This window comes from Colletes latitarsis, chromosome 1, assembly GCF_051014445.1.
Source record: "Colletes latitarsis isolate SP2378_abdomen chromosome 1, iyColLati1, whole genome shotgun sequence".
In the NCBI taxonomy this organism is placed as follows: domain Eukaryota; kingdom Metazoa; phylum Arthropoda; class Insecta; order Hymenoptera; family Colletidae; genus Colletes; species Colletes latitarsis.
Window position 1 is genome coordinate 24,996,859 of NC_135134.1, and position 72,089 is coordinate 25,068,947.

A 72,089-nucleotide genomic window follows, 5' to 3' on the forward strand; every position below is an offset into this window, starting at 1 on the left:
ATCCTAGACCTAACACAGACCTAACATGCGTTATCCTCAAAAATATTGATCGAAACCAGGTTTAATCGACTGTTTCAGTGTGGTACCACATTACTGCGTGATCCAAACTAGAAAAAAACCCAGGATCTCGTCAACGAGTATGTGAAGTGTGCGAAAGTATGAGTCTGATGAGGGCTAATCCCAGACCTATCCCAGACGTAACATGCGTTATCCTCTAAAATATTTATCAAGACCAGGTTTAATTGAATGTTTCAGTGTGGTACCACATTACTACGTGATCCAAACCACAAAAAACCCAGGATCTGTTCGACAAGTATGTGAAAAACGCGAAACTGTGAGCCTGATGAGGGCAAATCTTAGACCTAACCTTGACCTAACATGCGTTATCCTCTAGAATTTTTATCCAGACCAGGTTTCATTGAATGTTTCAGTGTGGTACCACTTTACTACGTGATCCAATCCGGAAATAGCCCAGGATCTAGCCATGAAGTACGAGAAATATGCGAAAGTATAAAGCCTGATGAGGGCAAATCCTAGACCTAACCCAGACCTAACATGCGTTATTCTCTGAAATATTTATCAAGACCAGGTTTAATTGACTGTTTCAGTGTGGTCCCACATTACTACGTGACCCAATCCAGAAAAAACCCAGGATCCGTTCAACAAGAACGTGAAAAACGCGAAGGTATGAGCCTGATGAGGGCAAATCCCAGACCTATCTCAGACCTAACTTGCGTTATCCTCTAAAATATTGATCGAAGCCAAGTTTAATCGACTGCTACAGTGTGGAACCACATTACTACGTGATCCAAGCCAGAAATAGCCCAGGATCTAGCCATGAAGTATGAGAAATATGCGAAAGTATGAGCCTGATGAGGGCAAATCCTAGACCTAACCCAGACCTAACATGCGTTATTCTCTAAAATATTTATCAAGACCAGGTTTAATTGAATGTTTCAGTGTGGTACCACATTACTACGTGTTCCAAACCAGAAAAAACCCAGGATCCGTTCAACGAGTATGTGAAGTGTGCGAAAGTATGAGTCTGATGAGGGCAAATCCCAGACCTATCCCAGACCTAACATGCGTTATCCTCTAAAATATTTATCAAGACCAGGTTTAATTGATTGTTTCAATGTGGATCCACATTACTACGTGATCCAAACCAGAAAAAACCCAGGATCCGTTCAACAAGTATGTGAAGAATCCGAAAGTATGAGTCCGATGAGTGAAAATCCCAGGACTGACCTAGACCTAACATGCGTTATCCTCTAATATATTGAGCGAAACCAGGTTTAATGGACTGTTTCAGTGTGGTACCACACTACTACGTGATCCAAACCAGAAAAAGCCCAGGATCCGTTCAACAAGTATGTGAAGTGTGCGAAAGTATGAACCTGATGAGAGCAAATCCCAGACCTAACCTAGACCTAACATGAATTATTCTCTAAAATATTGGTCGAAACCAAGTTTAATTGACTGTTTCAGTGTGGTCCCACATTACTACGTGACCCAAACCAGAAAAAACCCAGGATCCGTTCAACAAGTATGTGAAAAACGCGAAAGTATGAGCCTGATGAGGGCAAATCCCAGACCTATCCCAGACCTAACTTGCGTTATCCTCTAAAATATTGATCGAAGCCAAGTTTAATCGACTGTTTCAGTGTGGAACCATATTACTACGTGATCCAAGCCAGAAAAAAACCCACAATCTTGTCAACGAGTATGTGAAGTGTGCGAAAGTATGAGTCCGATGAGGGCTAATCCCAGACCTATGCCAGACCTAGCTTGCGTGATCCTCTAAAATATTGATCGAGACCAGGTTTAATTGACTGTTTTAGTGTGGTACCACATTACTACGTGATCCAAACCAGAAAAAACACAGGATCTGTTTAACAAGTATGTGAAAAACGCGAAACTGTGAGCCTGATGAGGGCAAATCTTAGACCTAACCCAGACCTAAGATGCGTTATCCTCTAAAATATTTATCCAGAACAGGTTTCATTGAATGTTTCAGTGTGGTACCACTTTACTACGTGATCCAATCCAGAAATAGCCCAGGATTTAGCCATGAAGTATGAGAAATATGCGATAGTAAGAGCCTGATGAGGGCAAATCCTAGACCTATCCCAGACCTAACTTGCGCTATCCTCTAAAATATTGATCGAAACCAGGTTTAATTGACTGTTTCAGCGTGGTACCACATTACTACGTGTTCCAAACCAGAAAAAACCCAGGATCCGTTAAACGAGTATGTGAAGAAGGCGAAAGTATGAGTCTGGTCTGTGAAAATCTCATGCCTTACCTAGACCTAACTTGCGTTGTCCTCTAAAATATTGATGGAAACCAGGTTTCATTGACTGTTTCAGTGTGGTACTACGTTACTACGTGATGCAATCCAGAAAAAGCCCATGTTCTAGCCATCAAGTATGAGAAATATGCGAAAGAATGAGCCTAATGAGAGCAAATCCCAGACCTAACCTAGACCTAACATGCGTTATCCTCTAAAATATTGAGCGAAACCAGGTTTAATGGACTGTTTCAGTGTGGTACCACACTACTTCGTGATCCAAACCAGAAAAAACCCAGGATCTGTTCAACAAGTATGTGAAGAATGTGCAAGTATGAGCCTGATGAGGGCAAATCCCAGAACAATCCCAGACCTAACTTGCGTTGTCCTCTAAGATATTGATGGAATCCAGGTTTAATTGACTGTTTCAGTGTTGTACTTCATTACTACGTGATGCAAACCAGAAGAAACCCAGGATCAGTTCAACAAGTATGTGAAGAATGCGAAAGTATGAGTCTGATGAGTGAAAATCCCAGGCCTAACCTAGACCTAACATGCGTTATCCTCAAAAATATTGATCGAAACCTGGTTTAATCGACTGTTTCAGTGTGGTACCACATTAGTATGTGATCCAAACCAGAAAGTAACCCAGGATCTGTTCAACGAGTATGTGAAGTGTGCGAAAGTATGAGTCTGATGTGGTCAAATCCCAGACCAATCCCAGACTTAACTTGCGTTACCCTCTAAAATATTGATCGAAACCAGGTTTAATCGACTGTTTCAGTGTGGTAACACATTACTACGTGATCCAAACCAGAAAAAACCCAGGATCAGTTCAACAAGTATGAGAAGAATGCGAAAGTATGAGTCTGATGAGTGAAAATCCTTGACCTAACCCAAACCTAACATGCGTTATCCTCTAAAATATTGATCGAAACCAGGTTTAATTCGCTGTTTCAACGTGGTACCACATTACTACGTGATCCAAACCAGAAAAAACCCAGGATCAGTTCAACAAGTATGAGAAGAATGCGAAAGTATGAGTCTGATGACTGAAAATCCCAGGGCTAACCTAGACCTTACATGCGTTATCCTCTAAAATATTCATCCAAACCAGGTTTAATGGACTGTTTCAGTGTGGTACCACACTACTGCGTGATACAAACCAGAAAAAACCCAGGATCTGTTCAACAAGTATGTGAGCCTGATGAGGGCGAATCCCAGACCTATGCCAGACCTAACTTGCGTTATCCTCTAAAATATTGATCGAAACCAGGTTTAATTGACTGTTTCAGCGTGGTACCACATTACTACGTGATACAATCCAGAAACAGCCCAGGATCTGGCCATGAAGTATGAGAGATATGCGAAAGTATGAGCCTGCTGAGGGCAAATCCTAGACCTAACCCAAACCTAACATGCGTTATCCTCTAAAATATTTATCAAGACCAGGTTTAATTGATTGTTTCAGTGTGTTCCCACACTACAACGTGATCCAAACCAGAAAAAACCCAGGATCCGTTTAACAAGTATTTGAAGAATGCGAAACTATGTGTCTGATGAGTGAAAAACCCAGGCCTAACCTAGACCTAACATGCGTTACCCTCTAAAATATTGATCGAAACCAGGTTTAATCGACTGTTTCAGTGTGGTACCACATTACTACGTGATCCAAACCAGAAAAAACCCAGGATCAGTTCAACAAGTATGAGAAGAATGCGAAAGTATGAGTCTGATGAGTGAAAATCCTTGACCTAACCCAAACCTAACATGCGTTATCCTCTAAAATATTGATCGAAACCAGGTTTAATTCGCTGTTTCAGCGTGGTACCACATTACTATGTGATCCAAACCAGAAAGTAACCCAGGGTCTGTTCAACGAGTATGTGAAGTGTGCGAAAGTATGAGTCTGATGAGGTCAAATCCCAGACCAATCCCAGACTTAACTTGCGTTATCCTCTAAAATATTGATCGAAACCAGGTTTAATCGACTGTTTCAGTGTGGTACCACATTACTACGTGATCCAAACCAGAAAAAACCCAGGATCAGTTCAACAAGTATGAGAAGGTATTCGAAAGTATGAGTCTGATGAGTGAAAATCCCGGGGCTAACCTAGACCTAACATGCGTTATCCTCTAATATATTGATCCAGACCTGGTTTAATGGACTGTTTCAGTGTGGTACCACACTACTACGTGATACAAACCAGAAAAAACCCAGGATCTGTTCAACAAGTATGTGAAAAACGCGAAAGTATGAGCCTGATGAGGGCGAATCCCAAACCTATGCAAGACCTAACTTGCGTTATCCTCTAAAATATAGATCGAAACCAGGTTTAATTGACTGTTTCAGCGTGGTACCACATTACTACGTGATACAATCCAGAAACAGTCCAGGATCTAGCCATGAAGTATGAGAAATATGCGAAAGTATGACCCTGATGATGGCAAATCCCAGGCCTAACCTAGACCTAACTTGCGTTATCCTCTAAAATATTGATCGAAACCAGGTTTAATTCGCTGTTTCAGCGTGGTACCACTTTACTACGTCATACAATCCGGGAACAGCCCAGGATCTAGCCATCAAGTATGAGAAATATGCGAAAGAATGAGCCTGATGAGAGCAAATCCCAGACCTAACCTAGACCTAACATGAATTATTCTCTAAAATATTGTTCGAAACCAGGTTTAATCGACTGTTTCAGTGTGGTACCACATTACTATGTGATCCAAACCAGAAAATAACCCAGGATCTGTTCAACGAGTATGTGAAGTGTGCGAAAGTATGAGTCTGATGAGGTCAAATCCCAGACCTATCCCTAACCTAACTATGCGTTATCCTCTAAAATATTGATCAAAACCAGGTTTAATCGACTGTTTCAGTGTGGTACCACATTACTACGTGACCCAAACCAGAAAAAACCCAGGATCCGTTCAACATGTATGTGAAGAATGCGAAAGTATGAATCTGAAGAGTGAAAATTCCAGACCTAACCTAGACCTAATATGCGTTATCCTCTAAAATATTGATCCAAACCAGGTTTAATGGACTGTTTCAGTGTGGTACCACACTACTACGTGATCCAAACCAGAGAAAACCCAGGATCTGTTCAACAAGTGTGTGAAAAACGCGAAAGTATGAGCCTGATGAGGGCAAATCCCAGACCTATCCCAGACCTAACATGCGTTATCCTCAAAAATATTGATCGAAACCTGGTTTAATCGACTGTTTCAGTGTGGTACCACATTACTATGTGATCCAAACCAGAAAATAACCCAGGATCTGTTCAACGAGTATGTGAAGTGTGCGAAAGTATGAGTCTGATGAGGTCAAATCCCAGACCAATCCCAGACTTAACTTGCGTTATCCTCTAAGATATTGATCGAAACCAGGTTTAGTCGACTGTTTCAATGTGGTACCACATTACTACGTGATCCAAACCAGAAAAAACCCAGGATCAGTTCAACAAGTGTGAGAAGAATGCGAAAGTATGAGTCTGATGAGTGAAAATCCCAGGGCTAACCTAGACCTAACATGCGTTATCCTCTAAACAATTGATCCAAACCAGGTTTAATGGACTGTTTCAGTGTGGTACCACACTACTACGTGATACAAACCAGAAAAAACCCAGGATCTGTTCAACAAGCATGTGAAAAACGCGAAAGTATGAGCCTGATGAGGGCGAATCCCAGACCTATGCCAGACCTAACATGCGTTATTCTCAAAAATATTCATCGAAACCAGGTTTAATGGACTGTTTCAGTGTGGTACCACACTACTGCGTGATACAAACCAGAAAAAACCCAGGATCTGTTCAACAAGTATGTGAAAAACTCGAAACTGTGAGCCTGATGAAGGCAAATCTTAGACCTAACCTTGACCTAACATGCGTTATCCTCTAAAATATTGAGCGAAACCTGGTTTGATGGACTGTTTCAGTGTGGTACCACACTACTACGGGATCCAAACCAGAAAAAAACCCAGGATATGTTCAACATGTATGTGAAAAACGCGAAAGTATGAGCCTGATGAGGGCAAATCCCAGACCAATCCCAGACCTAACTTGCGTTGTCACCTAAGATATTGATGGAAACCAGGTTTAATTGACTGTTTCAGTGTTGTACTTCATTACTACGTGTTGCAATCCAGAAAAAGCCCAGGATCTAGCCATGAAGTATGAGAGATATGCGAAAGTATGTGCCTGCTGAGGGCAAACCCTAGACCTAACCCAAACCTAACATGCGTTATCCTCTAAAATATTTATCAAGACCAGGTTTAATTGATTGTTTCAAGGTGGTACCACACTACTACGGGATCCAAACCAGAAAAAACCCAGGATGTGTGCAACAAGAATGTGAGGTGTGCGAAAGTATGAGTCTGATGAGGTCAAATCCCAGACCAATCCCAGACTTAACATGCGTTATCCTCTAAGATATTGATCGAAACCAGGTTTAATCGACTGTTTCAGTGTGGTACCACATTACTACGTGATCCAAACCAGAAAAAACCCAGGATCAGTTCAACAAGTGTGAGAAGAATGCGAAAGTATGAGTCTGATGAGTGAAAATCCCAGGGCTAACCTAGACCTTACATGCGTTATCCTCTAAAATATTCATCCAAACCAGGTTTAATGGTCTGTTTCAGTGTGGTACCACACCACTGCGTGATACAAACCAGAAAAAACCCAGGATCTGTTCAACAAGTATGTGAAAAACGCGAAAGTATGAGCCTGATGAGGGCGAATCCCAGACCTATCCCAGACCTAACTTGCGTTATCCTCTAAAATATTGATCGAAACCAGGTTTAATTGACTGTTTCAGCGTGGTACCACATTACTATGTTATACAATCCAGAAACAGCCCAGGATCTAGCCATCAAGTATGAGAAATATGCGAAAGAATGAGCCTGATGAGAGCAAATCCCAGACCTAACCTAGACCTAACATGAATTATTCTCTAAAATATTGATCGAAACCAGGTTTAATCGACTGTTTCAGTGTGGTACCACATTACTATGTGATCCAAACCAGAAAATAACCCAGGATCTGTTCAACGAGTATGTGAAGTGTGCGAAAGTATGAGTCTGATGAGGTCAAATCCCAGACCAATCCCAGACTTAACTTGCGTTATCCTCTAAGATATTGATCGAAACCAGGTTTAATGGACTGTTTCAGTGTGGTACCACATTACTACGTGATCCAAACCAGAAAAAACCCAGGATCCGTTCAACAAGTATGTGAAGAATGCGAAAGTATGAGGCTGATGAGTGAAAATCCCAGGCCTAACCTATACCTAACATGCGTTATCCTCAAATATATTGATCGAAACCTGGTCTAATCGACTGTTTCAGTGTGGTACCACATTACTATGTGATCCAAACCAGAAAATAACCCAGGATCTGTTCAACGAGTATGTGAAGTGTGCGAAAGTATGAGTCTGATGAGGTCAAATCCCAGACCAATCCCAGACTTAACTTGCGTTATCCCCTAAGATATTGATCGAAACCAGGTTTAATGGACTGTTTCAGTGTGGTACCACACCACTGCGTGATACAAACCAGAAAAAACCCAGGATCTGTTCAACAAGTATGTGAAAAACGCGAAAGTATGAGCCTGATGAGGGCGAATCCCAGACCTATGCCAGACCTAACTTGCGTTATCCTCTAAAATATTGATCGAAACCAGGTTTAATCGACTGTTTCAGTGTGGTACCACATTACTATGTGATCCAAACCAGAAAATAACCCAGGATCTGTTAAACGAGTATGTGAAGTGTGCGAAAGTATGAGTCTGATGAGGTCAAATCCCAGACCTATCCCAGACCTAACTTGCGTTGTCCTCTAAGATATTGATGGAAACCATGTTTAATTGACTGTTTCAGTGTTGTACTTCATTACTACGTGATGCAATCCAGAAATAGCCCAGGATCTAGCCATCAAGTATGAGAAATATGCGAAAGAACGAGCCTGATGAGAGCAAATCCCAGACCTACCCTAGACCTAACATGAATTATTCTCTAAAATATTGATCGAAACCAGGTTTAATCGACTGATTCAGTGTGGCCCCACATTACTACGTGATCCAAACCAGAGAAAACGCTGGATCCGTTCAACAAGTATGTGAAGAATGCGAAAGTATGAGTCTGATGAGTGAACATCCCGGGGCTAACCTAGACCTAACATGCGCTATCCTCTAATATATTGATCCAGACCAGGTTTAATGGACTGTTTCAGTGTGGTACCACACTACTACGTGATACAAACCAGAAAAAACCCAGGATCTGTTCAACAAGTATGTGAAAAACGCGAAAGTATGAGCCTGATGAGGGCGAATCCCAAACCTATGCAAGACCTAACATGCGTGATGCTCTAAAATATTGATCGAAACCAGGTTTAATTGACTGTTTTAGTGTGGTACCACATTACTACGTGATACAAACCAGAAACAGCCCAGGATCTAGCCATGAAGTATGAGAAATATGCGAAAGTATGAGCCTGCTGAGGGCAAATCCTAGACCTAAGCCAAACCTAACATGCGTTATCCTCTGAAATATTTATCAAGACCAGGTTTAATTGAATGTTTCAGTGTGGTACCACATTACTACATGAACCAAACCAGAAAAAACCCCGGATCCGTTCAGCAAGTATGTGAAGAATGCGAAAGTATGAGTCTCATGAGCGAAAATCCCAGACCTAACCTAGACCTAACATGCGTTATCCTCTAAAATATTGATCCAAACCAGGTTTAATGGACTGTTTCAGTGTGGTACCACTTTACTACGTGATCCAAAGCAGAAAAAACCCTCGATCAGGTCAACATGTATGTTAAAACTGCGAAAGTATGACCCTGATCAGGGCAAATCCCAGGCCTAACCTAGACCTAACATGCGCTGTCCTCTAAAATATTGATGGAAACCAGGTTTAATTGACTGTTTCAGTGTTGTACTTCATTACTACGTGATCCAATCCAGAAAAAGCCCAGGATCTAGCCATCAAGTATGAGAAATATGCGAAAGAATGAGCCTGATGAGAGAAAATCCCTGACCTAACCTAGACCTAACATGAATTATTCTCTAAAATATTGGTCGAAACCAGGTTTAATTGACTGATTCAGTGTGGTCCCACATTACTACGTGATCCAAACCAGAAAAAACGCTGGATCCGTTCAACAAGTATGTGAAGAATGCGAAAGTATGAGTCTGATGAGTGAACATCCCGGGGCTAACCTAGACCTAACATGCGTTATCCTCTAATATATTGATCCAGACCAGGTTTAATGGACTGTTTCAGTGTGGTACCACACTACTACGTGATACAAACCAGAAAAAACCCAGGATCTGTTCAACAAGTATGTGAAAAACGCGAAAGTATGAGCCTGATGAGGGCGAATCCCAAACCTATGCAAGACCTAACATGCGTGATCCTCTAAAATATTGATCGAAACCAGGTTTAATTGACTGTTTTAGTGTGGTACCACATTACTACGTGATCCAAACCAGAAAAAACCCAGGATCTGTTCAACAAGTATGTGAAAAACGCGAATGTATGAGCCTGATGAGGGCAAATCCCGGGGCTAACCTAGACCTAACTTGCGTTGTCCTCTAAGATATTGATGGAAACCAGTTTAACTGACTGTTTCAGTGTTGTACTTCATTACTACGTGATGCAATCCAGAAAAAGCCCAGGATCTAGCCATGAAGTATGATAACTATGCGAAAGAACGAGCCTGATGAGAGCAAATCCCAGACCTAACCTAGACCTAACATGAATTATTCTCTAAAATATTGATCGAAACCAGGTTTAATCGTCTGTTTCAGTGTGGTACCACATTACTACGTGATCCAAACCAGAAAAAACCCAGGATCAGTTCAACAAGTATGAGAAGAATGCGAAAGTATGAGTCTGATGACTGAAAATCCCAGGGCTAACCTAGACCTTACATGCGTTATCCTCTAAAATATTCATCCAAACCAGGTTTAATGGACTGTTTCAGTGTGGTACCACACTACTGCGTGATACAAACCAGAAAAAACCCAGGATCTGTTCAACAAGTATGTGAAAAACGCGAAAGTATGAGCCTGATGAGGGCGAATCCCAGACCTATGCCAGACCTAACTTGCGTTATCCTCTAAAATATTGATCGAAACCAGGTTTAATTGACTGTTTCAGCGTGGTACCACATTACTACGTGATACAATCCAGAAACAGCCCAGGATCTGGCCATGAAGTATGAGAGATATGCGAAAGTATGAGCCTGCTGAGGGCAAATCCTAGACCTAACCCAAACCTAACATGCGTTATCCTCTAAAATATTTATCAAGACCAGATTTAATTGATTGTTTCAGTGTGGTCCCACACTACAACGTGATCCAAACCAGAAAAAACCCAGGATCCGTTTAACAAGTATTTGAAGAATGCGAAACTATGAGTCTGATGAGTGAAAAACCCAGGCCTAACCTAGACCTAACATGCGTTATCCTCAAAAATATTGATCGAAACCAGGTTTAATGGACTGTTTCAGTGTGGTACCACACTACTACGGGATCCAAACCAGAAAAAACCCAGGATCTGTTCAACAGGTATGTGAAGTGTGCGAAAGTATGAGTCTGATGAGGTCAAATCCCCGACCAATCCCAGACTTAACTTGCGTTATCCTCCAAAATATTGATCGGAACCAGGTTTAATCGACTGTTTCAGCGTGGTACCACATTACTACGTGATACAATCCAGAAATAGCCCTGGATCTAGCCATGATGTATGAGAAAGATCCGAAAGTATGAGCATGATGAGGGCAAATTCTAGACCTGACCCAGACCTAACATGCGTTATCCTCTAAAATATTTATCAAGACCAGGTTTAATTGACTGTTTCAGTGTGGTCCCACATTACTACGTGATCCAAACCAGAAAAAACCCAGGATCCGTTCTACAACTATGTGAAGAATGCGAAAGTATGAGTCTGATGAGTGAAAATCCCAGGCCTAACCTAGACCTAACATGCGTTATCCTCAAAAATATTGATCGAAACCTGGTTTAATGGACTGTTTCAGTGTGGTACCACATTACTATGTGATCCAAACCAGAAAGTAACCCAGGATCTGTTCAACGAGTATGTGAAGTGTGCGAAAGTATGAGTCTGATGAGGTCAAATCCCAGACCAATCCCAGACTTAACTTGCGTTATCCTCTAAAATATTGATCGAAACCAGGTTTAATCGACTGTTTCAGTGTGGTACCACATTACTACGCGATCCAAACCAGAAAAAACCCAGGATCAGTTCAACAAGTATGAGTAGAATGCGAAAGTATGAGTCTGATGAGTGAAAATCCCGGGGCTAACCTAGACCTAACATGCGTTATCCTCTAATATATTGATCCAGACCAGGTTTAATGGACTGTTTCAGTGTGGTACCACACTACTACGTGATACAAACCAGAAAAAACCCAGGATCTGTTCAACAAGTATGTGAAAAACGCGAAAGTATGAGCCTGATGAGGGCGAATCCCAAACCTATGCAAGACCTAACTTGCGTTATCCTCTAAAATATAGATCGAAACCAGGTTTAATTGACTGTTTCAGCGTGGTACCACATTACTACGTGATACAATCCAGAAACAGTCCAGGATCTAGCCATGAAGTATGAGAAATATGCGAAAGTATGACCCTGATGATGGCAAATCCCAGGCCTAACCTAGACCTAACTTGCGTTATCCTCTAAAATATTGATCGAAACCAGGTTTAATTCGCTGTTTCAGCGTGGTACCACATTACTACGTCATACAATCCAGGAACAGCCCAGGATCTAGCCATCAAGTATGAGAAATATGCGAAAGAATGAGACTGATGAGAGCAAATCCCAGACCTAACCTAGACCTAACATGAATTATTCTCTAAAATATTGATCGAAACCAGGTTTAATCGACTGTTTCAGTGTGGTACCACATTACTATGTGATCCAAACCAGAAAATAACCCAGGATCTGTTCAACGAGTATGTGAAGTGTGCGAATGTATGAGTCTGATGAGGTCAAATCCCAGACCTATCCCAAACCTAACTATGCGTTATCCTCTAAAATGTTGATCAAAACCAGGTTTAATCGACTGTTTCAGTGTGGTACCACATTACTACGTGACCCAAACCAGAAAAAACCCGGGATCCGTTCAACATGTATGTGAAGAATGCGAAAGTATGAATCTGAAGAGTGAAAATTCCAGACCTAACCTAGACCTAATATGCGTTATCCTCTAAAATATTGATCCAAACCAGGTTTAATGGACTGTTTCAGTGTGGTACCACACTACTACGTGATCCAAACCAGTGAAAACCCAGGATCTGTTCAACAAGTGTGTGAAAAACGCGAAAGTATGAGCATGATGAGGGCAAATCCCAGACCTATCCCAGACCTAACATGCGTTATCCTCAAAAATATTGATCGAAACCTGGTTTAATCGACTGTTTCAGTGTGGTACCACATTACTATGTGATCCAAACCAGAAAATAACCCAGGATCTGTTCAACGAGTATGTGAAGTGTGCGAAAGTATGAGTCTGATGAGGTCAAATCCCAGACCAATCCCAGACTTAACTTGCGTTATCCTCTAAGATATTGATCGAAACCAGGTTTAATCGACTGTTTCAGTGTGGTACCACATTACTACGTGACCCAAACCAGAAAAAACCCAGGATCCGTTCAACATGTATGTGAAGAATGCGAAAGTATGAATCTGAAGAGTGAAAATTCCAGACCTAACCTAGACCTAATATGCGTTATCCTCTAAAATATTGATCCAAACCAGGTTTAATGGACTGTTTCAGTGTGGTACCACACTACTACGTGATCCAAACCAGAGAAAACCCAGGATCTGTTCAACAAGTGTGTGAAAAACGCGAAAGTATGAGCCTGATGAGGGCGAATCCCAGACCTATGCCAGACCTAACTTGCGTTATCCTCAAAAATATTGATCGAAACCTGGTTTAATGGACTGTTTCAGTGTGGTACCACATTACTATGTGATCCAAACCAGAAAATAACCCAGGATCTGTTCAACGAGTATGTGAAGTGTGCGAAAGTATGAGTCTGATGAGGTCAAATCCCAGACCAATCCCAGACTTAACTTGCGTTATCCTCTAAGATATTGATCGAAACCAGGTTTAATTGACTGTTTCAGCGTGGTACCACATTACAACGTGATACAAACCAGTAACAGCCCAGGATCTAGCCATGAAGTATGAGAAATATGCGAAAGTATGAGCCTGCTGAGGGCAAATCCTAGACCTAACCCAAACCTCACATGCGTTATCCTCTAAAATATTTATCAAGACCAGGTTTAATTGAATGTTTCAGTGTGGTACCACATTACTACGTGAACCAAACCAGAAAAAACCCAGGATCCGTTCAACAAGTATGTGAAGAATGCGAAAGTATGAGTCTCATGAGCGAAAATCCCAGACCTAACCTAGACCTAACATGCGTTATCCTCTAAAATATTGATCCAAACCAGGTTTAATGGACTGTTTCAGTGTGGTACCACACTACTACGTGATCCAAACAAGAAAAAACCCAGGATCTGTTCAACAAGTATGCTAAAAACGCGAAAGTATGAGCCTGATGAGGGCAAATCCCAGACCAATCCCAGACCTAACTTGCGTTGTCCTCTAAGATATTGATGGAAACCAGGTTTAATTGACTGTTTCAGTGTTGCACTTCATTACTACGTGATGCAATCCAGATAAAGCCCAGGCTCTAGCCATCAAGTATGAGAAGAATGCGAAAGTATGAGTCTGATGAGTGAAAGTCCCAGGGCTAACCTAGACCTTACATGCGTTATCCTCTAAAATATTCATCCAAACCAGGTTTAATGGACTGTTTCAGTGTGGTACCACACTACTGCGTGATACAAACCAGAAAAACCCCAGGATCTGTTCAACAAGTATGTGAAAAACTCGAAACTGTGAGCCTGATGAAGGCAAATCTTAGACCTAACCTTGACCTAACATGCGTTATCCTCTAAAATATTGAGCGAAACCAGGTTTGATGGACTGTTTCAGTGTGGTACCACACTACTACGGGATCCAAACCAGAAAAAACCCAGGATACGTTCAACATGTATGTGAAAAACGCGAAAGTATGAGCCTGATGAGGGCAAATCCCAGACCAATCCCAGACCTAAATTGCGTTGTCACCTAAGATATTGATGGAAACCAGGTTTAATTGACTGTTTCAGTGTTGTACTTCATTACTACGTGTTGCAATCCAGAAAAAGCCCAGGATCTAGCCATGAAGTATGAGAGATATGCGAAAGTATGTGCCTGCTGAGGGCAAATCCTAGACCTAACCCAAACCTAACATGCGTTATCCTCTAAAATATTTATCAAGACCAGGTTTAATTGATTGTTTCAGTGTGGTCCCACACTACAACGTGATCCAAACCAGAAAAAACCCAGGATCCGTTCAACAAGTATGTGAAGAATGCGAAAGTATGAGTTTGATGAGTGAAAATCCCAGGCCTAACCTAGACCTAACATGCGTTATCCTCGAAAATATTGATCGAAACCTGGTTTAATCGACTGTTTCAGTGTGGTACCACATTACTATGTGATCCAAACCAGAAAATAACCCAGGATCTGTTCAACGAGTATGTGAAGTGTGCGAAAGTATGAGTCTGATGAGGTCAAATCCCAGACCTATCCCAGACCCAAGTTGCGTTGTCACCTAAGATATTGATGGAAACCATGTTTAATTGACTGTTTCAGTGTTGTACTTCATTACTACGTGATGCAATCCAGAAAAAGCCTAGGATCTAGCCATCAAGTATAAGAAATATGCGAAAGAATGAGCCTGATGAGGGCAAATCCTAGACCTAACCCAGACCTAACAAGCGTTATCCTCTAAAATATTGATCGCAACCAGGTTTAATGGACTGTTTCTGTGTGGTACCACACTACTACGTGATCCAAACCAGAAAAAACCCAGGATCTGTTCAACAAGTATGTGAAAAACGCGAAAGTATGAGCCTGATGAGGGCAAATCCCAGACCTATCCCACACCTAACTTGCGTTATCCTCTAAAATATTGATCGAAACCAGGTTTAATTGACTGTTTCAGTGTGGTACCACATTACTATGTGATCCAAACCAGAAAATAACCCAGGATCTGTTCAACGAGTATGTGAAGTGTGCGAAAGTATGAGTCTGATGAGGGCAAATCCCAGACCTATCCCAGACCTAACATGCGTTATCCTCTAAAATATTTATCAAGACCAGGTTTAGTTGATTGTTTCAGTGTGGTCCCACATTACTACGCGATCCAAACCAGAAAAAACCCAGGATCCGTTCAACAAGTATGTGAAGAATGCGAAAGTATTGGTCTGATGAGTGAAAATCCCAGACCTAACCTAGACCTAACATGCGTTATCCTCTAAGATATTGATCCAAACCAGGTTTAATGGACTGTTTCAGTGTGGAAACACACTACTACGTAATCCAAACCAGAAAAAACCCAGGATCTTTTCAACAAGTATGTGAAAAACGCGAAAGTATGAGCCTGATGAGGGCAAATCCCAGACCTATCCCAGACCTAACTTGCGTTATCCTCTAAAATATTGATCGAAACCAGGCTTAATTGACAGTTTCAGTGTGGTACCACATTACTACGTGATCCAATCCAGAAATAGCCCAGGATCTAGCCATGAAGTATGAGAAATATGCGAAAGTATGAGCCTGACGAGGGCAAATCCTAGACCTAACCCAGACCTAACATGCGTTATCCTCTAAAATATTTATCAAGACCAGGTTTAATTGATTGTTTCAGTGTGGTCCCACATTACTACGTGATCCAAACCAGAAAAAACCCAGGATCCGTTCAACAAGTATGTGAAGAATGCGAAAGTATGAGTCTGATGAGTGAAAATCCCAGGCCTGACCTAGACCTAACATGCGTTGTCCTCTAAAATATTTATCAAGACCAGGTTTAATTGATTGTTTCAGTGTGGTCCCACATTACTACGTGATCCAAAACAGAAAAAACCCAGGATCTGTTCTACACGTATGAGAAATATGCGAAAGAATGAGCCTGATGAGAGCAAATCCCAGACCTAACCTAGACCTAACCTGAATTATTCTCTAAAATATTGATCGAAACCAGGTTTAATTGACTGTTTCAGTGTGGTCCCACATTACTACGTGATCCAAACCAGAAAAAACCCAGGATCCGTTCAACAAGTATGTGAAGAATGCGAAAGTATGAGTCTGATGAGTGAAAATCCCAGGCCTAACCTAGACCTAACATGAATTATTCTCTAAAATATTTGATCAAAACCAGATTTAATTGACTGCTTCAGTGTGTTCCCACATTACTACGTGATCCTAACCAGAAAAAACCCAGGGTCCGTTCAACAAGTATGTGAAGAATGCGAAAGTATGAGTCTGATGAGTGAAAATCCCAGGTCTAACCTAGACCTAACATGCGTTATCCTCAAAAATATTGATCGAAACCTGGTTTAATCGACTGTTTCAGTGTGGTACCATATTACTATGTGATCCAAACCAGAAAATAACCCAGGATCTGTTCAACGAGTATGTGAAGGGTGCGAAAGTATGAGTCTGACGAGGTCAAATCCCAGACCTGTCCCAGACCTAACGTGCGTTATCCTCTAAAATATTGATCGAAACCAGGTTTAATCGACTGTTTCAGTGTGGTACCACATTACTACGTGATCCAAACCAGGAAAAACCCAGGATCAGTTCAACAAGTATGTGAAAAACGCGAAAGTATGAGCCTGATTAGGGCAAATCCCAGACCTATCCCAGACCTAACTTGCGTTATCCTCTAAAATATTGATCGAAACCAGGTTTAATTGACTGTTTCAGCGTGGTACCACATTACTACCTGATACAATCCAGAAACAGCCAAGGATCTAGCCATGAAGTATGAGAAATATGTGAAAGTATGAGCCTGATGAGGGCAAATCCTAGACCTAACCCAAACCTAACATGCGTTATCCTCTAAAATATTTATCAAGACCAGGTTTAATTGAATGTTTCAGTGTGGCACCACATTACTACGTGATGCAATCCAGAAAAAGCCCAGGATCTAGCCATCAAGTTTGAGAAATATGCGAAAGAATGAGCCTGATGAGGGCAAATCCTTGACCTAACCCAGACCTAACATGCGCTATCCTCTAAAATGTTGATCGCAACCAAGTTTAATGGACTGTTTCAGTGTGGTACCACACTACTACGTGATCCAAACCAGAAAAAACCCAGGATCTGTTCAACAAGTATGTGAAAAACGCGAAAGTAAGAGTCTGATGAGGTCAAATCCCAGACCTATCCCAGACTTAACTTGCGTTATCCTCTAAAATATTGATCGAAACCAGGTTTAATCGACTGTTTCAGCGTGGTATCACATTACTACGTGATACAATCCAGAAACAGCCCAGGATCTAGCCATGAAGTATGAGAAATATGCGAAGGTATGGGCCTGATGAGGGCAAATCCTAGACCTAACCCAAACCTAACATGCGTTATCCTCTAAAATATTTAGCAAGACCAGGTTTAATTGAATGTTTCAGTGTGGTACCACATTACTACGTTATGCAATCCAGAAAAAACCCAGACTCTACCCATCAAGTATGAGAAATATGCGAAAGAATGAGCCTGATGAGAGTAAATCCCAGACCTAACCAAGACCTAACATGAATTATTCTCTAAAATATTGATCGAAACCAGGTTTAATTGACTGTTTCAGTGTGGTCCCACATTACTACGTGATCCAAACCAGAAAAAACCCAGGATCCGTTCAACAAGTATGTGAAGAATGCGAAAGTATGAGCCTGATGAGTGAAAATCCCAGGTCTAACCTAGACCTGACATGCGTTATCCTCAATAATATTGATCGAAACCAGGTTTAATCGACTGTTTCAGTGTGGTACCCCATTACTACGTGATCCAAACCAGAAAAAAACCCAGGATCTGATCAACGAGTATGTCAAGTGTGCGACAGTATGACCCTGATGAGGGCTAATCCCAGACATATCCCAGACCTGACATGCGTTATCCTCTAAAATATTGATCGAAACCAGGTTTAATTGACTGTTTTAGTGTGGTACCACTTTACTACGTGATCCAAAGCAAAAAAAACCCTCGATCAGGTCAACATGTATGTTAAAACTGCGAAAGTATGACCCTGATGAGGGCAAATCACAGACCTAACCCAGACCTAACATGCGTTATCCTCTAAAATATTTAGCAAGACCAGGTTTAATTGAATGTTTCAGTGTGGTACCACATTACTACGTTATGCAATCCAGAAAAAGCCCAGAATCTACCCATCAAGTATGAGAAATATGCGAAAGAATGAGCCTGATGAGAGTAAATCCCAGACCTAACCAAGACCTAACATGAATTATTCTCTAAAATATTGATCGAAACCAGGTTTAATTGACTGTTTCAGTGTGGTCCCACATTACTACGTGATCCAAACCAGAAAAAACCCAGGATCCGTTCAACAAGTATGTGAAGAATGCGAAAGTATGTGTCTGATGAGTGAAAATCCCAGGTCTAACCTAGACCTGACATGCGTTATCCTCAATAATATTGATCGAAACCAGGTTTAATCGACTGTTTCAGTGTGGTACCCCATTACTACGTGATCCAAACCAGAAAAAAACCCAGGATATGATCAACGAGTATGTCAAGTGTGCGACAGTATGACCCTGATGAGGGCTAATCCCAGACATATCCCAGACCTGACATGCGTTATCCTCTAAAATATTGATCGAAACCAGGTTTAATTGACTGTTTTAGTGTGGTACCACTTTACTACGTGATCCAAAGCAAAAAAAACCCTCGATCAGGCCAACATGTATGTTAAAACTGCGAAAGTATGACCCTGATGAGGGCAAATCACAGACCTAACCCAGACCTAACATGCGTTATCCTCTAAAATATTTATCAAGACCAGGTTTAATTGAATGTTTCAGTGTGGTACCACATTACTACGTGATCCAAACCAGAAAAAACCCAGGATCCGTTCAACAAGTATGTGAAAAACGCGAAACTGTGAGCCTGATGAGGGCAAATCTTAGACCTAACCCAGACCTAAGATGCGTTATCGTCTAAAATATTTATCCAGACCAGGTTTCATTGAATGTTTCAGTGTGGTACCACTTTACTACGTGATCCAATCCAGAAATAGCCCAGGATCTAGCCATGAAGTATGAGAAATATGCGAAAGTAAGAGCCTGATGAGGGCAAATCCTAGACCTATCCCAGACCTAACGTGCGTTATCCTCTAAAGTATTGATCGAAACCAGGTTTAATTGACTGTTTCAGCGTGGTACCACATTACTACGTGATACAATCCAGAAACAGCCCAGGATCTAGCCATGAAGTATGAGAAATAAGCGAAAGTATGAGCCTGATGAGGGCAAATCCTAGACCTAAACCAGACCTAACATGCGTTATCCTCTAAAATATTTATCAAGACCAGGTTTAATTGATTGTTTCAGTGTGGTCTCACATTACTACGTGATCCAAACCAGAAAAAACCCAGGATCTGTTCAACATGTATGAGAAATATGCGAAAGAATGAGCCTGATGAGAGCAAATCCCAGACCTAACCTAGACCTAACATGAATTATTCTCTAAAATATTGATCGAAACCAGGTTTAATTGACTGTTTCAGTGTGGTCCCACATTACTACGTGATCCAAACCAGAAAAAACCCAGGATCCGTTCAACAAGTATGTGAAGAATGCGAAAGTATGAGTCTGATGAGTGAAAATCCCAGACCTAACCTAGACCTAACATGCGTTATCCTCTAAAATATTAATCCCAACCAGGTTTAATGGACTGTTTCAGTGTGGTACCACAGTACTACGTGATCCAAACCAGAAAAAACCCAGGATCCGTTCAACAAGTACGTGAAAAACGCGAAAGTATGAGCCTGATGAGGGCAAATCCCAGACCTATCCCAGACCTAACTTGCGTTATCCTCTAAAATATTGATCGAAGCCAAGTTTAATCGACTGTTTCAGTGTGGAACCACATTACTACGTGATCCAAGCCTGAAAAAAACCCAGGATCTTGTCAACGAGTATGTGAAGTGTGCGAAAGTATGAGTCTGATGAGGGCTAATCCCAGACCTATCCCAGACCTAACATGCGTGATCCTCTAAAATATTGATCGAAACCAGGTTTAATTGACTGTTTTAGTGTGGTACCACATTACTACGTGATCCAAACCAGAAAAAACCCAGGATCCGTTCAACAAGTATGTGAAGAATGCGAAACTGTGAGCCTGATGAGGGCAAATCCCAGACCTATCCCAGACTTAACTTGCGTTATCCTCTAAAATATTGATCGAAACCAGGTTTAATCGGCTGTTTCAGCGTGGTACCACATTACTACGTGATCCAATCCAGAAATAGCCCAGGATCTAGCCATGAAGTATGAGAAATATGCGAAAGTATGAACCTGATGAGGGCAAATCCAAGACCTAACCCAGACCTAACATGCGTTATTCTCTAAAATATTTATCAAGACCAGGTTTAATTGAATGTTTCAGTGTGGTACAACATTACTACGTGATCAAAACCTGAAAAAACCCAGGATCCGTTCAACAAGTATGTGAAGAATGCGAAAGTATGAGTCTGATCAGTGAAAATCTGAGGCCTTACCTAGACCTAACATGCGATGTCCTATAAAATATTGATGGAAACCAGGTTTCATTGACTGTTTCAGTGTGGTACTACATTACTACGTGATGCAATCCAGAAAAAGCCCAGGATCTAGCCATCAAGTATGAGAAATATGCGAAAGAATGAGCCTGATGAGAGCTAATCGCAGGCCTAACCTAGACCTAACATGCGTTATCCTCTAAAATATAGAGCGAAACCAGGTTTAATGGACTGTTTCAGTGTGGTACCACACTACTTCGTGATTCAAACCAGAGAAAGCCCAGGATCTGTTCAAGAAGTATGTGAAAAACGCTAAACTGTGAGCCTGATGAGGGCAAATCTTAGACCTAACCCAGACCTAAGATGCGTTATCCTCTAAAATATTTATCAAGATCAGGTTTAATTGATTGTTTCAGTGTGGTCCCACATTACTACGTGATCCAAACCAGAAAAAACCCAGGATCTGTTCAACGTGTATGAGAAATATGCGAAAGAATGAGCCTGATGAGAGCAAATCCCAGACCTAACCTAGACCTAACATGAATTATTCTCTAAAATATTGATCGAAACCAGGTTTTATTGACTGTTTCAGCGCGGTACCACATTACTACGTGATACAATCCAGAAAAAGCCCAGGATCTAGCCATGAAGTATGAGAAATATGCGAAAGTATGAGCCTGATGAGGGCAAATCCTAGACCTAACCCAGACCTAACATGCGTTATTCTGTAAAATATTGATGGAAGCCAGGTTTAATTGACTGTTTCAGTGTTGTACTTCATTACTACGTGGTCCAAAACAGAAAAAACCCAGGATCTGTTCCACATGTATGAGAAATATGCGAAAGAATGAGCCTGATGAGAGCAAATCCCAGACCTAACCTAGACCTAACATGAATTATTCTCTAAAATATTGATCGAAATCAGGTTTAATGGACTGTTTCATTGTGGAACCACACTACTACGTAATCCAAACCAGAAAAAACCCAGGATCCGTTCACCAAGTATGTGAAGAATGCGAAAGTATGAGTCCGATGAGTGAAAATCCCAGGCCTGAACTAGACCTAACATGCGTTATCCTCTAAAATATTGAGCGAAACCAGGTTTAATGGACTGTTTCAGTGTGGTACCACACTACTTCGTGATCCAAAACAGAAAAAACCCAGGATCTGTTCAACAAGTATGTGAAAAACGCTAAACTGTGAGCCTGATGAGGGCAAATCTTAGACCTAACCCAGACCTAAGATGCGTTATCCTCTAAAATATTTATCCAGACCAGGTTTCATTGAATGTTTCAGTGTGGTACCACTTTTCTACGTGATCCAATCCAGAAATAGCCCAGGATCTAGCCATGAAGTATGAGAAATATGCGAAAGAATGAGCCTGATGAGAGCAAATCCCAGACCTAACCTAGACCTTACATGCGTTATCCTCTAAAATATTGAGCGAAACCAGGTTTAGTGGACTGTTTCAGTGTGGTACCACACTACTTCGTGATCCAAACCAGAAAAAACCCAGGATCTGTTCAACAAGTATGTGAAAAACGCTAAACTGTGAGCCTGATGAGAGCAAATCCCAGACCTAACCTAGACCTTACATGCGTTATCCTCTAAAATATTGAGCGAAACCAGGTTTAATGGACTGTTTCAGTGTGGTCCTACATTACTACGTGATCCAAACCAGAAATAACCCAGGATCCGTTCAACAAGTATGTGAAGGATGCGAAAGTATGAGTCTGATGAGTGAAAATCCCAGGCCTAACCTAGACCTTACATTCGTTATCCTCTAAAATATTGATCGAAACCAGGTTTAATCGACTGTTTCAGCGTGGTACCACATTACTACGTGATCCAATCCAGAAATAGCCCAGGATCTAGCCATGAAGTATGAGAAATATGCGAAAGTATGAGCCTGATGAGGGCAAATTCTAGACCTAACCCAGACCTAACATGGGTTATTCTCTAAAATATTTGTCAAGACCAGGTTTAATTGAATGTTTCAGTGTGGTACAACATTACTACGTGATCAAAACCAGAAAAAACCCAGGATCCGTTCAACAAGTATGTGAAGAATGCGAAAGTATGAGTCTGATCAGTGAAAATCTCAGGCCTTACCTAGACCTAACATGCGATGTCCTCTAAAATATTGATGGAAACCAGGTTTCATTGACTGTTTCAGTGTGGTACTACATTACTACGTGATGCAATCCAGAAAAAGCCCAGGATCTAGCCATCAAGTATGAGAAATATGCGAAAGAATGAGCCTGATGAGAGCGAATCCCAGGCCTAACCTAGACCTAACATGCGTTATCCTCTAAAATATTGAGCGAAACCAGGTTTAATGGACTGTTTCAGTGTGGTACCACACTACTTCGTGATTCAAACCAGAGAAAGCCCAGGATCTGTTCAAGAAGTATGTGAAAAACGCTAAACTGTGAGCCTGATGAGGGCAAATCTTAGACCTATCCCAGACCTGACTTGCGTTATCCTCTAAAATATTGATCGAAACCAGGTTTAATTGACTGTTTCAGCGTGGTACCACATTACTACGTGATCCAATCCAGAAACAGCCCAGGATCTAGCCATGAAGTATGAGAAATATGCGAAAGTGTGAGCCTGATGAGGGCAAATCCTAGACCTAACCCGGACCTAACATGCGTTATCCTCTAAAATATTTATCAAGATCAGGTTTAATTGATTGTTTCAGTGTGCTCCCACATTACTACGTGATCCAAACCAGAAAAAACCCAGGATCTGTTCAACGTGTATGAGAAATATGCGAAAGAATGAGCCTGATGAGAGCAAATCCCAGACCTAACCTAGACCAAACATGAATTATTCTCTAAAATATTGATCGAAACTAGGTTTTATTGACTGTTTCAGCGCGGTACCACATTACTACGTGATACAATCCAGAAAAAGCCCAGGATCTAGCCATGAAGTATGAGAAATATGCGAAAGTATGAGCCTGATGAGGGCAAATCCTAGACCTAACCCAGACCTAACATGCGTTATTCTGTAAAATATTGATGGAAGCCAGGTTTAATTGACTGTTTCAGTGTTGTACTTCATTACTACGTGGTCCAAAACAGAAAAAACCCAGGATCTGTTCTACATGTATGAGAAATATGCGAAAGAATGAGCCTGATGAGAGCAAATCCCAGACCTAACCTAGACCTAACATGAATTATTCTCTAAAATATTGATCGAAATCAGGTTTAATGGACTGTTTCATTGTGGAACCACACTACTACGTAATCCAAACCAGAAAAAACCCAGGATCCGTTCACCAAGTATGTGAAGAATGCGAAAGTATGAGTCCGATGAGTGAAAATCCCAGGCCTGAACTAGACCTAACATGCGTTATCCTCTAAAATATTGAGCGAAACCAGGTTTAATGGACTGTTTCAGTGTGGTACCACACTACTTCGTGATCCAAACCAGAAAAAACCCAGGATCTGTTCAACAAGTATGTGAAAAACGCTAAACTGTGAGCCTGATGAGGGCAAATCTTAGACCTAACCCAGACCTGAGATGCGTTATCCTCTAAAATATTTATCCAGACCAGGTTTCATTGAATGTTTCAGTGTGGTACCACTTTTCTACGCGATCCAATCCAGAAATAGCCCAGGATCTAGCCATGAAGTATGAGAAATATGCGAAAGAATGAGCCTGATGAGAGCAAATCCCAGACCTAACCTAGACCTTACATGCGTTATCCTCTAAAATATTGAGCGAAACCAGGTTTAATGGACTGTTTCAGTGTGGTACCACACTACTTCGTGATCCAAACCAGAAAAAACCCAGGATCTGTTCAACAAGTATGTGAAAATCGCTAAACTGTGAGCCTGATGAGAGCAAATCCCAGACCTAACCTAGACCTTACATGCGTTATCCTCTAAAATATTGAGCGAAACCAGGTTTAATGGACTGTTTCAGTGTGGTCCTACATTACTACGTGATCCAAACCAGAAATAACCCAGGATCCGTTCAACAAGTATGTGAAGGATGCGAAAGTATGAGTCTGATGAGTGAAAATCCCAGGCCTAACCTAGACCTTACATTCGTTATCCTCTAAAATATTGATCGAAACCAGGTTTAATCGACTGTTTCAGCGTGGTACCACATTACTACGTGATCCAATCCAGAAATAGCCCAGGATCTAGCCATGAAGTATGAGAAATATGCGAAAGTATGAGCCTGATGAGGGCAAATCCTAGACCTAACCCAGACCTAACATGCGTTATTCTCTAAAATATTTGTCAAGACCAGGTTTAATTGAATGTTTCAGTGTGGTACAACATTACTACGTGATCAAAACCAGAAAAAACCCAGGATCCGTTCAACAAGTATGTGAAGAATGCGAAAGTATGAGTCTGATCAGTGAAAATCTCAGGCCTTACCTAGACCTAACATGCGATGTCCTCTAAAATATTGACGGAAACCAGGTTTCATTGACTGTTTCAGTGTGGTACTACATTACTGCGTGATGCAATCCAGAAAAAGCCCAGGATCTAGCCATCAAGTATGAGAAATATGCGAAAGAATGAGCCTGATGAGAGCGAATCCCAGGCCTAACCTAGACCTAACATGCGTTATCCTCTAAAATATTGAGCGAAACCAGGTTTAATGGACTGTTTCAGTGTGGTACCACACTACTTCGTGATTCAAACCAGAGAAAGCCCAGGATCTGTTCAAGAAGTATGTGAAAAACGCTAAACTGTGAGCCTGATGAGGGCAAATCTTAGACCTATCCCAGACCTGACTTGCGTTATCCTCTAAAATATTGATCGAAACCAGGTTTAATTGACTGTTTCAGCGTGGTACCACATTACTACGTGATCCAATCCAGAAACAGCCCAGGATCTAGCCATGAAGTATGAGAAATATGCGAAAGTGTGAGCCTGATGAGGGCAAATCCTAGACCTAACCCGGACCTAACATGCGTTATCCTCTAAAATATTTATCAAGATCAGGTTTAATTGATTGTTTCAGTGTGGTCCCACATTACTACGTGATCCAAACCAGAAAAAACCCAGGATCTGTTCAACGTGTATGAGAAATATGCGAAAGAATGAGCCTGATGAGAGCAAATCCCAGACCTAACCTAGACCTAACATGAATTATTCTCTAAAATATTGATCGAAACTAGGTTTTATTGACTGTTTCAGCGCGGTACCACATTACTACGTGATACAATCCAGAAAAAGCCCAGGATCTAGCCATGAAGTATGAGAAATATGCGAAAGAATGAGCGTGATGAGAGCAAATCCCAGACCTAACCTAGACCTTACATGCGTTATCCTCTAAAATATTGAGCGAAACCAGGTTTAATGGACTGTTTCAGTGTGGTACCACACTACTTCGTGATCCAAACCAGAAAAAACCCAGGATCTGTTCAACAAGTATGTGAAAAACGCTAAACTGTGAGCCTGATGAGGGCAAATCTTAGACCTAACCCAGACCTAAGATGCGTTATCCTCTAAAATATTTATCCAGACCAGGTTTCATTGAATGTTTCAGTGTGGTACCACTTTTCTACGTGATCCAATCCAGAAATAGCCCAGGATCTAGCCATGAAGTATGAGAAATATGCGAAAGAATGAGCGTGATGAGAGCAAATCCCAGACCTAACCTAGACCTAACATGCGTTATCCTCTAAAATATTGAGCGAAACCAGGTTTAATGGACTGTTTCAGTGTGGTACCACACTACTTCGTGATTCAAACCAGAGAAAGCCCAGGATCTGTTCAAGAAGTATGTGAAAAACGCTAAACTGTGAGCCTGATGAGGGCAAATCTTAGACCTATCCCAGACCTAACTTGCGTTATCCTCTACAATATTGATCGAAACCAGGTTTAATTAACTGTTTCAGCGTGGTACCACATTACTACGTGATCCAATCCAGAAACAGCCCAGGATCTAGCCATGAAGTATGAGAAATATGCGAAAGTGTGAGCCTGATGAGGGCAAATCCTAGACCTAACCCGGACCTAACATGCGTTATCCTCTAAAATATTTATCAAGATCAGGTTTAATTGATAGTTTCAGTGTGGTCCCACATTACTACGTGATCCAAACCAGAAAAAACCCAGGGTCTGTTCAACGTGTATGAGAAATATGCGAAAGAATGAGCCTGATGAGAGAAAATCCCAGACCTAACCTAGACCTAACATGAATTATTCTCTAAAATATTGATCGAAACTAGGTTTTATTGACTGTTTCAGCGCGGTACCACATTACTACGTGATACAATCCAGAAAAAGCCCAGGATCTAGCCATGAAGTATGAGAAATATGCGAAAGTATGAGCCTGATGAGGGCAAATCCTAGACCTAACCCAGACCTAACATGCGTTATTCTGTAAAATATTGATGGAAGCCTGGTTTAATTGACTGTTTCAGTGTTGTACTTCATTACTACGTGGTCCAAAACAGAAAAAACCCAGGATCTGTTCTACATGTATGAGAAATATGCGAAAGAATGAGCCTGATGAGAGCAAATCCCAGACCTAACCTAGACCTAACATGAATTATTCTCTAAAATATTGATCGAAATCAGGTTTAATGGACTGTTTCATTGTGGAACCACACTACTACGTAATCCAAACCAGAAAAAACCCAGGATCCGTTCACCAAGTATGTGAAGAATGCGAAAGTATGAGTCCGATGAGTGAAAATCCCAGGCCTGAACTAGACCTAACATGCGTTATCCTCTAAAATATTGAGCGAAACCAGGTTTAATGGACTGTTTCAGTGTGGTACCACACTACTTCGTGATCCAAACCAGAAAAAACCCAGGATCTGTTCAACAAGTATGTGAAAAACGCTAAACTGTGAGCCTGATGAGGGCAAATCTTAGACCTAACCCAGACCTGAGATGCGTTATCCTCTAAAATATTTATCCAGACCAGGTTTCATTGAATGTTTCAGTGTGGTACCACTTTTCTACGTGATCCAATCCAGAAATAGCCCAGGATCTAGCCATGAAGTATGAGAAATATGCGAAAGAATGAGCCTGATGAGAGCAAATCCCAGACCTAACCTAGACCTTACATGCGTTATCCTCTAAAATATTGAGCGAAACCAGGTTTAATGGACTGTTTCAGTGTGGTACCACACTACTTCGTGATCCAAACCAGAAAAAACCCAGGATCTGTTCAACAAGTATGTGAAAATCGCTAAACTGTGAGCCTGATGAGAGCAAATCCCAGACCTAACCTAGACCTTACATGCGTTATCCTCTAAAATATTGAGCGAAACCAGGTTTAATGGACTGTTTCAGTGTGGTCCTACATTACTACGTGATCCAAACCAGAAATAACCCAGGATCCGTTCAACAAGTATGTGAAGGATGCGAAAGTATGAGTCTGATGAGTGAAAATCCCAGGCCTAACCTAGACCTTACATTCGTTATCCTCTAATATATTGATCGAAACCAGGTTTAATCGACTGTTTCAGCGTGGTACCACATTACTACGTGATCCAATCCAGAAATAGCCCAGGATCTAGCCATGAAGTATGAGAAATATGCGAAAGTATGAGCCTGATGAGGGCAAATCCTAGACCTAACCCAGACCTAACATGCGTTATTCTCTAAAATATTTGTCAAGACCAGGTTTAATTGAATGTTTCAGTGTGGTACAACATTACTACGTGATCAAAACCAGAAAAAACCCAGGATCCGTTCAACAAGTATGTGAAGAATGCGAAAGTATGAGTCTGATCAGTGAAAATCTCAGGCCTTACCTAGATCTAACATGCGATGTCCTCTAAAATATTGATGGAAACCAGGTTTCATTGACTGTTTCAGTGTGGTACTACATTACTACGTGATGCAATCCAGAAAAAGCCCAGGATCTAGCCATCAAGTATGAGAAATATGCGAAAGAATGAGCCTGATGAGAGCAAATCCCAGGCCTAACCTAGACCTAACATGCGTTATCCTCTAAAATATTGAGCGAAACCAGGTTTAATGGACTGTTTCAGTGTGGTACCACACTACTTCGTGATTCAAACCAGTGAAAGCCCAGGATCTGTTCAAGAAGTATGTGAAAAACGCTAAACTGTGAGCCTGATGAGGGCAAATCTTAGACCTAACCCAGACCTAAGATGCGTTATCCCCTAAAATATTTATCCAGACCAGGTTTCATTGAATGTTTCAGTGTGGTCCCACATTACTACGTGATCCAAACCAGAAAAAACCAAGGATCCGTTCAAGAAGTATGTGAAGAATGCGAAAGTATGAGTCTGATGAGTGAAAATCCCAGGCCTAACCTAGACCTAACATGCGTTATCCTCTAAAATATTGTTCGAAACCTGGTTTAATCGACTGTTTCAGTGTGGTACCACATTACTATGTGATCCAAACCAGAAAATAACACAGGATCTGTTCAAGGAGTATGTGAAGTGTGCGAAAGTATGAGTCTGATGAGGTCAAATCCCAGACCTATCCCTGACCTAACTTGCGTTATCCTCAAAAATATTGATCGAAACCAGGTTTAATCGACTGTTTCAGTGTGGTACCACATTACTACGTGATCCAAACCAGAAAAAACCCAGGATCCGTTCAACAAGTATGTGAAGTGTGCGAAAGTATGAGTCTGATGAGGTCAAATCCCAGACCTATCCCAGACCTAACTTGCGTTATCCTCTAAAATATTGATCGAAACCAGGTTTAATCGACTGTTTCAGTGTGGTACCACATTACTATGTGATCCAAACCAGAAAATAGCCCAGGATCTGTTCAAGGAATATGTGAAGTGTGCGAAAGTATGAGTCTGATGAGGTCAAATCCCAGACCTATCCCAGACCTAACTTGCGTTATCCTCAAAAATATTGATCGAAACCAGGTTTAATCGACTGTTTCAGTGTGGTACCACATTACTACGTGATCCAAACCAGAAAAAACCCAGGATCAGTTCAACAAGTATGTGAAGAATGCGAAAGTATGAGTCTGATGAGTGTAATTCCCAGGGCTGACCTAGACCTAACTTGCGTTATCCTCTAAAATATTGATCGAAACCAGGTTTAATTGACCGCTTCAGTGTGGTACCACATTACTACGTGATTCAAACCAGAAAAAACCCAGGATCCGTTCAACAAGTATGTGAAAAATGCGAAAGTATGAGTCCGATCAGTGAAAATCTCAGGCCTTACCTAGACCTAACTTGCGTTGTCCTCTAAAATATTGACGGAAACCAGGTTTCATTGACTGTTTCAGTGTGGTACCACATTACTACGTGATCCAAACCAGAAAAAACCCAGGATCCGTTGAACAAGTATGTGAAGAATGCGAAAGTATGAGTCTGATGAGTGAAAATCCCAGGCCTAACCTAAATCTAACATGCGTTGCCCTCTAAAATATTGATGGAAACCAGGTTTCATTGACTGTTTCAGTGTGGTACCACAATACTACGTGATCCAAACCAGAAAAAACCCAGGATCAGTTCAACAAGTATGTGAAAAACGCTAAACTGTGAGCCTGATGAGGGCAAATCTTAGACCTAACCGAGACCTAAGATGCGGTATCCTCTAAAATATTTATCCAGACCAGGTTTCATTGAATGTTCCAGTGTGGTACCACTTTACTACGTGATCCAATCCAGAAACAGCCCAGGATCTAGCCATGAAGTATGAGAAATATGCGAAAGTAAGAGCCTGATGAGGGCAAATCCTAGACCTATCCCAGACCTAACTTGCGTTGTCCTCTAAAATATTGACGGAAACCAGGTTTCATCGACTGTTTCAGTGTGGTACCACATTACTATGTGATCCAAACCAGAAAATAACCCAGGATCTGTTCAAGGAGTATGTGAAGTGTGCGAAAGTATGAGCCTGATGAGGTCAAATCCCAGACCTATCCCAGACCTAACTTGCGTTATCCTCAAAAATATTGATCGAAACCAGGTTTAATCGACTGTTTCAGTGTGGTACCACAATACTACGTGATCCAAACCAGAAAAAACCCAGGATCAGTTCAACAAGTATGTGAAAAACGCTAAACTGTGAGCCTGATGAGGGCAAATCTTAGACCTCACCGAGACCTAAGATGCGTTAACCTCTAAAATATTTATCCAGACCAGGTTTCATTGAATGTTTCAGTGTGGTACCACTTTACTACGTGATCCAATCCAGAAATAGCACAGGATCTGTTCAACATGTATGAGAAATATGCGAAAGAATGAGCCTGATGAGAGCAAATCCCAGACCTAACATAGACCTAACATGAATTATTCCCTAAAATATTGACCGAAACCAGGTTTAATTGACTGTTTCAGTGTGGTCCCACATTACTACGTGATCCAAACCAGAAAAAACCCAGGATCTGTTCAACAAGTATGTGAAAAACGCTAAACTGCGAGCCTGATGAGGGCAAATCGTAGACCTAATCCAGACCTAAGATGCGTTAACCTCTAAAATATTTATCCAGACCAGGTTTCATTGAATGTTTCAGTGTGGTACCACTTTACTACGTGATGCAATCCAGGAAAAGCCCAGGATCTAGCCATGAAGTATGAGAAATATGCGGAAGTATGAGCCTGATGAGGGCACATCCTAGACCTAACCCAGACCTAACATGCGTTAGCCTCTAAAATATTTATCAAGACCTGGTTTAATTGAAAGTTTCAGTGTGGTACCACATTACTACGTGATGCAATCCAGAAAAAGCCCAGGATCTAGCCATCAAGTTTGAGAAATATGCGAAAGAATGTGCCTGATGAGAGCAAATCGCAGACCTAACCTAAACCTAACATGAATTATTCTCTAAAATATTGACCGAAACCAGGTTTAATTGACTGTTTCAGTGTGGTACCACAATACTACGTGATCCAAACCAGAAAAAACCCAGGATCAGTTCAACAAGTATGTGAAAAACGCTAAACTGTGAGCCTGATGAGGGCAAATCTTAGACCTCACCGAGACCTAAGATGCGTTAACCTCTAAAATATTTATCCAGACCAAGTTTCATTGAATGTTTCAGTGTGGTACCACTTTACTACGTGATCCAATCCAGAAATAGCACAGGATCTGTTCAACATGTATGAGAAATATGCGAAAGAATGAGCCTGATGAGAGCAAATCCCAGACCTAACATAGACCTAACATGAATTATTCCCTAAAATATTGACCGAAACCAGGTTTAATTGACTGTTTCAGTGTGGTCCCACATTACTACGTGATCCAAACCAGAAAAAACCCAGGATCTGTTCAACAAGTATGTGAAAAACGCTAAACTGCGAGCCTGATGAGGGCAAATCGTAGACCTAATCCAGACCTAAGATGCGTTAACCTCTAAAATATTTATCCAGACCAGGTTTCATTGAATGTTTCAGTGTGGTACCACTTTACTACGTGATGCAATCCAGGAAAAGCCCAGGATCTAGCCATGAAGTATGAGAAATATGCGGAAGTATGAGCCTGATGAGGGCACATCCTAGACCTAACCCAGACCTAACATGCGTTAGCCTCTAAAATATTTATCAAGACCTGGTTTAATTGAAAGTTTCAGTGTGGTACCACATTACTACGTGATGCAATCCAGAAAAAGCCCAGGATCTAGCCATCAAGTTTGAGAAATATGCGAAAGAATGTGCCTGATGAGAGCAAATCGCAGACCTAACCTAAACCTAACATGAATTATTCTCTAAAATATTGACCGAAACCAGGTTTAATTGACTGTTTCAGTGTGGTACCACAATACTACGTGATCCAAACCAGAAAAAACCCAGGATCAGTTCAACAAGTATGTGAAAAACGCTAAACTGTGAGCCTGATGAGGGCAAATCTTAGACCTCACCGAGACCTAAGATGCGTTAACCTCTAAAATATTTATCCAGACCAAGTTTCATTGAATGTTTCAGTGTGGTCCCACTTTACTACGTGATCCAAACCAGAAAAAACCCAGGATCTGTTCAACAAGTATGTGAAAAACGCTAAACTGCGAGCCTGATGAGGACAAATCGTAGACCTAATCCAGACCTAAGATGCGTTAACCTCTAAAATATTTATCCAGACCAGGTTTCATTGAATGTTTCAGTGTGGTACCACTTTACTACGTGATGCAATCCAGGAAAAGCCCAGGCTCTAGCCATGAAGTATGAGAAATATGCGGAAGTATGAGCCTGATGAGGGCACATCCTAGACCTAACCCAGACCTAACATGCGTTAGCCTCTAAAATATTTATCAAGACCTGGTTTAATTGAAAGTTTCAGTGTGGTACCACATTACTACGTGATCCAAACCAGAAAAAAACCAGGATCCGTTCAACAAGTACGTGAAGAATGCGAAAGTATGAGTCCGATGAGTGAAAATCCCAGGCCAAACCTAGACCTAACATGCGTTATCCTCAAAAATATTGATCGAAACCTGGTTTAATCTACTGTTTCAGTGTGGTACCACATTACTATGTGATCCAAACCAGAAAATAACCCAGGATCCGTTCAACAAGTATGTTAAAAACGCGAAAGTATGAGTCTGATGAGGTCAAATCCCAGACCTAACCCAAACCTAACATGCGTCATCCTCTAAAATATTTATCAAGACCAGGTTTAATTGAATGTTTCAGTGTGGTACCACATTACTACGTGAACCAAACCAGAAAAAACCCAGGATCCGTTCAACAAGTATGTTAAAACTGCGACAGTATGACCCTGATGAGGGCAAATCCCAGGCCTAACCTAGACCTAACATGCGTTATCCTCTAAAATATTGATCGAAACCAGGTTTAATCGACTGTTTCACTGTGGTACCACACTACTACGTGATCCAAACCAGAGAAAACCCAGGATCTAGCCATCAAGTATGAGAAATATGCGAAAGATTGAGCCTGATGAGAGCAAATCCCAGACCTAACCTAGACATTACATGCGTTATCCTCTAAAATATTGAGCGAAACCAGGTTTAATGGACTGTTTCAGTGTGGTACCACACTACTTCGTGATCCAATCCAGAAAAAACCCAGGATCTATCCAACAAGTATGTGAAAAACGCTAAACTGTGAGCCTGATGAGGGCAAATCTTAGACCTAACCCAGACCTAAGATGCGTTAACCTCTAAAATATTTATCCAGACCAGGTTTCATTGAATGTTTCAGTGTGGTACCACTTTACTACGTGATCCAATCCAGAAATAGCACAGGATCTGTTCAACATGTATGAGAAATATGCGAAAGAATGAGCCTGATGAGAGCAAATCCCAGACCTAACATAGACCTAACATGAATTATTCTCTAAAATATTGATCGAAACCAGGTTTAATTTACTGTTTCAGTGTGGTCCCACATTACAACGTGATCCAAACCAGAAAAAACCCAGGATCTGTTCAACAAGTATGTGAAAAACGCTAAACTGCGAGCCTGATGAGGGCAAATCGTAGACCTACTCCAGACCTAAGATGCGCTAACCTCTAGAATATTTAACCAGACCAGGTTTCATTGAATGTTTCAGTGTGGTACCACTTTACTACGTGATGCAATCCAGGAAAAGCCCAGGATCTAGCCATGAAGTATGAGAAATATGCGGAAGTATGAGCCTGATGAGGGCACATCCTAGACCTAACCCAGACCTAACATGCGTTAGCCTCTAAAATATTTATCAAGACCTGGTTTAATTGAAAGTTTCAGTGTGGTACCACATTACTACGTGATGCAATCCAGAAAAAGCCCAGGATCTAGCCATCAAGTTTGAGAAATATGCGAAAGAATGTGCCTGATGAGAGCAAATCGCAGACCTAACCTAGACCTAACATGAATTATTCTCTAAAATATTGACGGAAACCAGGTTTAATTGACTGTTTCACTGTGGTACCACACTACTACGTGATACAATCCAGAAACAGCCCAGGATCTAGCCATGAAGTATGAGAAACATGCGAAAGAATGAGCCAGATGAGAGCAAATCCCAGACCTAACCTAGACCTAACATGAATTATTCTCTAAAATATTGACCGAAACCAGGTTTAATTGACTGTTTCAGTGTGGTCCCACATTACTACGTGATCCAAACCAGAAAAAACCCAGGATCTGTTCAACAAGTATGTGAAAAACGCTAAACTGCGAGCCTGATGAGGGCAAATCGTAGACCTACTCCAGACCTAAGATGCGCTAACCTCTAGAATATTTAACCAGACCAGGTTTCATTGAATGTTTCAGTGTGGTACCACTTTACTACGTTATGCAATCCAGGAAAGGCCCAGGATCTAGTCATGAAGTATGAGAAATATGCGAAAGTATGAGCCTGATGAGGGCACATCCTAGACCTAACCCAGACCTAACATGCGTTAGCCTCTAAAATATTTATCAAGACCCGGTTTAATTGAAAGTTTCAGTGTGGCACCACATTACTACGTGATGCAATCCAGAAAAAGCCCAGGATCTAGCCATCAAGTTTGAGAAATATGCGAAAGAATGTGCCTGATGAGAGCAAATCGCAGACCTAACCTAGACCTAACATGAATTATTCTCTAAAATATTGACCGAAACCAGGTTTAATTGACTGTTTCAGTGCGGTCCCACATTACTACGTGATCCAAACCAGAAAAAAACCAGGATCCGTTCAACAAGTACGTGAAGAATGCGAAAGTATGAGTCCGATGAGTGAAAATCCCAGGCCTAACCTAGACCTAACATGCGTTATCCTCAAAAATATTGATCGAAACCTGGTTTAATCTACTGTTTCAGTGTGGTACCACATTACTATGTGATCCAAACCAGAAAATAACCCAGGATCTGTTCAACAAGTATGTTAAAAACGCGAAAGTATGAGTCTGATGAGGTCAAATCCCAGACCTAACCCAAACCTAACATGCGTCATCCTCTAAAATATTTATCAAGACCAGGTTTAATTGAATGTTTCAGTGTGGTACCACATTACTACGTGAACCAAACCAGAAAAAACCCAGGATCCGTTCAACAAGTATGTTAAAACTGCGACAGTATGACCCTCATGAGGGCAAATCCCAGGCCTAACCTAGACCTAACGTGCGTTATCCTCTAAAATATTGATCGTAACCAGGTTTAATCGACTGTTTCACTGTGGTACCACACTACTACGTGATCCAAACCAGAAAAAACCCAGGATCTAGCCATCAAGTATGAGAAATATGCGAAAGAATGAGCCTGATAAGAGCAAATCCCAGCCCTAACCTAGACCTTACATGCGTTATCCTCTAAAATATTGAGCGAAACCAGGTTTAATGGACTGTTTCAGTGTGGTACCACACTACTTCGTGATCCAAACCAGAAAAAACCCAGGATCTGTTCAACAAGTATGTGAAAAACGCTAAACTGTGAGCCTGATGAGGGCAAATCTTAGACCTAACCCAGACCTAAGATGCGTTAACCTCTAAAATATTTATCCAGACCAGGTTTCGTTGAATGTTTCAGTGTGGTACCACTTTACTACGCGATCCAATCCAGAAATAGCACAGGATCTAGCCATGAAGTATGAGAAATATGCGAAAGTAAGAGCCTGATGAGGGCAAATCTTAGACCTATCCCAGACCTAACTTGCGTTATCCTCTAAAATATTGATCGAAACCAGGTTTAATTGACTGTTTCAGCGTGGTACCACATTACTACGTGATACAATCCAGAAACAGCCCAGGATCTAGCCTTGAAGTATGAGAAATATGCGACAGTATGAGCCTGATGAGTGAAAATCCCAGGCCTAACCTAGACCTAACATGCGTTATCCTCTAATATATTGATCCAAACCAGGTATAATGGACTGTTTCAGTGTGGTACCACACTACTACGTGATCCAAACCAGAAAAAACCCATGATCTGTTCAACAAGTATGTGAAAAACGCGAAAGTATGAGCCTGATGAGGGCAAATCCAAGACCTATCCCAGACCTAACTTGCGTTGTCCTCTAAGATATTGATGGAAACCAGGTTTAATTGACTGTTTCAGTGCTGTACTTCATTACTACGTGATGCAATCCAGAAAAAGCCCAGGATCTAGCCATCAAGTTTCAGAAATATGCGAAAGAATGAGCCTGATGAGGGCAAATCCCAGACCTAACCTAGACCTAACATGAATAATTCTCTAAAATATTGATTGAAACCAGGTTTAATTGACTGTTTCAGTGTGGTCCCACATTACTATGTGATCCAAACCAGAAAAAACCCAGGATCCGTTCAACAAGTATGTGAAGAATGCGAAAGTATGAGACTGATGAGTGAAAATCCCTGGCCTAACCTAGACCTAAGATGCGTTATCCTCTAAAATATTTATCCAGACCAGGTTTCATTGAATGTTTCAGTGTGGTCCCACATTACTACGTGATCCAAACCAGAAAAAACCCAGGATCCGTTCAAGAAGTATGTGAAGAATGCGAAAGTATGAGTCTGATGAGTGAAAATCCCAGGCCTAACCTAGACCTAGCATGCGTTATCCTCTAAAATATTGTTCGAAACCTGGTTTAATCGACTGTTTCAGGGTGGTACCACATTACTATGTGATCCAAACCAGAGAAAAACCAGGATCCGTTCAACAAGTGTGTGAAGAATGCGAAAGTATGAGTCCGATGAGCGAAATTCCCAGGCCTAACCTAGACCTAACATGCGTTATCCTCAAAAATATTGATCGAAACCTGGTTTAATCGACTGTTTCAGTGTGGTACCACATTACTATGTGATCCAAACCAGAAAATAACCCAGGATCTGTCAACAAGTATGTGAAAAACGCGAAAGTATGAGTCTGATGAGGTCAAATCCCAGACCTATCCCAGACTTAGCTTGTGTTATCTTCTAAAATATTGATCGAAACCAGGTTTAATCGACTGTTTCAGCGTGGTACCACATTACTAAGTGATACAATCCAGAAACAGCCCAGGATCTAGCCATGAAGTATGTGAAATATGCGAAAGTATGAGCCTGATGAGGGCAAATCCTAGACCTAACCCAAACCTAACATGCGTTATCCTCTAAAATATTTATCAAGACCAGGTTTAATTGAATGTTTCAGTGTGGTGCCACATTACTACGTGATCCAATTCAGAAATAGCCCAGGATCTAGCCATGAAGAAATATGCGAAAGTATGAGCCTGATGAGGGCAAATCCCAGACCTATCCCAGACCTAACTTGCGTTGTCCTCTAAGATATTGATGGAAACCAGGTTTAATGGACTGTTTCAGTGTTGTACTTCATTACTACGTGATCCAAACCCGAAAAAACCCAGGATCTGTTCAACATGTATGAGAAATATGCGAAAGAATGAGCCTGATGAGAGCAAATCCCAGACCTATCCTAGACCTAACATGAATTATTCTCTAAAATATTGATCGAAAACAGGTTTACTTGACTGTTTCAGTGTGGTCCCACATTACTACGTGATCCAAACCAGAAAAAACCCAGGATCCGTTCAACAAGTATGTGAAGTGTGCGAAAGTATGAGTCTGATGAGGTCAAATCCCAGACCTATCCCAGACCTAACTTGCGTTATCCTCTAAAATATTGATCGAAACCAGGTTTAATCGACTGTTTCAGTGTGGTACCACATTACTACGTGATCCAAACCAGAAAAAACCCAGGATCCGTTCAACAAGTATGTGAAGAATGCGATAGTATGAGTCTGATGAGGGCAAATCCCAGACATATTTCAGACCTAACTTGCGTTGTCCTCTAAGATATTGATGGAAACCAGGTTTAATTGACTGTTTCAGTGTTGTACTTCATTACTACGTGATGCAATCCAGAAAAAGCCCTGGAGCTAGCCATCAAGTATGAGAAATATGCGAAAGAATGAGCCTGATGAGAGCAAATCCCAGGCCTAACCAAGACCTAACATGAATTATTCTCTAAAATATTGATCGAAACCAGGTTTAATTGACTGTTTCAGTGTGGTCCCACATTACTACGTGATCCAAACCAGAAATAACCCAGGATCCGTTCAACAAGTATGTGAAGAATGCGAAAGTATGAGTCTGATGAGGTCAAATCCCAGACCATTCCCAGACTTAACTTGCGTTATCCTCTAAAATATTGATCGAAACCAGGTTTAATCGACTGTTTCAGTGTGGTACCACATTACTACGTGATCCAAACCAGAAAAAACCCAGGATCTAGCCATCAAGTGTGAGAAAAATGCGAAAGAATGAGCCTGATGACAGCAAATCCCAGACCTAACCTAGACCTTACATGCGTTATCCTCTAAAATATTGATCGAAACCAGGTTTAATCGACTGTTTCAGTGTGGTACCACATTACTACGTGATCCAAACCAGAAAAAACCCAGGATCTAGCCATCAAGTATGAGAAATATGCGAAAGAATGAGCCTGATGAGAGCAAATCCCAGACCTAACATAGACCTAACATGAATTATTCACTAAAATATTGATCGAAACCAGGTTTAATTGACTGTTTCAGTGTGGTCCCACATTACTACGTGATCCAAACCAGAAATAACCCAGGATCCGTTCAACAAGTATGTGAAGAATGCGAAAGTATGAGTCTGATGAGTGAAAATCCCAGGCCTAACCTAGACCTAACATGCGTTATCCTCTAAAATATTGATCCAAACCAGGTTTAATGGACTGTTTCAGCGTGGTACCACACTACTACGTGATCCAAACCAGAAAAAACCCAGGATCCGTTCAACAAGTATGTGAAGAATGCGAAAGTATGAGTCTGATGAGGTGAAATCCCAGACCTATCCGAGACTTAACTTGCGTTTTCCTCTAAAATATTGATCGAAACCAGGTTTAATCGACTGTTTCAGCGTGGTACCACATTACTACGTGATACAATCCAGAAACAGCCCAGAATCTAGCCATGAAGTATGAGAAATATGCGAAAGTATGAGCCTGATGAGGGCAAATCCTAGACCTAACCCAAACCTAACATGCGTTATCCTCTAAAATATTTATCAAGACCAGGTTTAATTGAATGTTACAGTGTGGTACCACATTACTACGTGAACCAAACCAGAAAAAACCCAGGATCCGTTCAACAAGTATGTTAAAACTGCGACAGTATGACCCTGATGAGGGTAAATCCCAGGCCTAACCTATACCTAACATGCGTTGTCCTCTAAAATATTGAAGGAAACCAGGTTTAATTGACTGTTTCAGTGTTGTACTTCAATACTACGTGATGCAATCCAGAAAAAGCCCAGGATCTGGCCATCCAGTATGAGAAATATGCGAAAGAATGAGCCTGATGAGAGCAAATCCCAGACCTAACCCAGACCTAACATGAATTATTCTCTAAAATATTGATCGAAACCAGATTTAATTGACTGTTACAGTGTTGTACTTCATTACTACGTGATGCAATCCAGAAAAAGCCCAGGATCTAGCCATCAAGTATGAGAAATATGCGAAAGAATGAGCCTGATGAGAGCAAATCCCTGACCTAACCTAGACCTAACATGAATTATACTCTAAAATATTGAACAAAACCAGGTTTAATTGACTGTTTCAGTGTGGTACCACATTACTACGTGATCCAATCCAGAAATAGCCCAGGATCTAGCCATGAAGTATGAGAAATATGCGAAAGTATGAGCCTGATGAGGGCAAATCCTAGACCTAACCCAAACCTAACATGCGTTATCCTCTAAAATATTTATCAAGACCAGGTTTAATTGAATGTTACAGTGTGGTACCACATTACTACGTGAACCAAACCAGAAAAAACCCAGGATCCGTTCAACAAGTATGTGAAGAATGCGAAAGTATGAGTCTGATGAGTGAAAATCCCAGGCCTAACCAAGACCTAACATGCGTTATCCTCTAAAATATTGATCGAAACCAGGTTTCATTGAATGTTTCAGTGTGGTACCACTTTACTACGTGAGGCAATCCAGAAAAAGCCCAGGATCTAGCCATGAAGTATGAGAAATATGCGAAAGTATGAGCCTGATGAGGGCAAATCCTAGACCTAACCCAGACCTAACATGCGTTAGCCTCTAAAATATTTATCAAGACCTGGTTTAATTGTAAGTTTCAGTGTGGTACCACATTACTACGTGATGCAATCCAGAAAAAGCCCAGGATCTAGCCATCAAGTTTGAGTAATATGCGAAAGAATGTGCCTGATGAGAGCAAATCTCAGGCCTTACCTAGACCTAACATGCGTTCTCCTCTAAAATATTGATGGAAACCAGGTTTCATTGAATGTTTCAGTGTGGTACCACACTACTTCGTGATCCAAACCAGAGAAAGCCCAGGATCTGTTCAAGAAGTATGTGAAAAACGCTAAACTGTGAGACTGATGAGGGCAAATCTTAGACCTAACCCAGACCTACGATGCGTTATCCTCTAAAATATTTATCAAGACCAGGTTTAATTGAATGTTTCAGTGTGGTACCACATTACTACGTGAACCAAACCAGAAAAAACCCAGGATCCGTTCAACAGGTATGTTAAAACTGCGACAGTATCACCCTGATGAGGGTAAATCCCAGGCCTAAGCTAGACCTAACATGAATTATTCCCTAAAATATTGATCAAAACCAGATTTAATTGACTGTTTCAGTGTGGTACCACATTACTACGTGATCCAATCCAGAAATAGCCCAGGATCTAGCCATGAAGTATGAGAAATATGCGAAAGTATGAGCCTGATGAGGGCAAATCCTAGACCTAACCCAGACCTAACATGCGTTATTCTGTAAAATTTTTATCAAGACCAGTTTTAATTGAATGTTTCATTGTGGTACTTGATTACTACGTGATCAAAACCAGAAAAAACCGAGGATCCGTTCAACAAGTATGTGAAGAATGCGAAAGTATGAGTCTGATCAGTGACAATCTCAGGCCTTACCTAGACCGAACTTGCGTTGGCCTCTAAAATATTGATGGAAACCAGGTTTCATTGACTGTTTCAGTGTGGTACTACGTTACTACGTGATGCAATCCAGAAAAAGCCCAGGAGCTAGCCATCAAGTATGAGAAATATGCGAAAGAATGGGCCTGATGAGAGCAAATCCCAGACCTAACCTAGACCTAACATGCGTTATCCTCTAAAATATTGAGCGAAACCAGGTTTAATGGACTGTTTCAGTGTGGTACCACACTACTTCGTGATCCAAACCAGAAAAAACCCAGGATCTGTTCAACAAGTATGTGAAAAACGCTAAACTGTGAGCCTGATGAGGGCAAATCTTAGACCTAACCCAGACCTAAGATGAGTTATCCTCTAAAATATTTATCCAGACCAGGTTTCATTGAATGTTTCAGTGTGGCCCCACATTACTACGTGATCCAAACCAGAAAAAACCCAGGATCCGTTCAACAAGTATGTGAAGAATGCGAAAGTATGAGTCTGATGAGTGAAAATCCCAGGCCTAACCTAGACCTAACATGCGTTATCCTCTAAAATATTGATCGAAACCAGGTTTCATTGAATGTTTCAGTGTGGTACCGCTTTACTACGTGAGGCAATCCAGAAAATGCCCAGGATCTAGCCATGAAGTATGAGAAATATGCGAAAGTATGAGCCTGATGAGGGCAAATCCTAGACCTAACCCAGACCTAACATGCGTTAGCCTCTAAAATATTTATCAAGACCTGGATTAATTGAAAGTTTCAGTGTGGTACCACATTACTACGTGATGCAATCCAGAAAAAGCCCAGGATCTAGCCATCAAGTTTGAGTAATATGCGAAAGAATGTGCCTGATGAGAGCAAATCTCAGGCCTTACCTAGACCTAACATGCGTTCTCCTCTAAAATATTGATGGAAACCAGGTTTCATTGACTGTTTCAGTGTTGTACTTCATTACTACGTGATGCAATCTAGAAAAAGCCCAGGATCTAGCCATCAAGTATGAGAAATATGCGAAAGAATGAGCCTGATGAGAGCAAATCCCAGACCTAACCTAGACCTAACATGCGTTCTCCTCTAAAATATTGATGGAAACCAGGTTTCATTGAATGTTTCAGTGTGGTACCACACTACTTCGTGATCCAAACCAGAGAAAGCCCAGGATCTGTTCAAGAAGTATGTGAAAAACGCTAAACTGTGAGACTGATGAGGGCAAATCTTAGACCTAACCCAGACCTACGATGCGTTATCCTCTAAAATATTTATCAAGACCAGGTTTAATTGAATGTTTCAGTGTGGTACCACATTACTACGTGAACCAAACCAGAAAAAACCCAGGATCCGTTCAACAGGTATGTTAAAACTGCGACAGTATCACCCTGATGAGGGTAAATCCCAGGCCTAAGCTAGACCTAACATGAATTATTCCCTAAAATATTGATCAAAACCAGATTTAATTGACTGTTTCAGTGTGGTACCACATTACTACGTGATCCAATCCAGAAATAGCCCAGGATCTAGCCATGAAGTATGAGAAATATGCGAAAGTATGAGCCTGATGAGGGCAAATCCTAGACCTAACCCAGACCTAACATGCGTTATTCTGTAAAATTTTTATCAAGACCAGGTTTAATTGAATGTTTCATTGTGGTACTTGATTACTACGTGATCAAAACCAGAAAAAACCGAGGATCCGTTCAACAAGTATGTGAAGAATGCGAAAGTATGAGTCTGATCAGTGACAATCTCAGGCCTTACTTAGACCGAACTTGCGTTGTCCTCTAAAATATTGATGGAAACCAGGTTTCATTGACTGTTTCAGTGTGGTACTACGTTACTACGTGATGCAATCCAGAGAAAGCCCAGGAGCTAGCCATCAAGTATGAGAAATATGCGAAAGAATGGGCCTGATGAGAGCAAATCCCAGACCTAACCTAGACCTAACATGCGTTATCCTCTAAAATATTGAGCGAAACCAGGTTTAATGGACTGTTTCAGTGTGGTACCACACTACTTCGTGATCCAAACCAGAAAAAACCCAGGATCTGTTCAACAAGTATGTGAAAAACGCTAAACTGTGAGCCTGATGAGGGCAAATCTTAGACCTAACCCAGACCTAAGATGAGTTATCCTCTAAAATATTTATCCAGACCAGGTTTCATTGAATGTTTCAGTGTGGCCCCACATTACTACGTGATCCAAACCAGAAAAAACCCAGGATCCGTTCAACAAGTATGTGAAGAATGCGAAAGTATGAGTCTGATGAGTGAAAATCCCAGGCCTAACCTAGACCTAACATGCGTTATCCTCTAAAATATTGATCGAAACCAGGTTTCATTGAATGTTTCAGTGTGGTACCGCTTTACTACGTGAGGCAATCCAGAAAATGCCCAGGATCTAGCCATGAAGTATGAGAAATATGCGAAAGTATGAGCCTGATGAGGGCAAATCCTAGACCTAACCCAGACCTAACATGCGTTAGCCTCTAAAATATTTATCAAGACCTGGTTTAATTGAAAGTTTCAGTGTGGTACCACATTACTACGTGATGCAATCCAGAAAAAGCCCAGGATCTAGCCATCAAGTATGAGAAATATGCGAAAGAATGAGCCTGATGAGAGCAAATCCCAGACCTAACCTAGACCTAACATGAATTATTCTCTAAAATATTGATCGAAGCCAGGTTTAATTGACTGTTTCAGTGTGGTCCCACATTACTACGTGATACAATCCAGAAACAGCCCAGTATCTAGCCATGAAGTATGAGAAATACGCGAAAGTAGGAGCCTGATGAGGGCAAATCCTAGACCTAACCCAAACCTAACATGCGTTATCCTCTAAAATATTTATCAAGAAAAGGTTTAATTGAATGTTTCAGTGTGGCCCCACATTACTACGTGATCCAAACCAGAAAAAACCCAGGATCCGTTCAACAAGTATGTGAAGAATGCGAAAGTATGAGTCTGATCAGGTCAAATCCCAGACCTATCCCAGACTTAACTTGCGTTATCCTCCAAAATATTGATCGAAACCAGGTTTAATCGACTGTCTCAGCGTGGTACCACATTACTACGTGATACAATCCAGAAACAGCCCAGGATCTAGCCATGAAGTATGAGAAATATGCGAAGGTATGAGCCAGATGAGGGCAAATCCTAGACCTAACCCAAACCTAACATGCGTTATCCTCTAAAATATTTATCAAGACCAGGTTTAATTGAATGTTTCAGTGTGGTACCACATTACTACGTGAACCAAACCAGAAAAAACCCAGGATCCGTTCAACAAGTATGTTAAAACTGCGACAGTATCACCCTGATGAGGGTAAATCCCAGTCCTAAGCTAGACCTAACATGAATTATTCTCTTAAATATTGATCAAAACCAGATTTAATTGACTGTTTCAGTGTGGTACCACATTACTACGTGATCCAATCCAGAAATAGCCAAGGATCTAGCCATGAAGTATGAGAAATATGCGAAAGTATGAGCCTGATGAGGGCAAATCCTAGACCTAACCCAGACCTAACATGCGTTATTCTGTAAAATTTTTATCAAGACCAGGTTTAATTGAATGTTTCATTGTGGTACCACATTACTACGTGATCAAAACCAGAAAAAACCCAGGATCCGTTCAACAAGTATGTGAAGAATGGGAAAGTATGAGTCTGATCAGTGACAATCTCAGGCCTTACCTAGACCTAACTTGCGTTGTCCTCTAAAATATTGATGGAAACCAGGTTTCATTGACTGTTTCAGTGTGGCACTACGTTACTACGTGATGCAATCCAGAAAAAGCCCAGGATCTAGCCATCAAGTATGAGAAATATGCGAAAGAATGAGCCTGATGAGAGCAAATCCCAGACCTAACCTAGACCTAACATGCGTTATCCTCTAAAATATTGAGCGAAACCAGGTTTAATGGACTGTTTCAGTGTGGTACCACACTACTTCGTGATCCAAACCAGAAAAAACCCAGGATCTGTTCAACAAGTATGTGAAAAACGCTAAACTGTGAGCCTGATGAGGGCAAATCTTAGACCTAACCCAGACCTAAGATGCGTTATCCTCTAAAATATTTATCCAGACCAGGTTTCATTGAATGTTTCAGTGTGGCCCCACATTACTACGTGATCCAAACCAGAAAAAACCCAGGATCCGTTCAACAAGTATGTGAAGAATGCGAAAGTATGAGTCTGATGAGTGAAAATCCCAGGCCTAACCTAGACCTAACATGCGTTATCCTCTAAAATATTGATCGAAACCAGGTTTCATTGAATGTTTCAGTGTGGTACCACTTTACTACGTGAGGCAATCCAGAAAAAGCCCAGGATCTAGCCATGAAGTATGAGAAATATGCGAAAGTATGAGCCTGATGAGGGCAAATCCTAGACCTAACCCAGACCTAACATGCGTTAGCCTCTAAAATATTTATCAAGACCTGGTTTAATTGTAAGTTTCAGTGTGGTACCACATTACTACGTGATGCAATCCAGAAAAAGCCCAGGATCTAGCCATCAAGTTTGAGTAATATGCGAAAGAATGTGCCTGATGAGAGCAAATCTCAGGCCTTACCTAGACCTAACATGCGTTCTCCTCTAAAATATTGATGGAAACCAGGTTTCATTGAATGTTTCAGTGTGGTACCACACTACTTCGTGATCCAAACCAGAGAAAGCCCAGGATCTGTTCAAGAAGTATGTGAAAAACGCTAATCTGTGAGACTGATGAGGGCAAATCTTAGACCTAACCCACACCTACGATGCGTTATCCTCTAAAATATTTATCCAGACCAGGTTTCATTGAATGTTTCAGTGTGGTACTACTTTACTACCTGATACAATCCAGAAACAGCCCAGTATCTAGCCATGAAGTATGAGAAATATGCGAAAGTAGGAGCCTGATGAGGGCAAATCCTAGACCTAACCCAAACCTAACATGCGTTATCCTCTAAAATATTTATCAAGACCAGGTTTAATTGAATGTTTCAGTGTGGTACCACATTACTACGTGAACCAAACCAGAAAAAACCCAGGATCCGTTCAACAGGTATGTTAAAACTGCGACAGTATCACCCTGATGAGGGTAAATCCCAGGCCTAAGCTAGACCTAACATGAATTATTCCCTAAAATATTGATCAAAACCAGATTTAATTGACTGTTTCAGTGTGGTACCACATTACTACGTGATCCAATCCAGAAATAGCCCAGGATCTAGCCATGAAGTATGAGAAATATGCGAAAGTATGAGCCTGATGAGGGCAAATCCTAGACCTAACCCAGACCTAACATGCGTTATTCTGTAAAATTTTTATCAAGACCAGGTTTAATTGAATGTTTCATTGTGGTACTTGATTACTACGTGATCAAAACCAGAAAAAATCGAGCATCCGTTCAACAAGTATGTGAAGAATGCGAAAGTATGAGTCTGATCAGTGACAATCTCAGGCCTTACCTAGACCGAACTTGCGTTGTCCTCTAAAATATTGATGGAAACCAGGTTTCATTGACTGTTTCAGTGTGGTACTACGTTACTACGTGATGCAATCCAGAAAAAGCCCAGGAGCTAGCCATCAAGTATGAGAAATATGCGAAAGAATGGGCCTGATGAGAGCAAATCCCAGACCTAACCTAGACCTAACATGCGTTATCCTCTAAAATATTGAGCGAAACCAGGTTTAATGGACTGTTTCAGTGTGGTACCACATTACTTCGTGGTCCAAACCAGAAAAAACCCAGGATCTGTTCAACAAGTATGTGAAAAACGCTAAACTGTGAGCCTGATGAGGGCAAATCTTAGACCTAACCCAGACCTAAGATGAGTTATCCTCTAAAATATTTATCCAGACCAGGTTTCATTGAATGTTTCAGTGTGGTCCTACATTACTACGTGATCCCAACCAGAAAAAACCCAGGATCCGTTCAACAAGTATGTGAAGAATGCGAAAGTATGAGTCTGATGAGTGAAAATCCCAGGCCTAACCTAGACCTAACATGCGTTATCCTCTAAAATATTGATCGAAACCAGGTTTCATTGAATGTTTCAGTGTGGTACCGCTTTACTACGTGAGGCAATCCAGAAAATGCCCAGGATCTAGCCATGAAGTATGAGAAATATGCGAAAGTATGAGCCTGATGAGGGCAAATCCTAGACCTAACCCAGACCTAACATGCGTTAGCCTCTAAAATATTTATCAAGACCTGGTTTAATTGAAAGTTTCAGTGTGGTACCACATTACTACGTGATGCAATCCAGAAAAAGCCCAGGATCTAGCCATCAAGTTTGAGAAATATGCGAAAGAATGTGCCTGATGAGAGCAAATCTCAGGCCTTACCTAGACCTAACATGCGTTCTCCTCTAAAATATTGATGGAAACCAGGTTTCATTGACTGTTTCAGTGTTGTACTTCATTACTACGTGATGCAATCTAGAAAAAGCCCAGGATCTAGCCATCAAGAAATATGCGAAAGAATGAGCCTGATGAGAGCAAACCCCAGACCTAACCTAGACCTAACATGAATTATTCTCTAAAATATTGATCGAAGCCAGGTTTAATTGACTGTTTCAGTGTGGTCCCACATTACTACGTGATACAATTCAGAAACAGCCCAGTATCTAGCCATGAAGTATGAGAAATATGCGAAAGTAGGAGCCTGATGAGGGCAAATCCTAGACCTAACCCAAACCTAACATGCGTTATCCTCTCAAATATTTATCAAGAAAAGGTTTAATTGAATGTTTCAGTGTGGCCCCACATTTCTACGTGATCCAAACCAGAAAAAACCCAGGATCCGTTCAACAAGTATGTGAAGAATGCGAAAGTATGAGTCTGATGAGGTCAAATCCCAGACCTATCCCAGACTTAACTTGCGTTATCCTCTAAAATATTGATCGAAACCAGGTTTAATCGACTGTTTCAGCGTGGTACCACATTACTACGTGATACAATCCAGAAACAGCCCAGGATCTAGCCATGAAGTATGAGAAATATGCGAAGGTATGAGCCAGATGAGGGCAAATCCTAGACCTAACCCAAACCTAACATGCGTTATCCTCTAAAATATTTATCAAGACCAGGTTTAATTGAATGTTTCAGTGTGGTACCACATTACTACGTGAACCAAACCAGAAAAAACCCAGGATCCGTTCAACAAGTATGTTAAAACTGCGACAGTATCACCCTGATGAGGGTAAATCCCAGGCCTAAGCTAGACCTAACATGAATAATTCTCTAAAATATTGATCAAAACCAGATTTAATTGACTGTTTCAGTGTGGTACCACATTACTACGTGATCCAATCCAGAAATAGCCAAGGATCTAGCCATGAAGTATGAGAAATATGCGAAAGTATGAGCCTGATGAGGGCAAATCCTAGACCTAACCCAGACCTAACATGCGTTATTCTGTAAAATTTTTATCAAGACCAGGTTTAATTGAATGTTTCATTGTGGTACCACATTACTACGTGATCAAAACCAGAAAAAACCCAGGATCCGTTCAACAAGTATGTGAAGAATGGGAAAGTATGAGTCTGATCAGTGACAATCTCAGGCCTTACCTAGACCTAACTTGCGTTGTCCTCTAAAATATTGATGGAAACCAGGTTTCATTGACTGTTTCAGTGTGGTACTACGTTACTGCGTGATGCAATCCAGAAAAAGCCCAGGATCTAGCCATCAAGTATGAGAAATATGCGAAAGAATGAGCCTGATGAGAGCAAATCTCAGGCCTTACCTAGACCTAACATGCGTTATCCTCTAAAATATTGATCGAAACCAGGTTTCATTGAATGTTTCAGTGTGGTACCACTTTACTACGTGAGGCAATCCAGAAAAAGGCCAGGATCTTGCCATGAAGTATGAGAAATATGCGAAAGTATGAGCCTGATGAGGGCAAATCCTAGACCTAACCCAGACCTAACATGCGTTAGCCTCTAAAATATTTATCAAGACCTGGTTTAATTGTAAGTTTCAGTGTGGTACCACATTACTACGTGATGCAATCCAGAAAAAGCCCAGGATCTAGCCATCAAGTTTGAGTAATATGCGAAAGAATGTGCCTCATGAGAGCAAATCTCAGGCCTTACCTAGACCTAACATGCGTTCTCCTCTAAAATATTGATGGAAACCAGGTTTCATTGACTGTTTCAGTGTTGTACTTCATTACTACGTGATGCAATCTAGAAAAAGCCCAGGATCTAGCCATGAAGTATGAGAAATATGCGAAAGAATGAGCCTGATGAGAGCAAATCCCAGACCTAACCTAGACCTAACATGAATTATTCTCTAAAATATTGATCGAAGCCAGGTTTAATTGACTGTTTCAGTGTGGTCCCACATTACTACGTGATCCAAACCAGAAAAAAACCAGAATCCGTTCAACGAGTATGTGAAGAATGCGAAAGTATGAGTCTGATGAGGGAAAATCCCAGGCCTAACATAGACCTAACATGCGTTATCCTCTAAAATATTGATCGAAACCAGGTTTAGTCGACTGTTTCAGCGTGGTACCACATTACTACGTGATACAATCCAGAAACAGCCCAGGATCTAGCCATGAAGTATGAGAAATATGCGAAAGTATGAGCCTGATGAGGGCAAAACCTAGACCTAACCCAAACCTAACATGCGTTATCCTCTAAAATATTTATCAAGACCAGGTTTAATTGAATGTTACAGTGTGGTACCACATTACTACGTGAACCAAACCAGAAAAAACCCAGGATCCGTTCAACAAGTATGTTAAAACTGCGACAGTATGACCCTGATGAGGGTAAATCCCAGGCCTAACCTAGATCTAACATGCGTTGTCCTCCAAAATATTGACGGAAACCAGGTTTAATTGACTGTTACAGTGTTGTACTTCATTACTACGTGATGCAATCCAGAAAAAGCCCAGGATCTAGCCATCCAGTATGAGAAATATGCGAAAGAATGAGCCTGATGAGATCAAATCCCAGACCTAACCTAGACCTAACATGAATTATTCTCTAAAATATTGATCGAAACCAGGTTTAATTGACTGTTTCAGTGTTGTACTTCATTACTACGTGATGCAATCCAGAAAAAGCCCAGGATCTAGCCATCAAGTATGAGAAATATGCGAAAGAATGAGCCTGATGAGAGCAAATCCCTGACCTAACCTAGAACTAACATGAATTATTCTCTAAAATATTGATCAAAACCAGGTTTAATTGACTGTTTCAGTGTGGTACCACATTACTACGTGATCCAATCCAGAAATAGCCCACGATCTAGCCATGAAGTATGAGAAATATGCGAAAGTATGAGCCTGATGAGGGCAAATCCTAGACCTAACCCAGACCTAACATGCGTTATTCTGTAAAATTTTTATCAAGACCAGGTTTAATTGAATGTTTCATTGTGGTACCTCATTACTACGTGATCAAAACCAGAAAAAACCCAGGATCCGTTCAACAAGTATGTGAAGAATGCGAAAGTATGAGTCTGATGAGTGAAAATCCCAGGCCTAACATAGACCTAACATGCGTTATCCTCTAAAATATTGATCGAAACCAGGTATCATTGAATGTTCCAGTGTGGTACCACACTACTTCGTGATCCAAACCAGAGAAAGCCCAGGATCTGTTCAAGAAGTATGTGAAAAACGCTAAACTGTGAGACTGATGAGGGCAAGTCTTAGACCTAATCCAGACCTAAGATGCATTATCCTCTAAAATATTTATCCAGACCAGGTTTCATTGAATGTTGCAGTGTGGTACCACTTTACTACGTGATCCAATCCAGAAATAGCCCAGGATCTAGCCATGAAGTATGAGAAATATGCGAAAGTAAGAGCCTGATGAGGGCAAATCCTAGACCTATCCCAGACCTAACTTGCGTTATCCTCTAAAATATTGATCGAAACCAGGTTTAATTGACTGTTTCAGCGTGGTACCACATTACTACGTGATACAATCCAGAAACAGCCCAGGATCTAGCCATGAAGTATGAGAAATATGCGAAGGTATGAGCCTGATGAGGGCAAATCCTAGACCTAACCCAAACCTAACATGCGTTATCCTCTAAAATATTTATCAAGGCCAGGTTTAATTGAATGTTTCAGTGTGGTACCTGATTAATACGTGATCAAAACCAGAAAAAACCCAGGATCTAGCCATCAAGTATGAGAAATATGCGAAAGAATGAGCCTGATGAGAGCAAATCCCAGACCTAACATAGACCTAACATGCGTTATCCTTTAAAATATTGATCGAAACCTGGTTTAATCGACTGTTTCAGTGTGGTACCACATTACTATGTGATCCAAACCAGAAGATAACCCAGGATCTGTTCAACGAGTATGTGAAAAACGCGAAAGTATGAGCCTGATGAGGGCAAATCCCAGACATATCCCAGACCTAACATGCGTTGTCCTCTAAGATATTGATGGAAACCAGGTTTAATTGACTGTTTCAGTGTTGTACTTCATTACTACGTGATGCAATCCAGAAAAAGCCCAGGATCTAGCCATCAAGTATGAGAAATATGCGAAAGAATGAGCCTGATGAGAGCAAATCCCAGACCTAACCTAGACCTAACATGAATTATTCTCTAAAATATTGATCGAAACCAGGTTTAATTGACTGTTTCAGTGTGGTACCACATTACTATGTGATCCAAACCAGAAAATAACCCAGGATCTGTTCAAGGAGTATGTGAAGTGTGCGAAAGTATGAGTCTGACGAGGTCAAATCCCAGACCTATCCCAGACCTAACTTGCGTTATCCTCTAAAATATTGATCGAAACTAGGTTTAATCGACTGTTTCAGTGAGGTACCACATTACTACGTGATCCAAACCAGAAAAAACCCAGGATCTGTTCAACAAGTATGTGCAGAATGCGAAAGTACGAGTCTGATGAGTGAAAATCCCAGACCTATCCCAGACCTAACTTGCGTTATCCTCTAAAATATTGATCGAAACTAGGTTTAATTGACCGTTTCAGTGTGGTACCTCATTACTACGTGATCCAAACCAGAAAAAACCCAGGATCCGTTCAACAAGTATGTGAAGAATGCGAAAGTATGAGTCTGATCAGTGAAAATCTCAGGCCTTACCTAGACCTAACTTGCGTTGTCCTCTAAAATAGTGATGGAAACCTGGTTTCATTGACTGTTTCAGTGTGGTACTACATTACTACGTGATGCAATCCAGAAAAATCCCAGGATCTAGCCATCAAGTATGAGAAATATGCGAAAGAATGAGCCTGATGAGAGCAAATCCCAGACCTAACCTAGACCTAACATGCGTTATCCTGTAAAATATTGAGCGAAACCAGGCTTAATGGACTGTTTCAGTGTGGTACCACACTACTTCGTGATCCAAACCAGACAAAACCCAGGAACTGTTCAACAAGAATGTGATAAACGCGAAACTGTGAGCCTGATGAGGGCAAATCTTAGACCTAACCCAGACCTAAGATGCGTTATCCTCTAAAATATTTATCCAGACCAGGTTTCATTGAATGTTTCAGTGTGGTACCACTTTACTACGTGATCCAATCCAGAAATAGCCCAGGATCTAGCCATGAAGTATGAGAAATATGCGAAAGTAAGAGCCTGATGAGGGCAAATCCTAGACCTATCCCAGACCTAACTTGCGTTATCCTGTAAAGTATTGATCGAAACCAGGTTTAGTCGACTGTTTCAGCGTGGTACCACATTACTACGTGATACAATCCAGAAACAGCCCAGGATCTAGCCATGAAGTATGAGAAATATGCGAAAGTATGAGCCTGATGAGGGCAAATCCTAGACCTAACCCAAACCTAACATGCGTTATCCTCTAAAATATTTATCAAGACCAGGTTTAATTGAATGTTACAGTGTGGTACCAAATTACTACGTGAACCAAACCAGAAAAAACCCAGGATCCGTTCAACAAGTATGTTAAAACTGCGACAGTATGACCCTGATGAGGGTAAATCCCAGGCCTAACCTAGACCTAACATGCGTTGTCCTCTAAAATATTGACGGAAACCAGGTTTAATTGACTGTTACAGTGTTGTACTTCATTACTACGTGATGCAATCCAGAAAAAGCCCAGGATCTAGCCATCCAGTATGAGAAATATGCGAGAGAATGAGCCTGATGAGAGCAAATCCCAGACCTAACCTAGACCTAACATGAATTATTCTCTAAAATATTGATCGAAACCAGGTTTAATTGACTGTTTCAGTGTGGTACTTCATTACTACGTGATGCAATCCAGAAAAAGCCCAGGATCTAGCCATCAAGTATGAGAAATATGCGAAAGAATGAGCCTGATGAGAGCAAATCCCTGACCTAACCTAGAACTAACATGAATTATTCTCTAAAATATTGATCAAAACCAGGTTTAATTGACTGTTTCAGTGTGGTACCACATTACTACGTGATCCAATCCAGAAATAGCCCACGATCTAGCCATGAAGTATGAGAAATATGCGAAAGTATGAGCCTGATGAGGGCAAATCCTAGACCTAACCCAGACATAACATGCGTTATTCTGTAAAATTTTTATCAAGACCAGGTTTAATTGAATGTTTCATTGTGGTACCTCATTACTACGTGATCAAAACCAGAAAAAACCCAGGATCCGTTCAACAAGTATGTGAAGAATGCGAAAGTATGAGTCTGATGAGTGAAAATCCCAGGCCTAACATAGACCTAACATGCGTTATCCCCTAAAATATTGATCGAAACCAGGTATCATTGAATGTTCCAGTGTGGTACCACACTACTTCGTGATCCGAACCAGAGAAAGCCCAGGATCTGTTCAAGAAGTATGTGAAAAACGCTAAACTGTGAGACTGATGAGGCCAAATCTTAGACCTAATCCAGACCTAAGATGCATAATCCTCTAAAATATTTATCCAGACCAGGTTTCATTGAATGTTTCAGTGTGGTACCACTTTACTACGTGATCCAATCCAGAAATAGCCCAGGATCTAGCCATGAAGTATGAGAAATATGCGAAAGTAAGAGCCTGATGAGGGCAAATCCTAGACCTATCCCAGACCTAACTTGCGTTATCCTCTAAAATATTGATCGAAATCAGGTTTAATTGACTGTTTCAGCGTGGTACCACATTACTACGTGATACAATCCAGAAACAGCCCAGGATCTAGCCATGAAGTATGAGAAATATGCGAAGGTATGAGCCTGATGAGGGCAAATCCTAGACCTAACCCAAACCTAACATGCGTTATCCTCTAAAATATTTATCAAGGCCAGGTTTAATTGAATGTTTCAGTGTGGTACCTGATTACTACGTGATCAAAACCAGAAAAAACCCAGGATCTAGCCATCAGGTATGAGAAATATGTGAAAGAATGAGCCTGATGAGAGCAAATCCCAGACCTAACATAGACCTAACATGCGTTATCCTTTAAAATATTGATCGAAACCTGGTTTAATCGACTGTTTCAGTGTGGTTCCACATTACTATGTGATCCAAACAAGAAAATAACCCAGGATCTGTTCAAGGAGTATGTGAAGTGTGCGAAAGTATGAGTCTGATGAGGTCAAATCCCAGACCTATCCCAGACCTAACTTGCGCTATCCTCTAAAATTTTGATCGAAACCAGGTTTAATCGACTGTTTCAGTGTGGTACCACATTACTACGTGATCCAAACCAGAAAAAACCCAGGATCCGTTCAACAAGTATGTGAAGAATGCGAAAGTATGAGTCTGATGGGTGAAAATCCCAGGCCTAACCTAGACCTAACATGCGTTATCTTCAAAAATATTGATCGAAACCTGGTTTAATCGACTGTTTCAGTGTGGTACCACATTACTATGTGATCCAAACCAGAAAATAACCCAGGATCTAGCCATCAAGTATGAGAAATATGCGAAAGAATGAGCCTGATGAGAGCAAATCCCAGACCTAACCTAGACCTAACATGAATTATTCTCTAAGATATTGATCGAAACCAGGTTTAATCGACTGTTTCAGTGTGGTACCACATTTCTACGTGATCCAAACCAGAAAAAACCCAGGATCCGTTTACAAGTATGTGAAGAATGCGAAAGTATGAGTCTGATGAGTGAAAATCCCAGGCCTAACCTAGACCGAACATGCGTTATCCACAAAAATATTGATCGAAACCAGGTTTAATCGACTGTTTCAGTGTGGTACCACATTACTATGTGATCCAAACCAGAAGATAACCCAGGATCTGTTCAACGAGTATGTGAAAAACGCGAAAGTATGAGCCTGATGAGGGCAAATCCCAGACATATCCCAGACCTAACTTGCGTTGTCCTCTAAGATATTGATGGAAACCAGGTTTAATTGACTGTTTCAGTGTTGTACTTTATTACTACGTGATGCAATCCAGAAAAAGCCCAGGATCTAGCCATCAAGTATGAGAAATATGCGAAAGAATGAGCCTGATGAGAGCAAATCCCAGACCTAACCTAGACCTAACATGAATTATTCTCTAAAATATTGATCGAAACCAGGTTTAATTGACTGTTTCAGTGTGGTACCACATTACTATGTGATCCAAACCAGAAAATAACCCAGGATCTGTTCAAGGAGTATGTGAAGTGTGCGAAAGTATGAGCCTGATGAGGTCAAATCCCAGACCTATCCCAGACCTAACTTGCGTTATCCTCTAAAATATTGATCGAAACTAGGTTTAATCGACTGTTCAAGTGAGGTACCACATTATTACGTGATCCAAACCAGAAAAAACCCAGGATCTGTTCAACAAGTATGTGCAGAATGCGAAAGTACGAGTCTGATGAGTGAAAATCCCAGACCTATCCCAGACCTAACTTGCGTTATCCTCTAAAATATTGATCGAAACTAGGTTTAATTGACCGTTTCAGTGTGGTACCTCATTACTACGTGATCCAAACCAGAAAAAACCCAGGATCCGTTCAACAAGTATGTGAAGAATGCGAAAGTATGAGTCTGATCAGTGAAAATCTCAGGCCTTACCTAGACCTAACTTGCGTTGTCCTCTAAAATAGTGATGGAAACCAGGTTTCATTGACTGTTTCAGTGTGGTACTACATTACTACGTGATGCAATCCAGAAAAAGCCCAGGATCTAGCCATCAAGTATGAGAAATATGCGAAAGAATGAGCCTGATGAGAGCAAATCCCAGACCTAACCTAGACCTAACATGCGTTATCCTGTAAAATATTGAGCGAAACCAGGTTTAATGGACTGTTTCAGTGTGGTACCACACTACTTCGTGATCCAAACCAGACAAAACCCAGGAACTGTTCAACAAGAATGTGATAAACGCGAAACTGTGAGCCTGATGAGGGCAAATCTTAGACCTAACCCAGACCTAAGATGCGTTATCCTCTAAAATATTTATCCAGACCAGGTTTCATTGAATGTTTCAGTGTGGTACCACTTTACTACGTGATCCAATCCAGAAATAGCCCAGGATCTAGCCATGAAGTATGAGAAATATGCGAAAGTAAGAGCCTGATGAGGGCAAATCCTAGACCTATCCCAGACCTAACTTGCGTTATCCTGTACAGTATTGATCGAAACCAGGTTTATTTGACTGTTTCAGCGTGGTACCACATTACTACGTGATACAATCCAGAAACAGCCCAGGATCTGTTCAACATGTATGAGAAATATGCGGAAGAAAGAGCCTGATGAGAGCAAATCCCAGACCTAACCTAGACCTAACATGAATTATTCTCTAAAATATTGATCGAAACCAGGTTTAATTGACTGTTTCAGTGTGGTCCCACATTACTACGTGATCCAAACCAGAAAAAACCCAGGATCTGTTCAACAAGTATGTGAAAAACGCGAAAGTATTAGCCTGATGAGGGCAAATCCCAGACATATCCCAGATCTAACTTGCGTTGTCCTCCAAGATATTGATGGAAACCATATTTAATTGACTGTTTCAGTGAGGGACCACATTACTACGTGATCCAAACCAGAAAAAACCCATGATCTGTTCAACAAGTATATGAAAAACACGAAAGTATGAGTCTGATGAGTGAAAATCCCAGGGCTAACCTGGACCTAACATGCGTTATCCTCTAAAATATTGATCGAAACCAGGTTTAATCGACTGTTTCAGTGTGGTCCCAGATTACTACGTGATCCAAACCAGAAAAAACCCAGGATCAGTCCAACAAGTATGTGAAGAATGCGAAAGTATGAGTCTGATCAGTGAAAATCCCAGGCCTAACCTAGACCTAGCTTGCGTTATCCTCTAAAATATTGATCGAAACCAGGTTTAATCGACTGTTTCACTGTGGTACCACATTACTACGTGACCCAAACCAGAAAAAACCCATGATCTGTTCAACAAGTATGTGAAAAACGCGAAAGTATGAGCCTGATGAGGGCAAATCCCAGACCTATCCCAGACCTAACTTGCGTTATCCTCTAAAATATTGATCGAAACCAGGTTTAATTGACCGTTTCAGTGTGGTACCTCATTACTACGTGATCCATACCAGAAGAAACCCAGGATCCATTCAACAAGTATGTGAAGAATGCGAAAGTATGAGTCTGATCAGTGAAAATCTCAGGCCTTACCTAGACCTAACTTGCGTTGTCCTCTAAAATAGTGATGGAAACCAGGTTTGATTGACTGTTTCAGTGTGGTACTACATTACTACGTGATGCAATCCAGAAAAAGCCCAGGTTCTAGCCATCAAGTATGAGAAATATGCGAAAGAATGAGCCTGATGAGAGCAAATCCCAGACCTAACCTAGACCTAACATGCGTTATCCTCTAAAATATTGAGCGAAACCAGGTTTAATGGACTGTTTCAGTGTGGTGCCACACTACTTCGTGATCGAAACCAGACAAAACCCAGGATCTGTTCATCAAGAATGTGAAAAACGCGAAACTGTGAGCCTGATGAGGGCATATCTTACACCTAACCCGGACCTAAGATGCGCTATCCTCTAAAATATTTATCCAGACCAGGTTTCATTGAGTGTTTCAGTGTGGTACCACTTTACTACGTGATCCAATCCAGAAATAGCCCAGGATCTAGCCATGAAGTATGAGAAATATGCGAAAGTAAGAGCCTGATGAGGGCAAATCCTAGACCTATCCCAGACCTAACTTGCGTCATCCTCTAAAATATTGATCAAAACCAGGTTTAATTGACTGGTTCAGCGTGGTACCACATTACTACGTGATACAATCCATAAACAGCCCAGGATCTAGCCATGAAGTATGAGAAATATGCGAAAGTATGAGCCTGATGAGGGCAAATCCTAGACCTAACCCAGACCTAGCATGCGTTATCCTCTAAAATATTTATCAAGACCAGGTTTAATTGATTGTTTCAGTGTGGTCCCACATTACTACGGGTTACATATCAGAAAAATCCCAGGATCTGTTCAACATGTATGAGAAATATGCGAAAGAAAGAGCCTGATGAGAGCAAATCCCAGACCTAACCTAGACCTAACATGAATTATTCTCTAAAATATTGATCGAAACCAGGTATAATTGACTGTTTCAGTGTGGTCCCACATTACTACGTGATCCAAACAAGAAAAAACCCAGGATCCGTTCAACAAGTATGTTGAAGAATGCGAAAGTATGAGTCTGAGGAGTGAAAATCCCAGGCCTAACCTAGACCTAACATGCGTTATCTTCAAAAATATTGATGGAAACCTGGTTTAATCGACTGTTTCAGTGTGGTACCACATTTCTATGTGATCCAAACCAGAAAATAACCCAGGATCTAGCCATCAAGTATGAGAAATATGCGAAAGAATGAGCCTGATGAGAGCAAATCCCAGACCTAACCTAGACCTAACATGAATTATTCTCTAAGATATTGATCGAAACCAGGTTTAACCGACTGTTTCAGTGTGGTACCACATTTCTACGTGATCCAAACCAGAAAAAACCCAGGATCCGTTTACAAGTATGTGAAGAATGCGAAAGTATGAGTCTGATGAGTGAAAATCCCAGGCCTAACCTAGACCTAACATGCGTTATCCACTAAAATATTGATCGAAGCCAGGTTTAATCGACTGTTTCAGTGTGGTATCACACTACTACGTGATCCAAACCAGAAAAAACCCAGGATCTGTTCAACGAGTATGTGAAAAACGCGATAGTATGAGCCTGATGAGGGCAAATCCCAGACATATTCCAGACCTAACTTGCGTTGTCCTCTAAGATATTGATCGAAACCAGGTTTAATCGACTGTTTCAGTGTGGTACCACATTACTACGTGATCCAAACCAGAAAAAACCCAGGATCCGTTTAGAAGTATGTGAAGAATGCGAAAGTATGAGTCTGATGAGAGAAAATCCCAGGCCTATCCCAGACCTAACTTGCGTTGTCCTCTAAGATATTGATGGAAACCAGGTTTAATTGACTGTTTCAGTGTTGTACTTCATTACTAAGTGATGCAATCCAGAAAAAGCCCAGGATCTAGCCATCAAGTATGAGAAATATGCGAAAGAATGAGCCTGATAAGAGCAAATCCCATACCTAACCTAGACCTAACATGAATTATTCTCTAAAATATTGATCGAGACCAGGTTTAATCGACTGTTTTAGTGTGGTACCTCATTACTACGTGATCCAAACCAGAAAAAACCGAGGATCAGTTCAACAAGTATGTGAAGAATGCGAAAATATGAGTCTGATGAGTGAAAATCACACGGCTAACCTAGACCTAACATGCGTTATCCTCTAAAATATTGATCGAAACCAGGTTTAATCGACCGTCTCAGTGTGGTACCACATTACTACGTGATCCAAACCAGAAAAAACCCAGGATCAGTTCAACAAGTATGTGAAGAATGCGAAAGTATGAGTCTGATGAGTGAAAATCCCAGTGCAAACCTAGACCTAACATGCGTTATCCACTAAAATATTGATCGAAGCCAGGTTTAATTGACCGTTTCAGTGTGGTACCACTTTACTACGTGATCCAATCCAGAAATAGCCCAGGATCTAGCCATGAAGTATGAGAAATATGCGAAAGTAAGAGCCTGATGAGGGCAAATCCTAGACCTATCCCAGACCTAACTTGCGTTATCCTCTAAAATATTGATCAAAGCGAGGTTTAATTGACTGTTTCAGCGTGGTACCACATTACTACGTGATACAATCCAGAAACAGCCCAGGATCTAGCCATGAAGTATGAGAAATATGCGAAAGTATGAGCCTGATGAGGGCAAATCCTAGACCTAACCCAGACCTAACATGCGTTATCCTCTAAAATATTTATCAAGACCAGGTTTAATTGATTGTTTCAGTGTGGCCCCACATTACTACGTGATCCAAACCAGAAAAAACCCAGGATCTGTTCAACAAGTATGTGAAGAATGCGAAAGTATGAGTCTGATGAGTAAAAATCCCAGGGCTATACTAGACCTAACATGCGTTATCCTCAAAAATATTGATCGAAACCAGGTTTAATCGACTGTTTCAGTGTGGTATCACACTACTACGTGACCCAAACCAGAAAAAACCCATGATCCGTTCAACAAGTATGTGAAAAACGCGGAAGTATGAGCCTGATGTGGGCAAATCCCAGACCTATCCCAGACCTAACTTGCGTTGTCCTCTAAAATATTGATCGAAACCAGGTTTAATTGACCGTTTCAGTGTGGTACCACATTACTACGTGATCCAAACCAGACAAAACCCAGGATCCGTTCAACAAGTATGTGAGGGATGCGAAAGTATGAGTCTGATCAGTGAAAATCTCAGGCCTTACCTAGACCTAACTTGCGTTGTCCTCTAAAATATTGATGGAAACCAGGTTTCATTGACTGTTTCAGTGTGGTACTACATTACTACGTGATGCAATCCAGAAAAAGCCCAGGATCTAGCCATCAAGTATGAGAAATATGCGAAAGAATGAGCCTGATGAGAGCAAATCCCAGAACTAACCTAGACCTAGCATGCGTTATCCTCTAAAATATTGCGCGAAACCAGGTTTAATGGACTGTTTCAGTGTGGTACCACACTACTTCGTGATCCAAACCAGAAAAAACCCAGGATCTGTTCAACAACTATGTGAAAAACGCGAAACTGTGAGCCTGATGAGGGCAAATCTTAGACCTAACCCAGACCTAAGATGCGTTATCCTCTAAAATATTTATCCAGACCAGGTTTCATTGAATGTTTCAGTGTGGTACCACTTTACTACGTGATCCAATCCAGAAATAGCCCAGTATCTAGCCATGAAGTATGAGAAATATGCGAAAGTATGAGCCTGATGAGGGCAAATCCTAGACCTAACCCAGACCTAACATGCGTTATCCTCTAAAATATTTATCAAGACCAGGTTTAATTGATTGTTTCAGTGTGGCCCCACATTACTACGTGATCCAAACCAGAAAAAACCCAGGATCCGTTCAACAAGTATGTGAAGAATGCGAAAGTATGAGCCTGATGAGGGCAAATCCTAGACCTAACCCAGACCTAACTTGCGTTATCCTCTAAAATATTGATCGAAACCAGGTTTAATTGACTGTTTCAGCGTGGTACCACATTACTACGTGATACAATCCAGAAACAGCCCAGGATCTAGCCATGAAGTATGAGAAATATGCGTAAGTATGAGCCTGATGAGGGCAAATCCTAGACCTAACCCAGACCTAACATGCGTTATCCTCTAAAATATTTATCAAGACCAGGTTTAATTGATTGTTTCAGTGTGGCCCCACATTACTACGTGATCCAAACCAGAAAAAACCCAGGATCTGTTCAACAAGTATGTGAAGAATGCGAAAGTATGAGTCTGATGAGGGCAAATCCCAGACCTATCACAGACCTAACTTGCGTTATCCTCTAAAATATTGATCGAAACCAGGTTTAATTGACCGTTTCAGTGTGGTACCACATTACTACGTGATCCAAACCAGAAAAAACCCAGGATCCGTTCAACAAGTATGTGAAGAATGCGAAAGTATGAGTCTGATCAGTGAAAATCTCAGGCCTTACCTAGACCTAACTTGCGTTGTCCTCTAAAATAGTGATGGAAACCAGGTTTGATTGACTGTTTCAGTGTGGTACTACATTACTACGTGATGCAATCCAGAAAAAGCCCAGGATCTAGCCATCAAGTATGAGAAATATGCGAAAGAATGAGCCTGATGAGAGCAAATCCCAGACCTAACCTAGACCTAACATGCGTTATCCTCTAAAATATTGAGCGAAACCAGGTTTAATGGACTGTTTCAGTGTGGTGCCACACTACTTCGTGATCGAAACCAGACAAAACCCAGGATCTGTTCATCAAGAATGTGATAAACGCGAAACTGTGAGCCTGATGAGGGCAAATCTTAGACCTAACCCAGACCTAAGATGCGTTATCCTCTAAAATATTTATCCAGACCAGGTTTCATTGAATGTTTCAGTGTGGTACCACTTTACTACGTGATCCAATCCAGAAATAGCCCAGGATCTAGCCATGAAGTATGAGAAATATGCGAAAGTAAGAGCCTGATGAGGGCAAATCCTAGACCTATCCCAGACCTAACTTGCGTTATCCTGTAAAGTATTGATCGAAACCAGGTTTATTTGACTGTTTCAGCGTGGTACCACATTACTACGTGATACAATCCAGAAACAGCCCAGGATCTGTTCAACATGTATGAGAAATATGCGGAAGAAAGAGCCTGATGAGAGCAAATCCCAGACCTAACCTAGACCTAACATGAATTATTCTCTAAAATATTGATCGAAACCAGGTTTAATTGACTGTTTCAGTGTGGTCCCACATTACTACGTGATCCAAACCAGAAAAAACCCAGGATCTGTTCAACAAGTATGTGAAAAACGCGAAAGTATTAGCCTGATGAGGGCAAATCCCAGACATATCCCAGACCTAACTTGCGTTGTCCTCTAAGATATTGATGGAAACCAGATTTAATTGACTGTTTCAGTGAGGGACCACATTACTACGTGATCCAAACCAGAAAAAACCCATGATCTGTTCAACAAGTATATGAAAAACGCGAAAGTATGAGTCTGATGAGTGAAAATCCCAGGGCTAACCTGGACCTAACATGCGTTATCCTCTAAAATATTGATCGAAACCAGGTTTAATCGACTGTTTCAGTGTGGTCCCAGATTACTACGTGATCCAAACCAGAAAAAACCCAGGATCAGTCCAACAAGTATGTGAAGAATGCGAAAGTATGAGTCTGATCAGTGAAAATCCCAGGCCTAACCTAGACCTAGCTTGCGTTATCCTCTAAAATATTGATCGAAACCAGGTTTAATCGACTGTTTCACTGTGGTACCACATTACTACGTGACCCAAACCAGAAAAAACCCATGATCTGTTCAACAAGTATGTGAAAAACGCGAAAGTATGAGCCTGATGAGGGCAAATCCCAGACCTATCCCAGACCTAACTTGCGTTATCCTCTAAAATATTGATCGAAACCAGGTTTAATTGACCGTTTCAGTGTGGTACCTCATTACTACGTGATCCAAACCAGAAGAAACCCAGGATCCATTCAACAAGTATGTGAAGAATGCGAAAGTATGAGTCTGATCAGTGAAAATCTCAGGCCTTACCTAGACCTAACTTGCGTTGTCCTCTAAAATAGTGATGGAAACCAGGTTTGATTGACTGTTTCAGTGTGGTACTACATTACTACGTGATGCAATCCAGAAAAAGCCCAGGAACTAGCCATCAAGTATGAGAAATATGCGAAAGAATGAGCCTGATGAGAGCAAATCCTAGACCTAACCTAGACCTAACATGCGTTATCCTCTAAAATATTGAGTGAAACCAGGTTTAATGGACTGTTTCAGTGTGGTGCCACACTACTTCGTGATCGAAACCAGACAAAACCCAGGATCTGTTCATCAAGAATGTGAAAAACGCGAAACTGTGAGCCTGATGAGGGCATATCTTACACCTAACCCGGACCTAAGATGCGCTATCCTCTAAAATATTTATCCAGACCAGGTTTCATTGAGTGTTTCAGTGTGGTACCACTTTACTACGTGATCCAATCCAGAAATAGCCCAGGATCTAGCCATGAAGTATGAGAAATATGCGAAAGTAAGAGCCTGATGAGGGCAAATCCTAGACCTATCCCAGACCTAACTTGCGTCATCCTCTAAAATATTGATCAAAACCAGGTTTAATTGACTGTTTCAGCGTGGTACCACATTACTACGTGATACAATCCATAAACAGCCCAGGATCTAGCCATGAAGTATGAGAAATATGCGAAAGTATGAGCCTGATGAGGGCAAATCCTAGACCTAACCCAGACCTAACATGCGGTATCCTCTAAAATATTTATCAAGACCAGGTTTAATTGATTGTTTCAGTGTGGTCCCACATTACTACGGGTTACATATCAGAAAAATCCCAGGATCTGTTCAACATGTATGAGAAATATGCGAAAGAAAGAGCCTGATGAGAGCAAATCCCAGACCTAACCTAGACCTAACATGAATTATTCTCTAAAATATTGATCGAAACCAGGTATAATTGACTGTTTCAGTGTGGTCCCACATTACTACGTGATCCAAACAAGAAAAAACCCAGGATCCGTTTACAAGTATGTGAAGAATGCGAAAGTATGAGTCTGATGAGTGAAAATCCCAGGCCTAACATAGACCTAACATGCGTTATCCACAAAAATATTGATCGAAACCTGGTTTAATCGACTGTTTCAGTGTGGTACCACATTACTATGTGATCCAAACCAGAAGATAACCCAGGATCTGTTCAACGAGTATCTGAAAAACGCGGAAGTATGAGCCTGATGAGGGCAAATCCCAGACATATCCCAGACCTAACTTGCGTTGTCCTCTAAGATATTGATGGAAACCAGGTTTAATTGACTGTTTCAGTGTTGTACTTCATTACTACGTGATGCAATCCAGAAAAAGCCCAGGATCTAGCCATCAAGTATGAGAAATATGCGAAAGAATGAGCCTGATGAGAGCAAATCCCAGACCTAACCTAGACCTAACATGAATTATTCTCTAAAATATTGATCGAGACCACGTTTAGTCGACTGTTTTAGTGTGGTACCACATTACTACGCGATCCAAACCAGAAAAAACCCAGGATCAGTTCAACAAGTATGTGAAGAATGCGAAAGTGTGAGTCTGATGAGTGAAAATCCCAGTGCAAACCTAGACCTAACATGCGTTATCCACTAAAATATTGATCGAAGCCAGGTTTAATCGACTGTTTCAGTGTGGTATCACACTACTACGTGATCCAAACCAGAAAAAACCCAGGATCTGTTCAACGAGTATGTGAAAAACGCGATAGTATGAGCCTGATGAGGGCAAATCCCAGACATATTCCAGACCTAACTTGCGTTGTCCTCTAAGATATTGATCGAAACCAGGTTTAATCGACTGTTTCAGTGTGGTACCACATTACTACGTGATCCAAACCAGAAAAAACCCAGGATCCGTTTACAAGTATGTGAAGAATGCGAAAGTATGAGTCTGATGAGAGAAAATCCCAGGCCTATCCCAGACCTAACTTGCGTTGTCCTCTAAGATATTGATGGAAACCAGGTTTAATTGACTGTTTCAGTGTTGTACTTCATTACTAAGTGATGCAATCCAGAAAAAGCCCAGGATCTAGCCATCAAGTATGAGAAATATGCGAAAGAATGAGCCTGATAAGAGCAAATCCCATACCTAACCTAGACCTAACATGAATTATTCTCTAAAATATTGATCGAGACCAGGTTTAATCGACTGTTTTAGTGTGGTACCTCATTACTACGTGATCCAAACCAGAAAAAACCGAGGATCAGTTCAACAAGTATGTGAAGAATGCGAAAATATGAGTCTGATGAGTGAAAATCACACGGCTAACCTAGACCTAACATGCGTTATCCTCTAAAATATTGATCGAAACCAGGTTTAATCGACTGTCTCAGTGTGGTACCACATTACTACGTGATCCAAACCAGAAAAAACCCAGGATCAGTTCAACAAGTATGTGAAGAATGCGAAAGTATGAGTCTGATGAGTGAAAATCCCAGTGCAAACCTAGACCTAACATGCGTTATCCACAAAAATATTGATCGAAGCCAGGTTTAATTGACCGTTTCAGTGTGGTACCACTTTACTACGTGATCCAATCCAGAAATAGCCCAGGATCTAGCCATGAAGTATGAGAAATATGCGAAAGTAAGAGCCTGATGAGGGCAAATCCTAGACCTATCCCAGACCTAACTTGCGTTATCCTCTAAAATATTGATCAAAACCAGGTTTAATTGACTGTTTCAGCGTGGTACCACATTACTACGTGATACAATCCAGAAACAGCCCAGGATCTAGCCATGAAGTATGAGAAATATGCGAAAGTATGAGCCTGATGAGGGCAAATCCTAGACCTAACCCAGACCTAACATGCGTTATCCTCTAAAATATTTATCAAGACCAGGTTTAATTGATTGTTTCAGTGTGGCCCCACATTACTACGTGACCCAAACCAGAAAAAACCCAGGATCTGTTCAACAAGTATGTGAAGAATGCGAAAGTATGAGTCTGATGAGTAAAAATCCCAGGGCTATACTAGACCTAACAGGCGTTATCCTCAAAAATATTGATCGAAACCAGGTTTAATCGACTGTTTCAGTGTGGTATCACACTACTACGTGACCCAAACCAGAAAAAACCCATGATCCGTTCAACAAGTATGTGAAAAACGCGGAAGTATGAGCCTGATGTGGGCAAATCCCAGACCTATCCCAGACCTAACTTGCGTTGTCCTCTAAAATATTGATCGAAACCAGGTTTAATTGACCGTTTCAGTGTGGTACCACATTACTACGTGATCCAAACCAGAAAAAACCCAGGATCCGTTCAACAAGTATGTGAGGGATGCGAAAGTATGAGTCTGATCAGTGAAAATCTCAGGCCTTACCTAGACCTAACTTGCGTTGTCCTCTAAAATATTGATGGAAACCAGGTTTCATTGACTGTTTCAGTGTGGTACTACATTACTACGTGATGCAATCCAGAAAAAGCCCAGGATCTAGCCATCAAGTATGAGAAATATGCGAAAGAATGAGCCTGATGAGAGCAAATCCCAGAACTAACCTAGACCTAGCATGCGTTATCCTCTAAAATATTGCGCGAAACCAGGTTTAATGGACTGTTTCAGTGTGGTACCACACTACTTCGTGATCCAAACCAGAAAAAACCCAGGATCTGTTCAACAACTATGTGAAAAACGCGAAACTGTGAGCCTGATGAGGGCAAATCTTAGACCTAACCCAGACCTAAGATGCGTTATCCTCTAAAATATTTATCCAGACCAGGTTTCATTGAATGTTTCAGTGTGGTACCACTTTACTACGTGATCCAATCCAGAAATAGCCCAGGATCTAGCCATGAAGTATGAGAAATATGCGAAAGTAAGAGCCTGATGAGGGCAAATCCTAGACCTATCCCAGACCTAACTTGCGTTATCCTCTAAAATATTGATCGAAACCAGGTTTAATTGACTGTTTCAGCGTGGTACCACATTACTACGTGATACAATCCAGAAACAGCCCAGGATCTAGCCATGAAGTATGAGAAATATGCGAAAGTATGAGCCTGATGAGGGCAAATCCTAGACCTAACCCAGACCTAACATGCGTTATCCTCTAAAATATTTATCAAGACCAGGTTTAATTGATTGTTTCAGTGTGGCCCCACATTACTACGTGATCCAAACCAGAAAAAACCCAGGATCTGTTCAACAAGTATGTGAAGAATGCGAAAGTATGAGTCTGATGAGGGCAAATCCCAGACCTATCACAGACCTAACTTGCGTTGTCCTCTAAGATATTGATGGAAACCAGGTTTAATTGACTGTTTCAGTGTTGTACTTCATTACTACGTGATGCAATCCAGAAAAAGCCCAGGAACTAGCCATCAAGTATGAGAAATATGCGAAAGAATGAGCCTGATGAGAGCAAATCCCAGACCTAACCTAGACCTAACATGAATTATTCTCTAAAATATTGATCGAGACCACGTTTAGTCGACTGTTTTAGTGTGGTACCACATTACTACGCGATCCAAACCAGAAAAAACCCAGGATCAGTTCAACAAGTATGTGAAGAATGCGAAAGTGTGAGTCTGATGAGTGAAAATCCCAGTGCAAACCTAGACCTAACATGCGTTATCCACTAAAATATTGATCGAAGCCAGGTTTAATCGACTGTTTCAGTGTGGTATCACACTACTACGTGATCCAAACCAGAAAAAACCCAGGATCTGTTCAACGAGTATGTGAAAAACGCGATAGTATGAGCCTGATGAGGGCAAATCCCAGACATATTCCAGACCTAACTTGCGTTGTCCTCTAAGATATTGATCGAAACCAGGTTTAATCGACTGTTTCAGTGTGGTACCACATTACTACGTGATCCAAACCAGAAAAAACCCAGGATCCGTTTACAAGTATGTGAAGAATGCGAAAGTATGAGTCTGATGAGAGAAAATCCCAGGCCTATCCCAGACCTAACTTGCGTTGTCCTCTAAGATATTGATGGAAACCAGGTTTAATTGACTGTTTCAGTGTTGTACTTCATTACTAAGTGATGCAATCCAGAAAAAGCCCAGGATCTAGCCATCAAGTATGAGAAATATGCGAAAGAATGAGCCTGATAAGAGCAAATCCCATACCTAACCTAGACCTAACATGAATTATTCTCTAAAATATTGATCGAGACCAGGTTTAATCGACTGTTTTAGTGTGGTACCTCATTACTACGTGATCCAAACCAGAAAAAACCGAGGATCAGTTCAACAAGTATGTGAAGAATGCGAAAATATGAGTCTGATGAGTGAAAATCACACGGCTAACCTAGACCTAACATGCGTTATCCTCTAAAATATTGATCGAAACCAGGTTTAATCGACTGTCTCAGTGTGGTACCACATTACTACGTGATCCAAACCAGAAAAAACCCAGGATCAGTTCAACAAGTATGTGAAGAATGCGAAAGTATGAGTCTGATGAGTGAAAATCCCAGTGCAAACCTAGACCTAACATGCGTTATCCACAAAAATATTGATCGAAGCCAGGTTTAATTGACCGTTTCAGTGTGGTACCACTTTACTACGTGATCCAATCCAGAAATAGCCCAGGATCTAGCCATGAAGTATGAGAAATATGCGAAAGTAAGAGCCTGATGAGGGCAAATCCTAGACCTATCCCAGACCTAACTTGCGTTATCCTCTAAAATATTGATCAAAACCAGGTTTAATTGACTGTTTCAGCGTGGTACCACATTACTACGTGATACAATCCAGAAACAGCCCAGGATCTAGCCATGAAGTATGAGAAATATGCGAAAGTATGAGCCTGATGAGGGCAAATCCTAGACCTAACCCAGACCTAACATGCGTTATCCTCTAAAATATTTATCAAGACCAGGTTTAATTGATTGTTTCAGTGTGGCCCCACATTACTACGTGATCCAAACCAGAAAAAACCCAGGATCTGTTCAACAAGTATGTGAAGAATGCGAAAGTATGAGTCTGATGAGTAAAAATCCCAGGGCTATACTAGACCTAACATGCGTTATCCTCAAAAATATTGATCGAAACCAGGTTTAATCGACTGTTTCAGTGTGGTATCACACTACTACGTGACCCAAACCAGAAAAAACCCATGATCCGTTCAACAAGTATGTGAAAAACGCGGAAGTATGAGCCTGATGTGGGCAAATCCCAGACCTATCCCAGACCTAACTTGCGTTGTCCTCTAAAATATTGATCGAAACCAGGTTTAATTGACCGTTTCAGTGTGGTACCACATTACTACGTGATCCAAACCAGAAAAAACCCAGGATCCGTTCAACAAGTATGTGAGGGATGCGAAAGTATGAGTCTGATCAGTGAAAATCTCAGGCCTTACCTAGACCTAACTTGCGTTGTTCTCTAAAATATTGATGGAAACCAGGTTTCATTGACTGTTTCAGTGTGGTACTACATTACTACGTGATGCAATCCAGAAAAAGCCCAGGATCTAGCCATCAAGTATGAGAAATATGCGAAAGAATGAGCCTGATGAGAGCAAATCCCAGAACTAACCTAGACCTAGCATGCGTTATCCTCTAAAATATTGCGCGAAACCAGGTTTAATGGACTGTTTCAGTGTGGTACCACACTACTTCGTGATCCAAACCAGAAAAAACCCAGGATCTGTTCAACAACTATGTGAAAAACGCGAAACTGTGAGCCTGATGAGGGCAAATCTTAGACCTAACCCAGACCTAAGATGCGTTATCCTCTAAAATATTTATCCAGACCAGGTTTCATTGAATGTTTCAGTGTGGTACCACTTTACTACGTGATCCAATCCAGAAATAGCCCAGGATCTAGCCATGAAGTATGAGAAATATGCGAAAGTATGAGCCTGATGAGGGCAAATCCTAGACCTAACCCAGACCTAACATGCGTTATCCTCTAAAATATTTATCAAGACCAGGTTTAATTGATTGTTTCAGTGTGGCCCCACATTACTACGTGATCCAAACCAGAAAAAACCCAGGATCTGTTCAACAAGTATGTGAAGAATGCGAAAGTATGAGTCTGATGAGTAAAAATCCCAGGGCTATACTAGACCTAACATGCGTTATCCTCAAAAATATTGATCGAAACCAGGTTTAATCGACTGTTTCAGTGTGGTATCACACTACTACGTGACCCAAACCAGAAAAAACCCATGATCCGTTCAACAAGTATGTGAAAAACGCGGAAGTATGAGCCTGATGTGGGCAAATCCCAGACCTATCCCAGACCTAACTTGCGTTGTCCTCTAAAATATTGATCGAAACCAGGTTTAATTGACCGTTTCAGTGTGGTACCACATTACTACGTGATCCAAACCAGAAAAAACCCAGGATCCGTTCAACAAGTATGTGAGGGATGCGAAAGTATGAGTCTGATCAGTGAAAATCTCAGGCCTTACCTAGACCTAACTTGCGTTGTCCTCTAAAATATTGATGGAAACCAGGTTTCATTGACTGTTTCAGTGTGGTACTACATTACTACGTGATGCAATCCAGAAAAAGCCCAGGATCTAGCCATCAAGTATGAGAAATATGCGAAAGAATGAGCCTGATGAGAGCAAATCCCAGAACTAACCTAGACCTAGCATGCGTTATCCTCTAAAATATTGCGCGAAACCAGGTTTAATGGACTGTTTCAGTGTGGTACCACACTACTTCGTGATCCAAACCAGAAAAAACCCAGGATCTGTTCAACAACTATGTGAAAAACGCGAAACTGTGAGCCTGATGAGGGCAAATCTTAGACCTAACCCAGACCTAAGATGCGTTATCCTCTAAAATATTTATCCAGACCAGGTTTCATTGAATGTTTCAGTGTGGTACCACTTTACTACGTGAT